Below are 72,089 nucleotides of genomic sequence, written 5' to 3'. Positions count from 1 at the left end.
AGTTGGAGAACTAACCTCTGGAGACGCACACGAGTGTAATATAGGTTCCAACGTCTGTTGTTGCTGTAATGTAACCGCAGGTGATGGCTGAAACACGGGAGAACTTAAAAACTCTGTGCTTGTAAATTTAGTTGGAGAACTAACCTCTGGGGATTGCTGTGGAAAGAAGAGAGAAAGGGAAAGTCGTTTCTTCAAACCTAACATGTCTTGAAATATACACCCTATTTGTAGGAGAATGTAGGAACTTATAGCCCTTATGAGATGGGATGTACCCTAGGAAAATGCATGGTAAAGACCTAGGTTCTAGTTTATTTGAATTGTAAGGTCTTAGGCACGGGTAGGCTAAGCAACCAAAAACTCTAAGGAAAGAATAATTTGGCTTTTTGTTGTAGAGTAGCTCTAGAGGAGTTTTTCCTTCTGCAGTGAACTTTGGTAAACGATTTATTAAATAACAAGCAGTGGTGAAAGCATCAGACCAAAATTCTGTTGGAAGCTTAGCATGAAATAAAAGGGCTAGACCACTCTCTGTAACATGTCTTATTTTATGCTCAGCAAGACCATTTTGAGGGGAAGTGTGAGGACAAGAAAATCGATGCTGGATACCTGAATTGTTTAGATAGGAAGTGAGTGTTTTGTATTCAAGAGCATTGTCAGATTGAAAAGCTTTGATTTTATGACCTGATAAATTCTCCACTTTCTTATGAAACTGAGTAAAAATGTGAAACACATCTGATCTTTTGACCATTGGAAAAACCCAGGTATAATGAGAGAAAGCATCCATAAGTAATAAATAATAACGATAACCATATCTTGAAATCTTAGGAGAGACCCATATGTCTGAAACAACAAGACTTAGTGGTGCATATTCAGTAGCACTACGAGAGAAAGGTAAATGCTTACTCTTGCTAATGTGACAGGAGTGGCAGAAACCAAAACTCTTATTCAAAAAAGGAAGGGAAAATTGATTAACTATCTTAGAAACTGTGCTCAGCATAGGATGGCCAAGCCGCTGATGCCAGATAGGTATGCTTGCAGAGAAAAAGGAAGTTGCTTGTTTATTTAAGTCTCTCACTCCATCTAACACGTACAGTCCATTCTCATTCCTCCCCTTTAGCAGCAAAGCTCCCGTGGTTTTGTCCTTCACAACAAAGAAATCTGTGTGAAACTCAAAGCAAACATGATTATCCTTACAAAATTGATGAACAGACAGTAGATTAGATTTTATCTTTGGCACATGGTATACATTATTCAGGCAGAACTTTCTATTGTTATAAGTAAAGACAGCATTGCCAATATTAGCAATCTGCAAAGTATTACCATTACCAACTTTAACTGTATCAGTGCCATCATATTCATGTGGAATACACAAGTTATTGACATCAGCAGTCAGGTGGTGAGTAGCACCAGAATCTGTGACCCATTGAGCACCTGAAGAGTCACCAGGAAAAGCAAGGTAAGCTGTTGGAGGCTTGTGTGGTTGAACCTTTTGTTGGTCATAACGAAACCAACATCGATCTGCTGTGTGATTCCGCTTTTTACATATCTGACAGGTGACTTCTCCATTTGCTGGACTCCTGATCTGCTGCAATTGGCGACGATTGTTATTTGTAGGAGGTGGTCCACGATTCTGGTTATTGAACCTACGTGGCTCATTCTTATTATTTGCAATGGAACTAGAGGCAACAAAGTTGGCAACAGGAGCTTGTATTTGAGCAAGTTGTTGTTCAACTATCATTTCAAACGAGAGCAGGTGTGATGTGTAGGTCTGGATATCCATCCCTTCAACAGTGCTTAGAGCAGTGACGATTGGATCATAAGTTTGATTCAATCCATTGCTTATACACTGTTTCTTTTCTTCAGTTGATACAATATAACCAGAAGCAGCTAGCTGGTCAAACAAACGTTTTGCATCATTGAGATAAGTTTTCAAGGATTTGTTACCTTTGGTCATGCAGTGGAGTTGCTTCTTTAGGCAACTTTGGTGAGCAAATGTTTTTGGTGCATACTCAGCTTCCAGTTTTTCCCAAATATCCTTTGCAGTTGTTAGTTCTGAGACAACACTGAGTACTTCAGGAGTAAGGGTTGAATTCAGCCAACCAACAATCAATGAATCTTGAGATTCATAAGCTGTGAATGCTGGATTTACATCATCAGAGTCAGGAAGATTGGGTGGTGGTTTTGGTTTTGTGCCATCAACAAAACCTGACAGATCATACCCTTTAAGAATGGGTCTAAACTGTGCCTTCCACAGATGATGATTAGTCTCGGTGTGCTTCAAGGTTACAAGATGATGTATCTGAACATTTCTGAGAGTTGTTGTTGTATCTGCCATTAGTTATTTGGTGTTTTCAGATTTTTTTTTTTTTGTTTTGGTGAATAATTGATATGTGCGGAAGCGACTGGATCGAAGGCTGATACCAAGTCAGAATGTTGTTTGGTGAATATCTTCCACAGAATACTTGTGGAGATAGAACTCTTATTTATATTAAGAGATAAACCCAAATACAGTTACAGAATAAATCAAAAGTTGTTTTACAAAGTGAAAGACTTGAACTAGTTTCTAGCTAACAAGAAGACCGGCTTAAAAGCCTATTGACTAGTGCTGTCACTTTTGGTTACTGAATGACTGAGTTGAGAGTCTTGAGGAAGACTCTCTGCAGTATGCTTAACACATCTCCTCTATTAAACTTCAGTAACTCAATGAACACGGATATAAAGTCTTTGCTAGATTGATCATAGCCGTCTGGATAAAAAAAGTATATTCAAATCAAAACCAGCAACTGTGAATTTGCCACTAGTCATGGAGTTACCGACTCCCATTCCCTTTGCTAGAGAATACCCTTTTATCTCATACTCATGGGAACCTTCCACAGTCTCATAAATCGACTGCGACGACGAAACTCTCGGCCTTTTTGCTGCGCGAGCCATGATTTTTGGATAATGGAAGCGACGGGTAGAAGCATGAAACAATCAAGTGTGTTTGTATCGGGAACGAATAGATGACCTGTGTATTTTATACCAGTTCTGTTTAGTTTCCTTTTCTGGTTGGATTCGGATTCTGAAGTAGGATACGAAAATGATATATGTCACCCAGATATCGTGCACCCAATGCACCCAACATTAGATGGTATTGAAAGAGACCCAAATATACATTTCCTAGAAAGCTAACTAAATTTCCCTATTAGGTTATTTTTCTTCTGCTATTATGTTATTGTTCTTCCGTTTTATTATTATCGATTTCATATAGGCATACAGATCAACAACGAATCTATCTCGTCGTTTTTCATCTTTAAAATGATTAATCCAATTACTATGAGGTAAACTAATAATTATTAACCAAGAAAAACTTAATCACATTATGTAAAGTGTATTTGGATGTTGATATATGATTATGTTTGAACCCGTGATTCTTTTTCTTAAATTTGGTTCTCCTTTTTAACCATTCAAACTCAAAGACAAAATAAAATAAAAAAATGAAACCTAAAACAAATCCATCTCTTAAATCCGGAAAGATACTGCAAAGTGTTGATTCCTTCATTATGATTATGTATGACCGAGCCCAAAAAAAAAAAAAAACCTTGCATTCAATTTTCTTTACAATACCCAAATCAATAAGGAGTCTTCCATTACATTCGAAAGAACAACTTTTAAAGGGTTTGATCTATTATTAAAAATAAAATCTGATCATATGCTGATGTTTTCGGGGCTGTTTGGTAACCATTATTTTAATAGATTATGGGCTGATAATCCATTATGCAAATTATAATTGATTCTATACGCGTTTGGTAATCATTATAATAATTGCTTATTTTAATCATAATTGAAAAAATCCATTATTTCCATAAACAGGAAAAAGTTGTTTTGAAAATTTATTATAATCAATTATTTTTTCTAAGAAACTCAAATTGAATTTTCTTCTTCTTATTTTCTCTAAACTATCAAGGGAGAGACAAAAAAACAACATAGGACTAAAAAAATATCCTAGATCACTGTTTTTTCCTCTCATTTTCGAGATCATCATTCTAAGATAATCAATCATTTGAAAAAAGTTTTTGGAAAAATTTATTTTAAAAATGATTATATCAAAATCATTTATGATTATCAATAATCATAAATTTTACCAAACAAGGCCTTCATGCTCTGATTTGATTTTCGTGTCATGATGAAAAGATTCTTAAAATTTATTTGATTTTCGATTTGGTTTTTGGTAATAAGAAAAAAATAATGGACAAGGGTAAGGGTGATGAGTTGGATGCAAACCTGGATGACACCTAATGTTGGGTGCCCTGGGTGCACGAAACGTGGGTGCCATAAATCAAGGTTGAGTAGGAAAGTACTTGGAAATCTCACAAACTGGATATATATAGTAAATCCATGTATACCATTGTTAATGCTAGCATAGCAGCGGTAAAACTTAATCCGGTGAGTGGGGAAAAAGTAAAAAAGTAAGTGTAATTTACTGTGGAAAACAAAGACTTTGTATGCTGCAAAAAGTAAGAAGAAAGTTGAAGCTAGAGTATAGGTTCAGCACTGCCTAAGGCTGTTTCTGCCACTCATATTTTCTATGGTACTAACCAACTAATGGCGCTGAGAAACAACACCCTTAATTCGTTAAGAGCACACCAGCCAGTACTAAGATTTTACCAAAGTAGTCGAATCCAATTTTGTGGACATTCCTGTTAAATTTACGTTTTCATTTAGTACTGTCTCTGTGAAATCAATAAAGAAGACAAAATTAATTCCACCACAACTCAGCGTCTGCTAGTAAAAAAACATTAAAGGACCTTCATTCAGAAATGAATACATCATGCAATTTTAATTTGACCCTTTTCCTTCTTTGAACCTTCATTGTTTTTCTTCTTCTGCCTCTTGTATTCTTGATATGATCTTATAGAGGAAACCATGAGAGCTAAATCTTTCCTCAGTTTCTCATTTTTCTTGACGTCCTGGAGCACATTAAAATGCTTGGATAGTCCATTTTTAAAATTCTCTTCGTCTATGAGACTTTCTACTTTCTGAATCGGCTCAAGGCTACTACTATCTGATTTAGAGAATTCACTTACCTTCCTCTTTTTTCGACTAGATGTCCCGAGGGTATCCATGAGGTTGAAAAATTCACTCTCGATTGACAAGTCTTTAAATGCTTGTTGAGGGGTGGTGGTGTAAAGATAGACTTGATTCAAATCAGCAGACAGGGCTTGTAATGCTGGATGCGGCTGTTGATATTTTAGGACGATAATGGTTGCTTAATAGACTAAGATCTCAGAGAATAGAAGCAAGCACACCTGATTTGGGTCCGATGCATATGGCTGATATTTCTGCAGACCAAAAAAAAAAAGCCAACAGAGCTTTATATCCTAGTTCAAGTTCTGTTATAAGATGAAAAATAAATACACTATACGAAATAAATATACGTATAAGATCAAGATCCACCCACAGCTCCGTGTAAGTTACCCCAAAGTTACTTAGTAGCCTTTCATTAGTGTTGGTTGGGATGATTTACTTAGTAGCCTTTCATCAAAAGTTGCTTGTAAGTTACCCCAAAGTTCGACATGATTAAATAACTCTCCTAAGACCATAAAATAAAAAACTTGTGTTATTTTTAAAAATAAAATTGTAATATTTGGTCAGTAAAATCTAATAATGATTTCCGTTGTCCATAATGTTACTCGCCTACTTTTGCTTAATCAAATCTTTAAGTTAGAATAGTACTTCATGTTTGAAGAGAAGACCGAGGTAAGAAGCTTACCACAACTGAACCTGTAAAGGAACCACCATCCGCATCATTCTCTAACAGATTCCGACATTTGATATTCTTTTGAAGTAGATCCCTCAGTGTGACTAAAGCTATAAACAGTTATGAGAGTTAAATAATAACCAATTGTATCAAAGACTAGAAAAAGGTACACAGGCAAAATATACCTGCCATGGCCTCTGCAGATCAAAAGCACAACGAGAATGCCGCAAGGCATTTTATGAATGCAGCTGCCCTTTGCATATCATGCTGTCTTCCTTCAAATAACATCGTCTTCAGAGCTTCAGCTAGCACTTCTCCCTGATCTCTGCTTGGCAAATAAAACAGATTGGTTACTATTTTGCAGGTATAGTATGGCCATTTTGGAACACCCGTCTTTAAAATAAGAGGTTTCACAATGCTGCTCAATGGGATTCACCGCTTAAGTATATATTGGAGATACGGAATAGGAGCAGGACTCACTGTCGGGAACCTCTTGGTAGAAGATAATAAGATATCTACTAAAAATAATGGAGTAAAGAAAATGCCGATAAGTTCTGTGAGAAACTTCAAAAGGTTCAACAGGGTGTCCTAGGCCCATATGTATGGTTTTAAATGAACATTAGTCTTGATAGATCAAGTGTAGTTATTAGCACTTTACAATTCTTTCGTGACAAGACAATGTTCGGGATACCAACCTGTCAGGTCTGTACTCAAGCATCAGGTTGTAAAGCTGGATAAAGAACTCATGCACATCGTTTAAAGCATCTAAATTGCTTCTCATCACTTTAGATGCACAAAACAACATCTTAGACTTTCAGAAACAGTTAATGCACTTTAGTAAGTAGAGTCAAGGCTGGTACCACCACTAGCAAGGTTTTTGAGAGAATTCATAAGATCAGACAAGAGAACTTCCCCAACCCATTTAAGCACGGAGCAAGTAATGGGTATTCCTCAAATTCACCAAAAGAAGAATGTTATACTTATAGCAATCCAGAAAGAAACGGAGCAAACAAAGAGACCACTACTAAGAGACAAGAATTACAAGAAAAAAAGAAAGAATGATTAAACTCCACTGCATGGTGACATTATCTAGATATGTTTGCTACAGGGGTCTATACAATGAGAAGAGTCTGGGAGTATGTTTGGTGGTACTTGTTCAGGATGATTCTTATCAAAAAAGAAAAAGAAAAAAAAATTAGGATGATTACACGAGACTTACAGGTACTGAAAAAAGATTAGGATGATTAAACGAGGCTTATAGGTATTTGATCCTAATTATGATGAGAGTTCAATTGACTCGCACTTATATGTCATGAGAGCTCTAAGAGGTCAATGCAGGATCCCATCTAATGTTTTCCTCCTAAAATGATGTTGCAATCTAGATTTCGACCAAAATCAGTGCCATGGCACCAGCAAGAGCATTTCAGAAAAATATGTCTTTCCGGAATTGAGGGAGGAGGAAATCTAAGATACGGAAAGTACATATATACCTGGTTGAACTTGTCTCTATGGTGTGCTTCGCGAAAGTATGTTTGAAATACGGCAGAAAAAGTATTTGATTGCATTCTTCTGCGCTCTAGTGCATCTGGAGCAAAGGTAACAGCTTTTAAATCGGCATCAACTTGAGAGAAACAATCAAAACCTTGTTATTGGATGAACAAGATCAATGAATTTCAACATAAGCAAGTGGGTGGTTGTCGTAGATGAAAGAACACCTCCTCTCTAGTCTTTGTCTTCAAGTCTTGCCTACTTCTTTTTTTGTTGTTCACGGGGGATTTGTTCCGACTCTTCAGCTTTTTTTCGTTCCCTTTTTTTCACTTTCACCAACTCTCTTCTCCCCCCCTTTGACATATCAGCCTTCCCCATATCCTCGGAAAAATCTAATGAAAGAAAACTCTGTACAAATGTGCAGAGGCAACAAATATAGATTAGTTTAGAGCAAGTAAACATGGCCAACAAAAGAGGCCTTTTTGCAATATTTCATCCATGTAAGGTTATCGTTCAAGGAAAACTACATCTGGGATACTAGAAAAGACTGGTGAATATACTTTTTTTCATCTGTAAACTACTAACAGTTGAATACTGTGAAAATAGATTACAGACTGAAGCTAAGAGATTGCTAAGGAAATTGAGTTGAAGTGTTTTTCTTTCTTTTCAATCTATATTACTTGCAAACTTTCCTATCATTATCTTCCAACTTTGTTTAGCCCCAGTGCCCTGCAAATAGTCAGATTATCTAAATGCCTTGCAGCATATTTTAGTATGCAGTGTTCCTTTTGCTTGGTTGGTTGCCATCTAAAATTGTAAATTCCATAATTTAGTATGGCAGCATATTTTAATAATTTGTGTTATCATCGCACTGTTTTCTAAATTGTAAATTCCATGAAGTAACTTGGCTTGGTTGCCCTCTAAAACTCATCAATAAAGTTCCTAACAATCATTTTCATTAAAAAATAAAAATCCAACATCGGATGCAGCTAAAACAGCTTGATTTTTAAGTACACCTATCTCATCACAATTGGTTGGGTAATCTAGTAAATCAGAAACTTAATTTGGCAAGCAATGGGTTCTCCATAATACCATGGTCCTGTTAAAGATACTTCAATTCAAGAGATGCTGGTGTCTAGATTCATTTAGCAGAACTTAGATCATTCATACTCCGCAATTACAATTATATAAAGCATATTCTTAAATAATAAGTTTCTATGTTCTTTCATGAGGGATTTAATTGACAGTTTTAAACACGTGTTTTTTTATGAGTAACCCAAATTGTTACTGCAACAGTATGTTTGAGAAAACACCAATCCACTCAAAAGACCGGGCAAAAGGATATATTCACAGGAGGCAATTTTTAATGTTGGTAGGAAGAAGATAATATTATACCTCGATTGTATCAGGATACAGCCGACACTATAATTTTACAAGATTTGCGATCAAGTGATCAGCCTCCACAGTTGCTTCACCAATATGTTTGCCCTCGTTAAGAAATAGCGGTTTCATAGCTGTACAGCAAAGTTTCCTGTAACCAATTGAAGCATCTTCATAAAGATAAACCCTACTCAGGACGATTACCTCCTAAACTGAACATAGCACTACTGAGCAACAATAACTGAAGAGAGAAACAAGAAATCCCAAGCAAAGCCTAAAAGAGCAAAGTTCAAAGTTCATATTTAACAGAACCTTATGACATCATCTGGGGAGCTCATATTATTGATGACATCAGTTAGCAAATTCCCACAAAGTTGAAATCAGGAACTGCATTCAGCAAAGAACACATGCATGTTGGAAGGATGATTGCTTCTGTAAGACTATTAGCCTCTGAAGGTACACCTTCAGAATACAAGTAAGAAAAATTTGTTGTGAGGTCTATCCTAGTAAATATAATATATCATAAAAATCCAGCAGGAGAAGCCCTGAACATGTTGAGCAGTATATATGAAATCACAAATCACGAAGAACATATGAGTAACTATAACTGACTACGTGTCAAGAATTTCAGTCCATTTGAAATTATGGTCAAGGTTAAAATCCATGTAACATGATTCCAAAGCCCTGTAGGTGTTAAACTTTGCTGTTTCTCCACAGACTCAGCAGAGGAGCAACCGTCTCAGCCAACCTGCCTCACACCAAAACTAAAATGGTGTGGCCCCTAAACTCCCTTCTAGTGAGCATAGTCGAGATTTCAACAGTTTTAGAGTTACTCCCGTAATTATTAGACCTCCATAAAACTAATCGAGCATGTTTACATAGGCTTACAGCAATCACAGATGGTGTACCACTAGGTTTCGGACCTCACTTGAAATCAATGAAAAAGTGAAAAGAATAACTTACTATAAAACCAAACTAGATTTTTTTGGATGAACGACGTAAGAATCTTTCACTCAATACTGTAACAACATCTTCCAGAGGTATACTAGACCCCTGGTTGATGTCATGACTTAAGATGTCAGCAGTGTTGATTCATAGAATCGCATTTTCTTCACTTCCTTCGAAACATTCATCTCCAGGTCCTTTTCAGTGGGAAATCTTATCCGATAACTGTTGCACGCAGTGAAAGATGAGTCAGATTGGAGAACATCACAAGTAACCCCACATCAAAAGTAGTGAACTCATATAATGTGGCAAAGCATGAAAATTACCCAGATCTTCGAAGACAGCCAATAAAAGAGGAGCCCAATCTTGATAGTAGCTTGATTTTCACCCTTGGAAAGCTGCACCATCTCTTTTGCCGATTTTATATTTGACTTTGGATCAATGAGCAGCGCCATTCCTAACTCTGCCAGTTTACTCTTCTTACTTGAAAGAACTTCCTCAGCCTAGAGACAGAAAAATATCATTAAGGGATTAAAGAAATGCTAAAGCAATAATTGTACATCAAGTTAGGATAATAAATCAATATAATAATGTGCAAAAATTTAACTTAGATCCCACTGTATACGTCCCTGATAAGTTCATCTCCAGTAAAAAGAGGAAAAATGTAAGTTGAGGTTTAAGAAAAAATGCAAGTTGAGGTTTAAGACCTCGGGGAATCAGTATAACACACAGGAAGTATTACACCTAGCTGATAAACTAATGTTAGTTTATGTTCAATGTACAAGCGAGCATATAGTAATGACAAACCTCCAATGCAAAAAAATGTGTAAAAAAAAATACCAGTGCTTGAGCTTGAGGGCTGCTTCCAATTCCACCTAATCTGCACTAACTATCTCCTTCCCTTGCTGCTTCTTTCCTAATCTTCTTCATCTTTGCTCTCCTCTCTGGATTTGTAAGCTTTACAATACTTACACTCGCTCCATCATGATTATCATCTGCTGAACTTTTTCATCTTCCTTGGAAGCATTTGCAGGTCTCTTAGCTTACTTTGAAGCTGCATTATTACCTATATCCCGATAACAAACTAATACTTATGGGTTCTGTATAGTAATTTTCCATCCAAGGATTTAATAGGAAGGGCGTCTACAGGATCTACTTCAAGCTTATCTTTCTCTATCTGTTTCTCCAACATTGTTCGTTTATTATCACCCTCCTCCTTTTCATAGCTTAGACAAAACAAATAGATATCCACAATCAGATCAAATTTTCAACCCAAAATAACTAATATTAAAAATGACAATTAATCAGCAGAACCGTAATTGGAGATTTCTGAGAACGCATTGCTGCCTATTAAGTTCCAGATATGCAAAATATTGAACTGAAGTTTTAACTAGATCGTTATAAGTTGCCTTCTAAAACCCTAAACTCCATGAAATTATTCAAAATAAACAGTAAATTAAACAAAGGAGGATGAGGGTATGTACCCGCTCAGATCTTCACTATCTATGGATTCAATAAGATTAGCACCCTGGGTATTTTCTAAGACGAATTTTACACCCTCATCTGAGACATAGACCTCTGGTATTTCCGGTGGAAGGATAGGAGGAGGGATAAAACCTATCTTTTCCCCCATTATTTGAGAATTCAGAACTACAGACAACACAAAAGGTATCCAAATGAAATGTTAGAAGGGGAAAAAAATGTTAGAAGGGGAAAAAAAAATGTTGCAGAGACCAGACGAGAAAGAAAGAGAGGTAGGGACAGGGAGAATGTGATCAGCCTTTTCTGCTGGAAAAGTCTAAAGCCGAAGTGTCACCTCGTTTACTGGGGGCCCGCAAAAAACAATGACCAATTTATACCCACACCATACGCCATATAAGGGAGTCTAAAAAAGTGGGGAAAATACAATTTTACCCTTTGTACTTAAAAACTTATTAACCCTAAACATAAGGCCCCCAATTCATTTTCTAAAATCAAAATCAGAACTCCTCCCTTTCCTTCCCTCTCCCACCCGAGTTCTCCTTCTCTTCCATTGACGATCAAAATTATTATTTTTCTTCGTCGATTTCTCGTCGTAATCGTTACAAAAAACTTTAATCGACGATTAACTTCTTCTACAAAATGGCTCGAACGAATGAATACAAAGGAAAGTTTGCTAACCTTAAAACCGTAGAGAAACCCAAATTGAAGATTAATCTGAAAACCAAAGTTACAGTATCAAGCCGAGAAGAATTAGAAGAACAAATGATGCCGATTAGAAAGTAAGTGATCTAAAACCCACCATTGTTTTGATTTTTTTCTTGAGTTTTGATTGTGAAATTGAGTTCTGGAACCGTGGTTTTTCAGTTTCAGTGAATGGGTCGTTACTCTGTATTTTCTTAAACTCTAACGATTCTTTATATGCATGTATACACTATAAAAAATCGTTAAGTTGTATGATGTTTAAGTTAACGACCCTAATTCTTCTACTACAATTTTTTTCCCTAATTTCAGCCGTTACCTCTGTAATCGAATCTATTGATGACCTTATTTGAATGACCCTTTTTTGTTGGCAACGATCCTTGATGAAATACGAACCGCCTCTCTGTCCCAAATATTGGAAGTGTCGTCAATAGATCTATTCGAGTCGTCATTGTACCGTTTTTCCCTAGACTAGAGTCGTTACCAATTTATAGTAACATATGACGACCCTAGGTTGAAAAAAATCATACTCTCTGTCCAAAATATTGATAGGGTCGTCACATATATCACCTAGCGTCGTCAATATGTAGCTTAGGGTCGTCTCCTTTCTTCTTAGAGTCGTCATATACTCATTGAGAGTCGTTTGTGTTTTAATGAATATAGTGACGACCCTTGTTCTTATAGCATCAAATACTAAACTTATTTGTTCCTTTTTTGTGTATGTACCATTGTAGTCAAAAGAAAGACAAGCAACACATGCCCACTCCTCCTTCCATACCTCCCCGGAACAAGAAATACTTAAATGCCGATCCATTTCGAGAAAAATGTCCGGATGAGATACCCTTATCTATCAACGAACCAAGAGACCCAGGTAATGATTCGTCTGATTCTTCTACCCCTGTTGTATCTGCTTCCGGAAGCGAAGAAGAAGAAGTTTGGGAACAAGAACAGATTAATGATGATGATAATGATGATGATGGTAATTATAGTAATGATGGTGGTGGTGGTGGTGGTGGTGATGATGATGAGGAGGAGGATGATGAAGGTAATGATGGTAAGGGTGGTGGTGGTGGTGGTGGTGACGATGATGATGAGGAAGATGATCAAGGTAATAATAGTGAGGGTGGTGGTGATGATGAAGATGATGCTGATGAGGAGAAAGATAAAGAGCAGGTGAAACCGTAGAGACGGAAGGATGGAAAGCCAGTTGCAGAGAGCGCGAGACACATTTCAATCAAACATTTGATACTGGAACGTCTTCGTAGTGGTAAAGCCAGAGGAGAAACTAGAGATGGTTGTGAAGTTCTATTTAGATATCCTGGAACGTGGGATCGTACCATCTGTGAAACAATCTTAACTTTGTTTTTATATTTGATATTTTGATGTTAACTTTAATTTTATTTTATATTTACTTGTTTTTTCTTTTGTAGGATCATAAGAATGACGTTCGTCTTTTCATGCGGCAATCATCTTATGTGAAAATGTCCGTGTGGGATCTAAACGATGAATGTGAAAGAGTCAAAGAGATTATTAAAAACTATACTCTGTATGTTGTCGTTGTGAACTCTGTGATTGGATATGACAAGGTTGCAGTATCAAGTTTCTGTGAGAGGTTTTATGGTGAAACCCATATATTCCAATTACCTTTTGCTGAGATGGCATTTACACCCGATGACGCGGAACAGATATTAGGGTTGCCGGTCGAAGGAAAATTCACCAATGACAAGTTCAAGAAGAAGCTTAGTTAGGAAGAAATTTATGCATTGACCGAGAAATTGTTTGGCTGGGATCAAAAGACAGCAGATGTCCTTTTCGTGAAGGGAAAGAAATACCCGAAGAAGGAGTTCAAACTCGTTGAAATTAGGGAGAAGTTTGTTGGAACCCTACTCAAAGAAAAAGTTGATGCGGTTTCAACCGGGCATATGCAGGGTCTCCATATAAACTTTTAAGTGGGGGATGGTTGTGACGCCCGTCTGGAATACTATTTAATCTCCATAGATCAGTTTCGTGATGCCTTTTGAAATAAATCCTGAATTGGCATTCACACTTCTTCGACACAGTTTTGTAGACCCTAGCCGTCTTCTTCTCATATTTGTAATTCTTACCTTTGTGACTTTCTCCCTTTTTCCCCGCTCTCTCGCATACCATCTCCATCTTCTTACAATCGACGTGTTTGCTTTGAACAACCACGCACATCTTCTCTTTTTCCTTTGAGATAAGCCATTCCTTGGCCTCGGCCTTGTCTTTCCATGTCTACATTCAACAAAGAAATTACACATCCATGAGATCACTATTTAAATAATTTAAATATAACGAAACGGTTAATGGAAACGTGCCAAATCATTCATACAGTGTTGGGAGGTATCCAGACCCATCATAGTGACTAGTTCTGGTTGAGAGATTGGTTGCACCACCAACTGCAACATAGCACAAAACATTCATTAGAGGGTTCTCACTATTTAAAATAAAACAATGATGGCTAATCTATTAATTAACCTTGTAAAGTCTAGAGTCGTTACTTATGCAACTTGCAGAATGACCCTTTTTGTCCTGTAGTGTGAGACCCCTAATTGTTTTTTTGGGGTCCCCCAATTAAACCAGGATAATAAAGTCTTCGGTCTTGACTCTTGACCATCAAGCGGTGTTGGTTAGAGCAGTTCCTATGGAATGAACAAACACAGAATTTGTTCATTTTGCTCCCACTATGGAATGAACAAACATGAAAAATGGATGTTCAAGTCAACAAAATTGATGATTTGAACACCAAGAGGAAACACCCAGCGCGCCCCTGTGCTAAAAGCGAGCGGTCTTGACACAGACCCTGGCGTGTGAAACAAAAACACCAGCGCCTGTACTACATATGTGTGTGGTAAATAAACACGCCAACGATTTTACTTAAGACGTCAGTGCTTGTAGTAAGAGCGTCAACCGCTCTTTCCATCCGGCCACCATCGTCTCTTTCCTTTCCCTATAAATTCATTCCGTCTACAAACTAAAACTCACACCTTTTTCAACACCAACTCAACATTACAAAATTTCCATACCGTCTCAATGTTTCTTCTTCTTTTCAAACAAAACTATCCATATCAATTAAATCTTTCAGAAAAATTCATTTCTAACAAAGATGGCATCATCACAACAACAAACACCACAACAACGATCCCAACAAAAAACACCACAAAAAATACAATAACAAACACAACAACAATCACTAGAGGAACACAAGAATTCGTAGTCCCAAATATACGATGGATGAAGACGAGTCACTTTGCAAAAATTATGTATTATTCACATTAGATGAAATCAATGGTATTTATCAAGAAAAAAAACTTTTTATGGTAAGATTTTAGAAAAATTTGGTGAAGAAACTAGTAACGCTAATAGACGTGATGTCGATGGGTTGAGCCATCGTTGTCACACAATTTCATCATCCGTTTCTGAATACGTAGATTTGATCACTCAAATGTGGAACAACAGAAGAAGTGGTGAAGGCGAACCGGATGTGAAACGAAAATGTCGGGAAGAGTGGCAAAGATCCCACAAAGGTTTCAGCTTCCAACATGAAACTTGTTTCACCATTTTGAGGGTGCTTAACAAGTTTAATACATACTTGCTGGAAGGTCATCAAGTGCCTGCAGGATCACCACATGGTCCGATCTCGCAGGATTTTCAGAATGGAGGGTCTGCTTTCTCACCTGAATCAACATAATAGTAATCTAGACGTTAACATCAATTCCAAGAGAAGAAGAGGAGGTGGTCAGAAAGCTGCAAAAGCAGCGAGAGACGCAGACCAACGAGTAGCAGAAGGAGGTTCAAGTGAGTTCAACTATGCTGAACACAAGGAATTCGAGATACATATGGAAGCAGATAGAGCTAGGGACCGTGACATTGCTATAAATAAACAACGAAAAAGTCGTCTTTCCCGAGAACAATACTACAGGGATTGTAAGTTAAGCAAGTTACTGGCCTTGGACACTACAAAAATGAATGAACGATAATATGCTTCATGGACCAAGCAAATGGATGCCGCCGAACAACTACAACCCGCGGCCTCGGCCGAACAACAACAAGCCGCAGCCGAACAACCACACGCCCTAAACAAACTGGCGAGTATGTTAATGTGGAAAAAGACGAAGATGATGCCTCGGAAGAAAATGAAGATGAATTCAGTCTTGTTAATAACTGATTTTAATTAAGTTTACTTTAATTGTACTCCTTTATTTAAATTTATGCTTAATTGTACCCGTTTATTTAAAATTATGCTTAACATAATTGTCTTTAATTTAAAATAACATTTATCTCCCTCTAATTGCCTTTAATTTAAAATAACATCTATCTTCCTCTCCCTCTGCCTCGCCCCCGTGCATCGTCTCGTGCTCCTCTTAAAGCCCAAAGGTGCTTAGTTAGATCTTGTATTAGTTGTCCATAGATTCCCCGGTTGTGCATACTGTCAGTTGCAAGTCTATATTCTCTTGCCGGACGCCCACGCTCCACCACAAGATCCCGCACCAAATATTCATCTGGAAAACTAGTCCAGGTTGGGTCACGCCTTGTTTCTTCAATGACCATGTTATGTAGAATGATACAACTCAGCATAATTTTGTTCATTTCTTGAATATCAAAAAAGCGTGTCGGCCCATCAATGATGGCAAACTTCCTTTTCAGTATACCAAAAGCGCGTTCAACATCCTTTATGCATTTCATTTGTTGAGTGTTGAATTACTGCATATCCTTCGAAGCCGTCGGTCCATAACCTGTTTGTTTATAAGCTTGAACCATTGTTGACCATTCAGGATAGATTCCGTCTTCTAGATAATAACCTTGAGTGTAGTTTTGACCATTAATGGTGAAATTACAATGCGGCGCGATCCCGTTTTTAAGATCTTCAAACAACTGTGACTTATACAAAACGTTCAGATCGTTATTTGAACCCGGTATCCAAAAAAGGCATGCCAAAACTAACAATCATATCTAGCTGAAGCTTCCAAAATTACAGTTGGTTTTGAATAATGACCTTTATATTGGCCTGCCCATTCGACCGGACACGCATGCCACGTCCAGTGCATGCAGTCAAGACTACCCAGCATTCCCGGAAAACCCCTCGTGGTGTTTTTTTTAGTTATTCTTTCAACATCTTCCTGAGTAGGCTTTCTTAAAAAGGTTGGACCAAAATGATCGACTATTGTTTCGCAAAACAATTTGAGATACCTAAAGGCGGTTGTTTTCCCAATACGGATGTAGTCGTCCGTGCAATCCGCTGGTAACCCATAACACAATATACGGAAGGCCGAAGTGACCTTTTGTTTAAGACTAAATCCTCGTACATGTCGTGCATCATACTGATAATTAAATAAAGGTTGTACCTGACAAAGATCGACAATAATATTTTGAGTCAAGTTGCGTCCCATGCAGTATCGACGCTGAAAATACTCATCGAAATACGATTATGATTAAAATAATCATGCATCATCGGAATTCATGGTTGAAATTTGAAAGTAATTGAAATTAAGAAAAGATTGATAAAATGAAAGATTGTTGTGAATTTGTGAGATCAAATTCGAGTCGTATTTATAGAGGTGGAAACTAGACGTTCCGGTGGCAGTTACAAAGTTCCCGTTGGCGCTCTTGACTCAAATGACGACGTTTCTTCTGTGCCCGCTCACGTGCCTCCTACATACGCCACCGTTTGTAGTTCCTGCGCCAGCGTTTTTACTTTGAACGCGCGCTTGTTTGTTGAACGCCCTATGGTTTACCATAGTGGAAAACCGGGTTTGGCCATCCACGTGGCTCAACAAACATTTTCATTTGGCCATTTCCATAGGAATTTCCCTTATTATGATATCCAGCTAGCTAGATTTACTTAGATAATCTCAAATAACATAACCTTTTCCTTTTGTTGCCCATTTTTGCGAACAAATCTCATATTATACCTGAAAATTAATACCCTTTAGTAAGGTTAAGGAGACCCTAAAGAGGAGGTAGATCCAACTAGAGGTATGGGGACTTGGGGACTAAATCCCAAGTCCATCAAGGAATATCCATGAAGGGAAAAGGACAAGGGAGGAATTTAAAGGAAGAAAGAGGTTATATTGGAGAAGAAATGACATTAATAATAATTAATAGGGTTTAGGACATGTGTCATGATGTCATAAAAAGGAGAGGTTTTGAGAATGTCTCTATAAAAAAGGACAAGGTACAATAGAAAGCAAGTTCTCTCTCATACCATTCTTGGGAATAAAGTCAATTGGTGAGACTAGGACGGGTAGGACCTAAATCAAAATCATATATCAATATTTGGCGACCACACCCAGAAGCTCGTGCCTAGCTCACCATGACGCTCCCAGAAAGCTCTAATACAGGCACGCAGGAAAACCAACCAACCAACCAGTCGCCTTCTGCTTTAGAAGGTGAAAGAGTAGGGATAATATCAATTCCGATCACACAAGGAAGAAGATCGGACGCCGCGAAGGAGAAGGACAAGCAAATCGCAACCGAAGATACGCCTCATACGAGACCGTCCATGCAGGAGATTCATAACGAATTAGATGAACATGTTTGAAGAGAACAGAACAGAAGAAGTTTATAAAGACAGCTGAACCCGGAGCAGAACACTAGAGTAGCGGAGAAAAGCGCAAGGGAAGAAGAGGAAGAACCGATGGTCATGTCACAGGAGGCGGTTGCCAAATACCTCGAGACAAATTACCGGATAAGAAAGCATGACAACTATGAATTTATGACTAGCCCATATCTTGCCGAAGTAGAGTCACCAATAGCCTGAGGACTACGTTTCGCTGAATTTTAAGGCATACGATGGGCAAGGGAACGCACGCGAGCAGCTTAGTTTATTCTTATCATCCACGAACTATCGCGTCACTGATGGAAAGTTATGCTTGAAGGAATTCCCGAAATCGCTTACGAACACGACGTTTACCTAGTATGACAATCTGAAGCCTAGGAGCGTCGACTCATGGATGAAAATGTCCACTCTTTTCCTCAGAAAGTTCTTCTCGGCCAAAAAAAAAGGTGACAACCATAGATCTGAGAAAATGTGGCCAACGTGTGGGGGAAGAAGTCGGGAAATATATCACCTGATTCCGCCTTTTTTCTTTGGATTGCCATGAAGATATCAAAGAAGAGGCACTAGTAAAAATTTGTGTACAAGGAATGACTCCACCTTACAAAAAAAGCCTAGTCAATTTTCGTTTCCTAACCTTCGTCGAGCTGGAAGAAGCGGCAGCGAGAATCTCCGACTGAGTAGATGAGTCTAACATGGAATATTCATGGCGCAACATAGTCAACACCGCATCGGTCGTTCCAAGGAATACCCGCGCCAATAACAACTAAGGAGGGTGGAGCGCACCGCCGAGTCAGTCACAGAATTGCGAGGGTGCCAGAGATCAACAACGATCGTTTCCTCCCCCACTATCATGCAACAAGGAGCATACTGAGGGGATGTTAGAGAAGTGGCTGATGAATAAGGAAATACAACTACCCCCAACACCGGCAAACCTTAATTTCGCCGATACCAACGACGCAAGGTACTGTCATTTCCATCGAAAAATACAACACCCTACAATTGATTGCTTCAACCTCCGAAGAATCTTCCAAAGGAAAATAGAATTAGGCGAGATTGAGATGGGAAATATAGAAAATGCTAAACTAGTCCAATATCAAGTCATGATGCTAACTCACTATCCAAATGGAGATGAACGGAATCCCTGGAAAGACGAAGAGAACGAGGTATATGAAGTCGAAATGGAAAATCCCGAGTTTGAGAACACAGATTGCATGGCTAGCAAATTTGCTAAAACAGTTCTCGTGCAACAGTTCTTCGACTCGCTAGGATTTAGTGAAATCCAAATCAGGGAGGCGTCCAAAGTAATAGCATCAACTGCAGCAGGGAAGCCTTACTGACCCGTACCTAGAGAGGAAATCGTCTTTACTGGGGAGGATATATGTTACCCTAGAGGACATCTCAGGACCCTTTATCTAACGGTGTACACTAACAGACAACCTCTGAAGAGAGCCTTTGTGGATGGAGGCGCTTCTTTAAACCTCATATCCATGCATACGCTCGACATCCTTGGGGTACAACGAACCGCCATCCGAATGAAAGCCACCACGATAAGGGGATTTGGTGGACAAGCGCAAACAACCATTGGGATAGTCAGCTTGGTGATGAAGGTTGGTCTCATTCGAGCGCTTACAACGTTTTACGTACAAGAAGACGACACCACTTTCCACGTATTTCTCGGACGGGGGTGGATGCTCAACCACAAGGTGGTGGCCTCGACCTACCACCAGTGCGTCAAGACCAACATCGGGGGAAGACAGTACCGCATACCTGCCACGCGTAACCCTTTCGACCCTGAAGAAGCATACATGACAGACGCGGTTTTCTATGAAACACCACCAGACGCGGAAGATGCCCCAGGCGCCGTGCTTACCCCACTACCCAAGAGGGCATTAAGGGGAAGAGGTGAAAGCATCCAATTTAGTGTTCAGCCCCTCCAGGATGGTGGTCCCGGCTAGAAGAAAAAGGAAGCAGGAGGGACAACCTCAATTCCAGCGGTTCTCAAAACCGGACGGGGGACATGTATACCGCTTATAGAAATTAGATGGGGGGATGACCGCGGAGGTTGAGGATTGTGCCATGTTGTCAGTGGACGAGGAAACGGTGGACCCCCAAGAAGATAATATTCATGGGTTGCACGAATTACCCTTTTGTACAATTGACGACGAAAGCCTACGAGGACAGTATACTGAAACGATGCGAGCAACGCCGGAAGATCGTACACTCGAAGATCGCAGCCTGAAAAGCATGGAAAAGATTGATATCGGAACCGAAGAGAACCAGTGGAACATCATGATTGGGAAAAGACTAGAAAAAGAAGAAAGGGAGACACTGATAAGAGTGCTCAGGGAGTATAAAGATGTATTTGCCTTCGAATATGATGAGATGCCGGGACTGGACAGTAACCTAGTTCCCCAAAACCTAGGCGTCTCGCCCTAATTTAATCCAGTAAAGCAAAAGAGTCGTGAGTTCCCAAGGACGAGAGCCTTGGCCATAAAAGAAGAAATGAAGCGACTGCTAAAAGCTAAATTCATCAAACCAATCCAGCATCCTACATGGCTCGCTAATATCGTACCAGCTACGAAGAAAAACGGAAAAATCAGGTGTTGCGTGGACTACAACGACCTAAATCACGCATGTCCTAAAGATGACTTCCTGTTTCCCAACATCGATATAACTGTAGACGCAACTGGAGGAAAGAAGCGATTCTATTTTATGGATGGCTTTAACAGATACAATCAAATCTGTATGGCCGTGGAAGATGCAATGAAAACTTCCTTCCAAACACCATATGGGAATTTCTACTATGTCGTAATGTCGTTCAGTTTAAAGAATGCAGGAACCACATATCAACGAGCAATGACGTCTATGTCGACGATATCGTGGTAAAGTCACAAGCACCTGAGGGCTACATCATGCACTTGAGAGCCGTCTTTGAAAGATGCAGAAAATTTCAACTCAAAATGAACCGCTGAAGTACGCTTTTGGAGTGATGTCGAGAAATTTTTTAGTGTTCGTATTAACCAATGAAAGAATCCAAGCGTACCAGACAAAATCGACACCATCACCACAATGGTCCCATCGACGAACGCCAAAGAATTACACGCGTTTATTGGGAAGATATCATACATACGGCGCTTAATACCAGGGCTCGCCCAATTGCTATTCGCGTTCCTACCACTAATAAGGGAAAATGTCGTATTCGTATGGGGAGAGACGCAACACATGGCATTTTAGAAACTGAAACAATGCCTCGTCCCACAAGTGCTAAAATCGCCGATCAAAAGGACGCCACTATATCTATGCACAACGTCCACCTACTCGACAATCGGGGCTGTACTCACGCAAGACATGGGGGATAACCAGTTGTCGCCTATCTACCATGTAATCTGAGTCCTACGTGATGCGGATCTCAGATATTCACGCGTCGAACAAGCGTGCCTGGTTCTTATTTACGCTGCACAAAAACTATGCCCTTACCTATTATACCATGAGATGATCGTCATAGCCTCGACAAATTTATAGCGAACCTGGTCTCCAAGACAGTCTTGATGGGAAGAACTGCGTGATGGTTACCGCAGTTTTCGGAGTGCGAGATCAAGTACCAGCGTCCAAAAGTTGTGCGCGGACAAACGATAGCTGATATGATAGCAATGTTCCCAGGAGAAGCAGATGATGAGATACACAGAGCCATACTAGGAGAAGTGGCAGCCGCAGAGATCGCCAAGCTGTGGATGATGTTCTTTGATGGATCTTCCTATGGAAACACAGGAGGGGCCAGTGTGGTATTCGAAGCCCCCCACAAGGCGATTTGTTGTCATACTCTTTCAAACTAGATTTTCCATACAGCAACAATGTTGCATAATACGAGGCGCTGATCCTGGGCCTTAAAATGGCAAAAGAAATCAACCTGGGGAGCATGGAAATAAAAGGAGATTCTAAGCTGATAACAAACCAATTAAAGGGAGATTTACATGTGAAGGAAGCACACTTGGAACCCTACAGAGCGGAGGAACAAAGTTCAATCCATCAATCAAAGTCAACCATAGACCATACGAGTAGAAGCGGAAACAAGCACGCAGACGCATTGGCTACGCTGGCGATCAAAATGCAACTTAACGATGAAGGAGAATCTACGGTCACAATAAAAAGAAAAGAGCTATCTAGTACCTGGAAGGAAGACTTGGACTTCGAGGAGACGAGCGACTGGCGGAAAGCGTATATCAAAGATCTGTCCAAAACAGAGGAAGATCGATTCATCCCAGCCAAATCCCTTAAGCAATTCATGATAGTACATGGAGCGTTATACTATCGAGCCGCAGGAGGATCCTTAGCAAGGTGTTTAAGAAAGAAAGAAGCAGAACATGTATTTCAAGACTTACACAAGGACACCTGTGGACAAACGGGAGCTGTCCACCTATATAGGAAACTTCAAAGATTAGGAGTCTAATGGCCAAGTATGTCATCTCAAGCCGCCACGCTGCAAGGTAATTGCGCCGATTGCCAATCCCCGCCATAACCAGCGGAGATTTGCTTCGCCGAAGGAGACGACTGGAGACAACCATACATTTACTACCTACAACATGGTAATCTACCTATCTAAAGGCAGACCATGTTAAAAGTTTAAAAGAAAACATCACGTTGTTTCATAAATGAAGGCGTTCTTTACCGAAGGAGATACGTCAACACAATCCTGCCTGCTTATTCGAACAAGAAGAAATTGAAGTCATGACCCAATCCCACAATGCTGATCACCAAGGGATTCAGAAGCTATTTCTACAAATCTATGAAGGAGGATTTTACTGTCCAACCATGGAGAATGACACCTCAGAGCATGCCAGAAAATGCCTAAACTGCCAGATGCACGGAACATTGATTAACGCACCTCACATCTAATTACACTGCATGGTAACACCGTGGCCATTCCATATCTGGGGACTAGATCTCATAGTCCCAATAAATCCGAACTCTTCAAAGCGCCATAAGTACATAATCACTTCAACCGATTACGCGTCCAAATGGGTTGAGGAAATACCTTTGAAGGATTACGCGGGGGAAACCGTGGCTGCCTTCATCAAAGAACACATCATTTACAGGTACGACTCACCAATGATAGTCAGGTCTGATAACGCTAAATCATTTATGAACAAGGATGTAATAAGCTTGCTCCAAAAGTACAACATAAGACTGCATACATCAGCCCCTTACTATCCCCAGGGAAATGGGCAAGCGGAGGCCACTAACAAAACCCTCCTCCGGATCCTAAGCAGGATAGTACACGATCATCATAGGGAATGGTACGAGCATCTACCAAAGGCACTATGAGCATACAAAATTTCAAAGCGCAGCTCCACGAGAGCATCACCTTATTCTTTGGTTTATGGAGAGGATGCTATACTACCTGCAGAGATAGCGGTGCCATCAGCAAGAGTCGTCATGGCAATTCATACCACACCCAACGATATAAGCCTATTTGCCCACCTAGACACGATATAGGAAATAAGAACACGAGTATAAAGCTTTGCAGAGGCATATAGAAAAAGGACAGCCAACTATTACAATCAAGGTGTCAAAGAAAGGGTCTTCCAAGTCGACGATCTGGTGCTGAAAGTCACCTCTTACGTACAAAGAAACGCCAGCGCCGGGGAATTTGCGGCAAATTACGAAAGTCCGTATGAAATCCGAAAGGTAGTCGAGAGCAGGTATTACAAACTAAGACGAATGAACGACACTAAGGTAAAGACGCCCATCAACGACAAATGGGAAAAGATTCCACGCATAAAACCCTTGATGTACGAGTACCAGCCTTTATATTATAAGAACATATAAAAACTAAATTATCAAATAAAATAGCACATATGTGAAATCACGAAAAGTCCCCAAGGTGCATAGACGCCCGGCTGACTAACAGGTTTACAAAAGGCCATGAGGTGTGCAGACACTCGGCCGGCAGACTAATCACGAAAATTTCCGAGGTGCATAAAATTCCGGTTGACTAGCAAGTTTACAAAGACCCCGAGGTGCGCGGACACTCTGCTGACTGACTAATCATGAAAGGTCCCCAAGGTACATAGACTCCCGACTGACTAACAAGTTTACAAAAGGACCCGAGGTACGTAGACACTCGGCCGGCTTACTAATCACGAAAGGTCCCCGAGGTGCATAGACGCCCGACTGACTTACAAGTTCATAAAAGGCCACGAGGTGCACAGACACTCGGCCGCCTGACTAATCACGAAAAGTCCCCGAGGTGCATAGACGCCCGGATGACTAACAAATAAGATCCCCAAGGTGCACGGATGCCCGGCTATCCAATCATAAAAGGTCACGAAGCAGAGGGATAGGCGCGTTTCGACTATGCACTGCCCACCCATCACTCTCACCAACTAAAAAGAAGGGGGGTATTGGCACGTTTCGGCTACAACCCTCCAACCCACCACTCCTTCCTGAAACCAAAAAAAAAAACGGGGGGTATTGGCACCTTTCAACCACGCCCTGCCCACCCACCATTCCCTCGCAAAAAAAAAAAAATGAAAGGAGGGATAGACGCGTTTCAACCATGTCTTTCCCACCAACCAATTTCCAACAAAAAGAAAGGGAGGATAAGTGTGTTTCGACTACGGCCCGCTCACCCACCACTCCTTCCTAAAAACAAAAAACAAGGGGGTGGGGGTAGACGCATTTCAACCACCCACCACTCCTTAAAACAAAAGATGAAGGGGGATAGACGCGTTTCCACCACGTCCTTTCCACCCACCACTCTCTCTAACAAAAAAAAAGGGGGGTGTTTCGACTACGCCCTGTCCACCCACCACTCTCTCCAATAAAAAATAAGGGGGGAGGGAGGGGGATAGGCGCACTTCAATTATGCTCCGCCCACCCACCACTCCTTCCGGAAACAAAAAAGAAAATTTAGGGGGGGGGCGGGGGGGGGGGGGGGGGGGGGGGGTTCAACAACGCCCTGCCCACTCACCACTCCATCCTAAAACAAAAATAGAGGCGGGATAGGCGTGTCTCAACTACGCCCTTCCCACTCACCACTACCTCAAAAAAAAGGGGGAGTGTTGTGAGAGAGTATAAAGTATAAGAACACGAGAATCCATTAAACACACATACACAAAAGATAAAAGGTAACGAAAATAACAACAAACACAAAACAAGCAAAAACATTATGGAATGGAAATCAGCCGGCAAGAAACGCACGAAAACGAGTCTCTACATCATTGAAAGCGTATGCATCCGCTACTTGCATCATTGAAAGCGTTTCTTCATAATGAACAAGTCTCTACATCTAATGCATAATCATCCTCATTCACTAACTCGGAAATACTCCTGATCCTGTCAGAAACTTGTGACTTACGCGCAAGAGATAGTGCTTCCTCATGATCATGATAAGCCTTACGTATTTTATCTTCATGAAGTACTCTTAAAGTCGACAACATCCCTATCTCCTCCCTCAAAAGAAGCAGGCGCCGCAATTCACACGGAAGGTCAAACGAGCGTCTAAGCGCCGAAACAGCCGCTAAAGTCAAGGCATATCAATGAAGCCCTGGGAAAGCTTCCTTAGATATAGACAGGCGATAGTCAGATATTGCGTGGTCTATATATGTAGTCATTATAAAAAATTCATCAAAAAGCTGATCCGCTGCGCGACGAATCTCCACAACCTCGTCTAAGACGTGCCGGACCTGAATATATACGCGCCCCGATGCCTGAATCCTCTCAGCCATCTGATACGTCTCGTATTGATTGGTGAACTGAGCCCGCTTAGCATCACGATAATCTTCCCTCTGTCCTCGAAGTGCATAAATCTCTTCTTTTACCAATAACAATCTCGTGATCTCTTTATCCTTATACCGGAGGTCGACCAGTGATGAGTCCTAAAAAGTGCATATTTTTATATATTTTTCTTGGCATTTAACTCATCTTTTGTGCATTAATTCTCCATTTTAACCCATATTCTGTATTTTCATTGTTTTCAAGAATAAATATTTTTATTAACTAATTTTGCATTTTTAGGTAATAAATAAAGTTTGGATGAATAGCGGAGCGGAAAAGAGCAGAAAAGTGGTGAAAAGCCGGGAGGAATTACACAAGGAAGCCGCGAAGAATGTTGTGCACAAGACCAAAAGGCTAGAAGTGGGCTTGAAGAGGAAGAATTGTTCTTAAAGAAGATATGGGCTTGGCATACCCAAGGCCCAAAACCCTCACCCAAATCCATTTCATATATCCATACCCGTTTCCTTTTCTAGCCGTCAGATTGGATCATCTCAGCATCCTATGGTCGCAGCATCGCCAGTACATCAAAGTCTGAAGCTCCTGTCTAACACTAAAGCACCTAACTCCATCTTGAGCCGTCATTTTCGTTGTATCACGCATCCGACGGTCGATACCAGCCTCTTCACTTGTAGCCGTTAGATTTATCTATCATTTCCGCATCCCACGGCTCAGCTTCGCTGGACATCGAATTGGCTACACCCGCTTCACACTGTAACAACCTACACCTATACCCATCGCCAAACACTCCCCTCCTTCTTTCCATCGAACCCATCTTCTTCCTCTCACTCCCTCTGCAACTACTCCACTGTCACCACCTTCTCCATCATCACTACCATTCCCTGACACCACCAAACCACTCTACTCCACCCTAAAAGCGAAACCCATCATTTCCCCCATCTTTCTAGCCGCCTACTTCATCAATCTCGCACCTTTCCTATCTCTGAAACCCTAGGTTAGAGATTGATGAATTAGGTGAAGCTAAAGAAGAAATTGAGGTGTGGGAATGAAGCAGTGAAGTCAGAGGAAGATTGGGTCGACGTTGTGGGTAAGATTTGACCCATCAAATTAGGTGAAATCGAAACCCTAAATTCACTGTTTTGGGATTTTTTTTTGGATAAACCCTAATTTTGTAAATTAGGTATTTTTGAGAATTGGGTGTAACTATAAATAGAGTTGTGATGTGTGTGAAAGAGGGTATGCCTGGACTAGCCAATGTGTCACCCAAGAGCACTGGAATATCCAGTGTCTCAAGGGTTGTAGTTCAATGCTCTGTTTATGTTTAATATTTGAATTCATGTTTCAATTATCTTGTATGATGTATGTTTGTGTTAGCATGTTAGTCATGAGCTAAGTCTCACTAGCTGAGGCTCAAATGAAGCTTTAGTGGACTGTTAGGTAGTGGAATGTTAGGTTAGAAGCCTTAGTTCACTGAATTGATTGAGCAATGGGAGAAATCAGTGCTCACTAGTGCTTGTGATTGATTGTACTGTCAAAAGACAGTCAATACTAGGAGCACATCAGTTGAGCAAGCTGATTATCTTGTTATTCCCTTTTTGTATGCTTAGGATCTTAAGTTGGCCTTAACTGTCACTTAGTTCCATTAGGGATTCAACCTAGAACTACATTATTTGGCTCGGTCACAAGGGTGGATTCAAAGCCGTAGCTTAGCCCACAATTTGTTTTTACAGTCACTTGCAACTCCAATTCTGTTATTCTTATTGCTCAGTTGAGTTTTCCTTGTTGTTTTATTTAGATTTTGCACTTCACATCTTGCTGTGCATTGAAATCAGTGCACTGCCTTCCCTGCCCTTGGCTCATAGCCTTGGTTAGATGTTTTACCATCTCTGTTTCACTGTCACTGCAGCCTTGTGACCTTGCATTTAGTTTTGCATCAATTATCAGCATAGTGTAACTTCATTGCACACTCCCAAGTCCCTGTGGAATGACCCTGTTCTTGCACACAAGCTACAACTGACCCTGTGCACTTGCAGGTATCACTTTAGGCATCCATTTATCGTCTTATTTTCACATCTTTAAATGCCTACCAAGTTTTTGGCGCCGCTGCCGGGGACTTGGCGCTGTGTGTTGATTTGTTCTTTGCTGTTTTGTTGCATTCACTTTCATCTTCATATTTGCATCATAGTTCATTGCATTTGCATCTTTCCCTGCATTGCATACTCATTTGCATATTGTTCACTTACATTCCTGCATCATAGCTTGCTTCTTTACTCACTTTCTTCTTTGAGCCAGCAGGTACCTGCCTATCCTGCTGCTTTTGTTGTGGAGATGCTGCTGCTGCTGCTCCTGTGCTTGCTGTACTCCTGCTCTCCTGCTGAGCTGTTGTGCTTGTGCTGCTGTGGTGCTCCTGCTTGTGCCAGGCCAAGACTGCTGCTGAGCTGCTGTGGCCCATGTTGCTGCATGTTGCTGCTAACTGCTGCTGCCTTCTGCACCTGTTGCTCTGTTGTGGCCATGTGAACCTGCAAAGCCTGCTGTTGTGCTGTTGCTGCTGCTGCTGATCTGCTCCTGCTGCTAGGCCTGAAGTGGTGCTGCTGCCATTCATAAGCCAAGCCCAACTGGGCCTTGAGTATTGAAGCCAAAGCTTAGGATGATCCAAAGCCCAACTGGGCTTTTGCAACCAAACTGAGCAGCTAGGCTGTGCTTAAGCAAGTAAGCCTAAACCCATTAAGAGAACTCAACCTGTGGGCTTCCATTTTTAATTTGTGGGCTTGTAATAATTTTTTCCATTTTTCTGTTGGGTTTGTAATTAATTTCTTGTGGGCTTGTTTGTTTAATTTCTTGTGGGCATGGTTTTAGATTGATTTGGGCCTGTTGTTTAAATTAAAGAAAACTGAACTTTTGAAAGCCCAGTTGGGCCTCATATTTTAGTTAGTAGCTAGCCAAAGCCCAACTAAATTTCTGGGACTGTGGGCTTAACATCCATTTGAAAACAAAACATTTACACTGTGGGCTTGACCCAAAAACAGAAAACGTTTTCAAAAGCCCAGTTGGGCCTCGACCTTTGGCTATTTAAGAGCCCAAATTTCAAATTGTTACCTGGGCTTGTTTCTGAACTGTGGGCCTGAACCAAAGTTCAAGTGGGCCAAAATTTCAAAATTCCAAAAACCAACAGTGAGCTTTACTCGCCAGCAGTGGGCCTGTTTTTCAAAAACGTAGCTGGGCTTCGCAAAACCCAACAGTGGGCTTGGTCTCCTTATCCCATTAAAAACCAAATGTTTTTCTCCCATAAAAACCAAAGTTTTCCAAATGTTTCCCTAAAAACCAAAAATTTTCTTTTTCCCATCAAAACCAAATTTTTCCCAAAAGACCAATCCCATTAAAAACCAAATTTTCTTGTAGATAGTTTCTTAGTTAAATCTTTTGTTTCTTTTGTATATATAGTGCTAATCCAATATGATCTCGGCTAAAAAAATGTTGGATTTTTGCCTTGAATAATGGAGTTCTAATTTTGCTTTCGCCGAAATCGGGTATTCTCTTTCCTTTTTCTCTACTCAGCATAATCCTCTCCATATGTTGTATTATAATTCTTTACATCTTTTGAAACATTGAGGACAATGTTTAGTTTAGGTTTGGGGGTATAGAGTAGATACCACGATAATATGCCATAATTGAAAACAAAACTCCTTTTTGAAAAAATTGAAAAATTCCAAAAAAATTGAAAAATTGAAAAAAAAAAAAAAAAAAAAAAAATGAGCTCATTTACCTTGAAATGTTGACTCTTGTGCAAATATGTAATTATTAGGAGTCTTAGTCTAGATATTTAGGCACCCTGATTCTAGCACAATTCACATAGTGATAAGAAACTTGCACGCGCACGATCTACCAATACATGTATAGCCTCGATCTTCAAGGTGTTTGATAGGAAGTTAGATTGCCAATCACTTTAGAATACTGAATGAGACTTGACTAGCTTGTTCTTTGGTTGGCTGGGGGGTAGAAGTTGGAGGATACGTTAAGAAAAGCAACCATAGAATTTGACCGGATGCATTCGATAAGGGCCACCTCTTGCTAGAGTCATGTAATTATGTTTTTCTTTTTGTTCATGTATCAAAAGTGTCACTATGTTGTAAAGATCAAAGTTATTTCTTAAAAAAAAAAAAATCACAAATATCAAAAAAAAAAAAAAAAAAAAAAAAAAAAAATAATTATTTATTCTATGTTTTGTCATGTTAAAGACAATAGTTCTCTCTTGTTCCAAAAATAAAAGAGAGTAATCAATGTAAATAAGAGTCATGTAAAGAGTCATCTTTTATGTTTTATTGTAATAAGCAAGGAGGGTGCAGCCATCGATGTATAACGCGGGTAAACTGAAATATCACCAACTCATTGGGTGAACATTCACAATTCTCGTAAAGCCGGACAGCTAGCTTGGCTTAGAATTCGGTTCTTAGCCTAAAAACTATCTCTTGGTGATTAGTAGTCATAACTTCAGGTCATTCTAGACACATATGTAGATACACTTTACACTCTTATCACATGTCTTTTTTGTTATCAGTGCTAGGATTGTGCCTTGATAGCTAGATTGACATCTCCATTTTCTGTGAGCTTAAACTGTCTTGCACATGTCACATTTGATGGAATATGAGCTTATATTTTGACCTAGAACTTTGTAGGTACGTTCTAAGCAAACCTTCACGAGACTTCACTCGTCCACTAGGGACACTTAGTGGTTTAAAAGGCTTAGTGCATATGCTAAATGCATTCGAGAGACCAGCGACAGTGGTATAGGTAGGATTTCCTTAGTTTTGTTTTACTTGAGGACAAGTAAAATTCAGGTTTGGGGGTATTTGATGAGTCCTAAAAAGTGCATATTTTATATATTTTTCTTGGCATTTAACTCATCTTTTGTGCATTAATTCTCCATTTTAACCCATATTCTGTATTTTCATTGTTTTCAAGAATAAATATTTTTATTAACTAATTTTGCATTTTTAGGTAATAAATAAAGTTTGGATGAATAGCGGAGCGGAAAAGAGCAGAAAAGCGGTGAAAAGCCGGGAGGAATTACACAAGGAAGCCGCGAAGAATGTTGTGCACAAGACCAAAAGGCTAGAAGTGGGCTTGAAGAGGAAGAATTGTTCTTAAAGAAGATATGGGCTTGGCATACCCAAGGCCCAAAACCCTCACCCAAATCCATTTCATATATCCATACCCGTTTCCTTTTCTAGCCGTCAGATTGGATCATCTCAGCATCCTATGGTCGCAGCATCGCCAGTACATCAAAGTCTGAAGCTCCTGTCTAACACTACAGCACCTAACTCCATCTTGAGCCGTCAGTTTCGTTGTATCACGCATCCGACGGTTGATACCAGCCTCTTCACTTGTAGCCGTTAGATTTATCTATCATTTCCGCATCCCACGGCTCAGCTTCGCTGGACATCGAATTGGCTACACCCGCTTCACACTGTAACAACCTACACCTATACCCATCGCCAAACACTCCCCTCCTTCTTTCCATCGAACCCATCTTCTTCCTCCTACTCCCTCTGCAACTACTCCACTGTCACCACCTTCTCCATCATCACCATAATTCCCTGACACCACCAAACCACTCTACTCCACCCTAAAAGCGAAACCCATCATTTCCCCCATCTTTCTAGCCGCCTACTTCATCAATCTCGCACCTTTCCTATCTCTGAAACCCTAGGTTAGAGATTGATGAATTAGGTGAAGCTAAAGAAGAAATTGAGGTGTGGGAATGAAGCAGTGAAGTCAGAGGAAGATTGGGTCGACGTTGTGGGTAAGATTTGACCCATCAAATTAGGTGAAATCGAAACCCTAAATTCACTGTTTTGGGATTTTTTTTGGATAAACCCTAATTTTGTAAATTAGGTATTTTTGAGAATTGGGTGTAACTATAAATAGAGTTGTGATGTGTGTGAAAGGGGGTATGCATGGACTAGCCAGTGTGTCATCCAAGAGCACTGGAATAGCCAGTGTCTCAAGGGTTGTAGTTCAATGCTCTGTTTATGTTCAATATTTGAATTCATGTTTCAATTATCTTGTATGATGTATGTTTGTGTTAGCATGTTAGTCATGAGCTAAGTCTCACTAGCTGAGGCTCAGATGAAGCTTTAGTGGACTGTTAGGTAGTGGAATGTTAGGTTAGAAGCCTTAGTTCACTGAATTAATTGAGCAATGGGAGAAATCAGTGCTCACTAGTGCTTGTGATTGATTGTACTGTCAAAAGACAGTCAATACTAGTAGCACATCAGTTGAGCAAGCTGATTATCTTGCTATTCCCTTTTTGTATGCTTAGGATCTTAAGTTGGCCTTAACTGTCACTTAGTTCCATTAGGGATTCAACCTAGAACTACATTATTTGGCTCGGTCACAAGGGTGGATTCAAAGCCGTAGCTTAGCCCACAATTTGTTTTTACAGTCACTTGCAACTCCAATTCTGTTATTCTTATTGCTCAGTTGAGTTTTCCTTGCTGTTTTATTTAGCTTTTGCACTTCACATCTTGCTGTGCACTGAAATCAGTGCACTGCCTTCCCTTCCCTTGGCTCATAGCCTTGGTTAGATGTTTTACCATCTCTGTTTCACTGTCACTGCAGCCTTGTGACCTTGCATTTAGTTTTGCATCAATTATCAGCATAGTGTAACTTCATTGCACACTCCCAAGTCCCTGTGGAATGACCATGTTCTTGCACACAAGCTACAACTGACCCTGTGCACTTGCAGGTATCACTGTAGGCATCCATTTATTGTCTTATTTTCACATCTTTAAATGCCTACCAACCAGCCAGGGAACATGCGCCATAGTGTTAACATAACCATGAAGGGTATACGCCTAGGGCTGTAAATTCTGCATGGCATCCCTAAGCCCAGTACCGTCTTCCCTTACCCATAACATCCCATGGGTACTCGTTGCCCGTCACAGGCTAGCCTGGCCTAGTCCTTTTAAATAATAGGACGGGCACATGCCATGAGTAAAAAATTCTTGCCCGGCCCGGTACCCGTCCTGTCAACCCGTTAACATTACCCGTCCCGTTTGCCTACCCATTTACCCGGCCTAATTATTCCTTTACGCTTTCATTCTATATCTAGATATATACTTGGAATACCAGGATATCGATTCTATCCCGAGTATTTTTCTGCATATATTCATTTTGCTATTTTTAGTGAGAAAATTTAGGGTTTCCTATTGAAAGATGATCCAATCTTGGAGTAATTATAGGAAATTTTGTTATATATTAGTTGAATTAGGTCACAATCAAAGTTATCTTTCTCTTGTATTCATTTTATATATAAGGGTTTGGAAGAACCGCAAACGAGAGCTTGGATTTCGAAGTACTGCTACGCGGCTAAGCCTAAGGTATATGTTTCAGTAATTTCATTTTCACTTGTTTTATGTTTTTATTTCAATTGATTTTTCCATTGTTACTAGTGATTGATCTTGTAATGTTGTTTTAAATGATTTTAAGTGATGATAGATTTACTTTTCTGCTTGATGCATGTGTTAATAAGTGATAATAATAACTTGAGTATTCATTTCTGTTTTTTGTTTCAATTGATTTGGACATTATTGTTGCCAATTGATGTTTTAATTTTGCTTAGGATTTATGATTATAAGTTACTTTTCTGTTTGATGGGGTATTCATGGGTATGAACGAAATGGATTAATATATTCAAATCGGTAAATGAAATTGGGATCTTTTAGTGCTCACTTAGGTGTTGGATGTTAAACTCCAATTTAGTTTTGAATCACTAGATACTGTTTTTTATGATCATTGAATTTTGAATGAAAGATTATAATTAAAGTTTCTGTCTTTTAAAGTTTTGAACCACTGGATAGTCTTCCAGCACTCAAGTGGAATGGAACATAGGTGGAACAAAAACAAAAATTACAGCTTTTGGTTTGTTTTGGCATCCCTTTTTTCATTTCTTACTTCATTCACGTGATGGTTAGTACTGATGGGAATTATGCACCTGTTTGCTTGTTTATTTGAAACTATACTACTGGAGTACTTACAAGGAGAAGTTCACTAGTTCATATTATTTTCTATACTTCACTGACCTTAATTACAGTATGCTAGTATGTAGTTGCTGAGTGAACTTAACCAGTCTTATATACTTGTATAACTTATACATTCAATGATATTCTACACAGGAATTGTCACAATGGATCCTAGTCAAGTAGGCGAAAATCCTTCACAAGCAGCATCTGAGCTTATTACCAATTCTGATGTTAATGGAACTCCAGCTCCAACAAATGCAACTATCCGAAAGCCAAAAAGAAAGTTAACATCTGAGGTATGGGGTGGTTTTGATCAGTTAGAAGAGGAAGTCCAGAAAATCCTGGGACAATTATAAAGTGGGCAGTTTGCAGAATCTGTGGAGAAAGGAAAAAATCAGGTGGCAATGCTGGAACCTCACACCTAAAAAGGCATACAAATAGCTGTTTGAAGAAGAACAAGACCGATAATTCACAGACCACAATAGCTGTAAATGGTCAAGGTAAATTTGCTACCTTTCAGTTCAACCAGGCTAGAGCTAGGAAAAATGTCATTAAGCTAATTATTTTAAGAGAGCTCCCTTTCCAATTCGTTGAAGATCCTATTTTCCAATGGTTCATCAATGCTAGTTTTCATCCTGGTTTCGTTAAGTTTTCTCGTAATACTTTGAGGACGGATATATATATAAGTGTTATCTAGAGGGAAAACAACAGTTGAAGAGAATTTTTCTTGATAGTCCTGGCAGGATTTCACTGACATCCGATATTTGGCTCACAAAACAGAGATTGAGTTACTTGGGTATTACTGCACATTTCATAGACAAGAATTGGGTGCTACAAAAAAGAATAATAACTTATGCTTTAATCGACACATCTCATACTGGTGAGAATATAGTTGAATTCATTTTTCGCAAGCTTGTTCATGATTGGAGTATTTCAGAAAAATTGTTTTCTTTAGCTATGGATAATGCTAGTACAAACACTGTCTCAGTTTCTAGATTGAAAAAATTATTGCCTAACCTTCCTTCTAAGGGAGATTTATTCCATGTTAGGTGTTGTTTTCATATCCTGAACTTAGTAGTCCATGATGGATTAAAAGTTCAGGGGTTTACTGAGATGCTTGAACATGTTAAGGGTAGCTTGAAGTATATTTTTATGTCTGGTACAAGGTGTACACAGTTCCGGTTATTGTGTGATGATATGGGTGTTAGGCCTAAAAAATTACAGCTTGATGTAAAACATAGGTGGAACTCCACTTATCTTATGTTGAAAGATGCAATTCCCTACCGTCAAGTGATGTCGGCCTTCCTTGATGATAGGTCATGTCCTCATGTTATTGATGATACTGATTGGGAACACGCTGAAGTGTTATGTGCATTTTTGAAGCCTTTCTATGATGCTACTAATTATTTTTCAGGAGTTCATTATGTGACTAGTAACTTAGTTCTTCAATATTTATATGAAATTGGTATGGTCTTCAAGAATCACAGAGATAACCCATTTTTCAAGAATATTATTGCTGCCATGGAGGAAAAGTTTATTAAGTATTGGGGTGAAACTCCTATATTATTTGGGTTAGGGTCTATTTTGGATCCCCGTCTTAATCTAAGAGGGGCGGAAAGTACTCTTTCTGATATTGAAGAATGCTTTGGCACTTCTGCATTCTCAATTTGATGCCTCAGCGAACAAATTAGGTTAATGGATGCTAAGCTGAAGAGTCTGTTTGCGGAGTACTCAAATATTTTGCATGATAAACAGGTAACTACAGTTTCCAATGGTCCGCCAACTTCAACAGGTACTTCAGAGACTTCTGATGGTCCAATGCATTCAGGATCTTCAACCGAGGTCTCCTCCACTTCATCTGGAAGCACTTTCTGGGCATCTCGCAATCGGCAAAAAAGAGACCCTCTTGCTACATCATCAGAAGAACTAAAGAGGTATTATACTGAGCCTGAACCTGCTTTGGATGATATTGAGAACTTTGATGTGTTAGATTGGTGGAAAAGCAATGAAAAGAGGTACCCAGTACTTTCTTGTGTCGCTCGTGATGTTCTAGCAGTCCAAGCATCTACAGTTGCCTCCGAGTCTGCCTTCTCTCTCGGGAAACGTATACTAGATGATTACCGAAGTAGTTTAACTCCGGATATGTTGGAGTGTTCAGTCGTTCTGAAAGATTGGTGGAAGGATGAGATGAAAGATATTTTTAAGCCGATTGATCCTTTGAATGATGATATTACTCCGGCAGATGAACTTGAACGTTTGGCCACTTAATCTCGTCAGTCGCTTCTTTTCTAAGGTAAACATCTGTCTTCACATCCTTTTATGTTCATGATCACTTTTCATTTACATGATAATTCGATCCTGGTTTCTATAGAGATAATAGAATACTGACTTACTGCCTATATATTAACATAGCACACAATGCAAGTGTTAGTGAATTACAATTTGATACTTCTGTAATCTAGAGTGAACAGAAAACAGTACGCTCTTTCCATAAATTTTTGTATTGATCTTTTTCTATTTTTGTGCAGGTGAATGGATTGAAAGTTTCTTTTAGTATTTTCTGAATAAAGTTGTGTGGAGTCATGGACTGCTAAGATGCGCAAGTAGAAAAGGACGCATGAGTCTTTGTTTTTAAATTGAGTAATTAGGGGACGTTTTCTTTTAATTTTTAATGCTTTGATTTTGAGTGAACTATTTTGATCTTTGAAGAACATGATTTTGTTGATTTGTTTATGGAAGTATTTGATTGATTAAGTTGTTGAAACTTTAATATTATACATTGAAGGCCCGCCCTGAACCTGCCCGCCCGGGCCCAAATTACTAAACAGGCTTGGGTAGGCCATGGGCAGTCTTTTAACAGGTATAGTCCTGCCCGCCCGGCCTATTTGTTCTGATGGACAAGAGATTTCTAGGCCCGACCTGTCCCGTCCCATTTAATAATTATGCCAGGCTGCCCGGCCGGACCCAATTTACACCATACGTATATAAAATAAAGAGTAGATAGGAAAATTGAAGAACATAAGAATCGATTTCTCATATATTTATAAGCAAAAGAAAAACCGCACACGCCGCAATAACTGCACGGGATAAACCGACACGTGGCTGCATGGAGGTGGCAAAGACCTTTTGATCGTACACAAGTAAGCACCATATGACTATAGATACATTTATCAAACAAACAAAAAAAAAACATCACCCCTCAGCAAGGCCAAGGAGACCCCCGGAGAAGAGGGAAAACCCAACTCAGGAAGCTTATTGCTATGTTTCGCATGAGAATTTTACCCTCATCATGCAAATAAAAGTGGAGGCACGGTATACTTTCCATCTCTCCGAAAGAAAGAAACAATACCACTAACTTAGCTCAGCTAATGACAAGAGCCGCGCAGTATGAAGAAAAAGGATAGTATTAAGAAATTTTTTGATTTACAAACAAAATATAAAGAAAATAACAACGGAAACACAAACAGGATAACGAAACCAAAAGACAAAAAGATAAACCTCGCAGGAAAAATGGGAAAGGGTCGACCTAACCAATAGGAAGGCGCACAACCTAATCATCCAGTAACGCCCGACAATCAGCGATCTCCGCATCCAAGGTCTCTGCCATTAGGCGCCCGTCAACACATTGCGCGTCAGCTAGACGCAAGTCTTGATCAGCCTCATCTATTAACTTGTTGATGTACCGAATAATCTTGTCCTCGGCTTTAGCCCCATGAGAGAGCGAGAGGGGTATCTTCATGCTCATCATATTCGTTACGCGCCTTACCCTGGCGAATCAACCGAAGAGTCCATAGCATACCTACCTCCTCTCGCAAAATCAAAAAACGTGCCAATTCATTCTCAAGATGGGAGCGAGACACAAGTGAGCTCACAACTTCCAAGGTCAAGGTATACCCGAGAAACAGCCTCATCGTGTAGTTAGAAATCCAAAGACAACAGTCGGAGATGGACAGATCTATAGTATTCATCATCATCGAAGAATCCGTGGATAATTGATTAGACGCGTGATGAGCAGTGACAACATCATCTAACACACACTGGACTTCTAGCGACACGTGACCGGATGGTTCGGTTTCTTGAGCAGCTTGATGCACCTCAAATCACTCCCTGAACCTGGCACGCATGGCGTCTCTGTTAGTTTCCCTTTGTTCCTGAAGTGCCTCGACTTCGGCTTTCACGAGTAACAGTCATTTTAATTCATCACGTCTAAACATCGTCTATACTAGCGCGGGAATATGTGCCAAGGTCAACATGTACCCATGAAGAGAGCCATCCATATAGGGGCGGGTAGTGTCAATCCCAGTGACTGCCCCGTTCGTAAAAAAAATACCCATCCCTGTCCTGTTACCCATATGAATTGGGGCGGGGCAGGTATGGGGAATACCCATATGGGGCGTGTTTCCCATGGGTTACCCGTAACACTGAGTTAATACATAAATTTGATTATAATCAAAACTTAAATATGATTCAAACAAAAATAATAACGTAAGAACGACGCATTCTGGAATCTTAAATTCAGTAATTTATCTTAAAGTGAACAAAAGAATCTTTTAATGACTTATTAGTTTTTCTGTTTTTTCCTGTCCCGTTCTATCTTCGTCCACGTTAACCATTTCATTATCTGCTTCATTTTCTCTATTTTAACTTTTAGATAATGTGTTTGATCACAAAAAAAAAGTGATGAATGTACAAGAACGATCGAGAATATGATAAATGAAAGAAAGCTCGACTAAGTGGTGGAAGTATAAAAATTATACACATTGTTGCATAAAAGTCTAAACCCCTAACTTGTGAAAGATACGGGGCGGGTATGGGGCGGGGACCTTGAATCCCATCCCCACCCCATCCCCGTAACTTAGTTTTCGGGTATTATCCAATACCCGATCCCATCTCCATTTGTGCGGGTAAAACCTTACCCGAACGGGACGGGTTGGGTGGGGAAAATGGCCATCCCTAACAAAGAAAAATAAAACGGGGTCGAAGGAAAAAAATTGAAAACCCAATTGGAAAACAAAGACCATATATATATATATATATATATATATATATATATATATATATATATATATATATATATATATATATATATATGAAAGAAGGGCGTTGTTTACGATGCAACAACCGACCATACCCTCTCACGCATGTCTCGAGGTGTGCCCATCTTAGTTAAAAAAGTGATATGACTATTAGGTTATTTGCAATTAACCCAGTAGTCAGGTAACTAATGTCGATACCTGAAAAATAATACCCCTGAGTAAGGCTAAGGAGCCCCTAAAGATGAGGTAAATCCAACTAGAGGCATGGGGACTTGGGGACTAAATCCCAGGTCCACCAAGGAATATCCATGAAGGGAAAAGGATAAGGAAGGGATTTAAAGGAAGAAAGAGGTTATATTAGAGAAGAAATGACATTATTAGTAATTAAGAGGGTTTAGGACATGTGTCATGATATCATAAAAAGGAGGAGTTTTGAGAAAGTTTATATAAAGAATGACAATGTACAATAGAAAGAAAGCTCTATCTCATACCATTCTTGGAAATAGAGTCAATTGGTGAGACTAGGACGCATAGGACCTAAATCAAAATCATATATCAACATCCTACTCCTTGCGTTTGAAAAATGAACATGGTTAAATATGACAAAATAAACGAATATGCATTGGTTTAATTTCAAATGCATCTCGTTGTGGTTATGAATTTTCATTCCAGTTGTGGACGGTACAAGCACCTCATCTACCGAACTTTCCATTCCCCCTGGTTTTGAAACTCAAAATAGATTTCATGGATTGACCGAAGAAAAAGAAGAAAAGGAGGTAGCCACTTCTCAATCAGTGGTGGAAAATTAAGAGATAAGCATTACAATATCGTTTTCATCCGAGCCAATTTTAATATCAAATAAAAAATTGAGTTTAAAATCTAAAGCAACATGTATGTTCCCATATGGTACTTTAAGTACAAAAAAGAAAATTTTATCAAAATTTGAAGTTCTTAACAAGGTCTTAGCCAATAAATTTTTGGAGTATGGTTCTTTATGGGGCTTAGATTTCCCTCTTTAAGAACAATTGGAAAGGAATGTTTAGTCATCTGGCAAAAAATTATGATGGTTTAGTACTTTAGTTATAGAGGATGTTAATGAGTCTATTAGATGATAATAAGTGTCGATATTCTTTTTAGTTTGCAAGTTGCCTCCCGGTATTTAGGTACCTAAAGATGTATCTTCCTCTGTTGATCCATTTTTTGCTCTTAGAAACTTTGTTGTGCTCTTAGAATTTTTGTTGATTTAACTTGGTTTTGATGATTTTTCATTGGTCTTTTGTCCTATTTTGGTTGTAATCAGCTGCACATGGTTTGTGTGCTTTTTAATCTATTCTCTTGATCGATCAAAAAAAAAAATTTCAAATGCAATTTTTTTTTCCTTTTGTGTTTCCCCTTGTTCAAAAATCTAAAGAACACTTCTCCTATTTCATAGCTAACCTTTGTACTAATCTCATCGAATTTTCTCCCAAAAATATCCTCGAGAGTATATACATTTTCTTTCTCTCTCCTCTCCCGCACTCCTTCTTCTTCTTCAACAAAACCATCAACAACAACTATTCTCTGCTGGTACATTTTGGATCGGATCTGAGCATATTTCTTCACTATTTCTTGTTTTATAGGTAGTTAGTAGTTCTAGCTTAGTTTTTATTATGTTTTCTACTTATCTATACCATTATGGTGGTTTTATCTACTCTTTTGAGATTTATCTTCGTTTTAATGACGGCTCTTGGTTATTGAGTTGGGTTGTAAGATCTATAGTGATGCTCTCCATTGACGAAATCTTCATCTTCACCGGTGATTTCTTTGACGACACAAGCCTCATCACTAGTTACAAGAGATTTGAACAAATCACCCCAATTTTGGGAGCATATCTTTGTAAAGAAGAAAAACAAACTAAATGATTAATTCCAAGAAAAACAATTCTTCCTCTGATTTAATCGGATCTTATTCATACTTGTATTTTTCTTACTCCGATAATCCTTCTCTTTCTCTTGTCGTATTTCTCGGTATTGTACTTTTACAGTATGTTACTGTTACTTTGTAATCTCTTATTTCGGTCTTAAACTCATTATAACCTCGGATTTTCATTAATGAAAAGGAATCCTATTTATCAAAAAAAAAGTATTGGAATACTAAAGATTCAAGCTGGACCTGTCATCTATATCTGTTAATGAAATTTTCGGGTTTTTTTTCCTCGGGATTTTTTCTCGGTCATTTGTTTGCTTCTAGTTAGGTATCCAACTTCGAAAGATATACTTCAGACGATTTTCCAGAAACAATAAAAACGATCACATTAATTCTCATTCATACCATCTCCAGTTCCAAGGATGTACAAATTTTCTAATAATAAATTGTATCCATGTACCAAAAAAAGAAAAAACTCGAACACCTCCGATTTATAATGCATCAAACACTATATATTTACAATGTAATGTTCCAAACACATTAATAATAATTCTAAAGTAATGAAGTGCTCTTTTCGTCGTAATCCTATTTATCAGACATCAAAATCTGACATGTTTAGATTCACAATCCACATCACATAATAAATTTCTTAACCACAATGTCAAAACAATCAAAAACTAGCCCTAGAAGACCAGTGTTGGTGTAGTTGGTTTTGTTGTTGTTTTGTCTTCATTTTTTTTGTATCTACAACCGCATGCACTTCTTCAAAAAATCTGTTAATAATGAGGGACACCACTTCTCCACATGTGAATACCCATCAGACTTCATAACCTCTGCATGTGAAATTTTTTTAAAGGGTAAGAAAATAATTGTTTAACCGAGAATGAACAGACGCCCTTGGTAATCTTTGTGAAATCTATACAAATAGCCTACTACTATATCATAACTCTAAATATAACATTTACCTCCTAAATTTTCTGGTTTAGCTGCAAAGTTTAGGCATACAGTTTTCAATTCCTGGCATTGGTATCGTTCTGTTAGGGACAGAGAGTCTGCCACTGTATCTGCATCTATATCTTCACATAATTTTGCCTCGCACATGAGTTTCAATCGAGAAATATCAAAGCGATCGGCTGCAGCTAAGAGATGTTGCATAAGTGTAGTCAAAGTGCAAACAGAATCTGAATCAGAAAATTCATGTGCTTTAGGAAGTTCATCTGAGTACAAAAATAACAACATTGCCTGCACAACATCATAAGATTATAAGGTTAGCGACTCTCGTAAACTTATAAACATAGATCCAACTGTATTTTTGAATCTAAAGCACGACAACAAAATAAAAAATTGTCACAAGCCTTGCCTTAAAAGCAAAGGGATCAAATTCTTCAATGACTATTGTTTTCATGTCCGGATTACCCACTAGTCCAAAAAACATAGCTCTAAATACAAGAGATCGGGCTGCAAAATCCACTTATGGGCTTTGAAGAATTCATTGCTCACTTGAAAAGTAATATCAGAACCAACTCCAGATTCCAGCAAACCCTTAAGATTTTGAATCATATCTGATGGAGGTACAGGAATAACACAACGTTTCCCCTCTTCGACACGAGTTTGCACTACTCCAACTGTACAGTGAATGCTAAGGCAATCATCCTTGAGATATGTCTCCACCGCGAACCTTTTCATAAACTTCGGATATCCCCTGAAATCAATCCATATGGTTATATACTAGAACGTCAACTATAGCAGAGTTCTAACTTACAAGTATATGTATCAAAGAATTGGGAAGTAAAATAAATACATGTTTGATTCTCCATCTCTACTAATTCAATCAGATGGATTCAAATTATTGTGAGTTCGACGATACCCAACTTTGGAAGAAACTATAGTGAACTAGGTGTCGAGGGACACTGATTGTTTATTTTCTTTAGTAAATAACTGTCTCTATCCAAAATGCATGGTTTGAACCATGTAATAGCATAACTCTAGGCGAATGTACCTAGGTGTAGTTCTAGGGACCATTGTTCTGACTTGTTAAAAAAAAAAAATCTATATTCAATTAATTTTAAATCGGTTTCTAAATAGATAATAACTAAATCGCACTTGAACGTAGTTGCATCAGGCCAATTTGAACTGCATAGTGCATACAAGGCGTAGCCATAAAACGTTTATGCAAAGAGGATTTGCAATGCAATTTAAATTCCTAGCATTGAAACAGCTTGAATTACTCATAAAACAGCTAAAGGATTCAACTTAATTCAAGAACTTCGAGTCTGAAAACATCGTACGTACCATGTGCTTCCTGATTTAAACGTTGTTGGAGATTCGTCACGATATCCATAAACACCATACTTCCCTTTTCCAGTTTTGTCCAGTAGTTCGAACCCATACAATGCCCTAACTTCTCCGAGGCTGCCGACTAGCTTAATGAACAAGGATACATACTCCTTGCTAGCTTTATCAAAGCCGTCGGGATAAAAAACCATAACCCAGTCATAACCACCAACTACGTATTTGCAACTAGTCTAAGGGCTTACCAATTCCTATTCCCTTCGCTAGAGTATACCCTTTTATCTCATAATCATGTGAACTTTCCATAGTTTCATATATCGTCTGCGACGACGACATCCCGTGAAACTGACAGAGAACAGGTGGATGCGTGAAGCAAAAATAAATAAACAGTGGTGTTAGATTTATTGAGAAAGTTCAATATTTTTTCAATAATAATATGCAAGAGTCCTCGTATTCGTAAAAAAGAAGAATCCTATTACCTAATTTATTATCTGATCCTAAAGAAAACTGACAAGAAGTATGTATGTTCTAAATCAGGAAGCACTGTTCTTTGGGCTCAACACATAGACTTAGAAGTCAATAGTTGACCAGTACAGACTTTTAAGAAAATTGTAAAAGTTTGAAAGTCTTCTATAATCCGGAAATTAAAATTATAGAATCAGAGTTGTGATAATAAATGGAGTATTTTAGGGAATTGCATAACAATGAGATGTGACTTTTTTTCTTTAGAATTTACATCTCTTCTATTTTTTCAGATGTACTCATATAGAGTAATTTACAACTTGGGATGTTTGACAATACTACTACACATTTGATTATAAGATGGAGCTATATTTGACAATGCTCTTTGTTGGCTTTGTTTCTGGGGTTAAAGTTGCACCAACTTGAGTCAAACTGGTGTGCTGGGCGTTTGTGAGCTCCGTTTCATTGCACTACTTCCTCAGTTCCTCCATTGCAGTAGATTTTGATTACTTAACTTTGCTGGTTGATCGCGAAAAGTAATTGGTACGTCTGACCGTTGTTGCTCTTACAAGCACATATAAGACATATATCCCAGCTGCTTTTACAAGCACATGTGAGAATGCCTTATGGCATCAGTTCGCTGTTATGACACAAATGGAAAAAAGTACCTACTTCCAATACTAGCAATTTCCATGAACAGATCTATGCCAAAATATAGAATATTACTTACAAAAACCAGTGACTTATTTAGTGCTATGACATTACTAGGAGAGCACAAAATCACATCAACTTTTACTCACTACAAGAATCGCAAAGAACACGCGCATTAAATTTCAGCTTCTTCTGACAGCCTTGAGCAGCTTCAGAAAAGAAGAGGAACAGCTCCGACTATAAAAGACCAAGGTTCAAAGAACAGCTCCACCTGGAAATGGTCTCCCCAAATGCTTCAAAATGGTATACCAGAAGGTCTAAAAATTCTGGCACGAAATTTAATCTGAATGAGCAAACTCCAATTTGTGACCTGAACCCCTTCTCTGTATACTTCAAAGAAAATAGAGACTAAGCCTTCACGCGTAAGGCATATCACATATAAAAGGTTGCTATTAACCTGTATCTCAGGAGCAAATTTCTTCAACTTCTTCAAAAAGCCAAGGAAAGATCCAAATCAGGAAAATTGCAAACATAAAGAAAAATTGAATTGGGGAACTCAAGAAGTACTAATGACATTAACCAATTCGGGCAACTCTTATAAAATTTGTTAACCAGCAGAAACATCAAAAAGTTACTGCTACAAAGCTACATAGTTCAAACACAAGTCGTGAACAATTAGCTTTGCTACTTTGAAGGGAAAAATTCAACAATTTTATTTCACTACTGTCACAACTGCACCACTGGCCCAAATTCTTCGGCAGTCTCCGTTGCAAGAGTAAGAATGTCAACAAATGAACTGTAAGATGCTTGCAGAAACCTTGCTTCGACTGCCTCAAAATGTCTGAAAAAAGAAAGGGGATATATCTTAATGATACAAGACTAAGCAGACCACCCACAATGTTGATAAGTTTGCAACAGTTGTTTAGGTAAATAACTGTCGCAAATGGTAGCATCGCAAAGCCGTCTTCGTGCAAGTCAATTACTGGAATTGGTATGAAACTGAATATCAAATCCAAAAGTACAGGTATGCTCCCAAATGGTACTCTTGCAAGTTCAAAAAAGAAAAAGCTTCCTAAAACTAAAGTTCCTAAAAAAATTCGAGAGATAAGCTAATGAAGCATGGTTCTTTATGGAGCTTAGATTTTCCACCTCTAAAGACTAATCGTGAAGAAATGTTTAGAGATTTTGTAAAAAATCACGATGACTTAATTATAGAAGATGTTGACGAGTTTGCTTATTGTCACTAGGCAGTGGTATTTATCGTTCCGTCAGTAGGCACTGGTCTTTTTTGTTGTTTGCAACTTTGCTTTAGCTGTATCGCTGTTTTGTTGCTTCTTTTGTGGGCAGTTCGCTCTTCAGTTGTATACGCTCGCACACAGCTTGTGTCTATCCTTTTGAACGATCAAAAAACAAAGAGTTGTTTAGGTAAATAGTTTCACATAGGCTACAAAGTCGGTTTCTCAGATCTTCTCCATGTCTAAGCATGTTAGAGACGTGTTCACAGAATTTTACCCGCCAGGCACAACTTACCATTAAAACCAGGTAATAATAGGAAATGGGGAAATGTAAGTAAGAGTATTAGTGAAGCATTACCTCCTCATCAACAGCTATTGCTGCACATACTATGGAAGCATTCTCATCAGATCCGTAATTTACTTCCAAATCACTGCAGATAATATAAAAAAGGATACGATTGAACGGCATTTGCAAATAGAGCAACATTTTCGAATAATGGTTGGGAACAAGTGTGAGTTGCAGATTGCAGTTCAGCATAGAGGCAGTGATAAACAGTGAGTATTCAAAAAATTGTAATGGTAGGGTTTCCAAATGTCAGGGTCCCCTACTAAGGAAAGCAGACAACTTATCAAGCAATTTGCTACAATTGATAAAAGTAAAATCCGTTATCAGTTGATAATCGATTGAGAAGCTGAATACAAATTAGTGAACTAGTGAGAGAATGAAACATCTTGAAATTTGATGAAAAATCAAAAATTAGTCGGACACCATTTTTCAAAATCAGTAGAAGAGGGTGAGAGAGTGACCAGCTCAACTGCCTTGGCGAAGGAGGAAAAGTTTGTTTATCGGGCATAGCAGCAGCAGAGACACATGAAGCGATGTCCCAACAAACACAACCCAGAAAGAAGAAGAAGAAGAAGATCAGTAGGAGTTTTAAGGTAACTAACAGGGTTTTACTATCTTTTTCAAAACATGCGCTTCACTGCAAGAGAAATTGATGTCAGCAGCGACATATTATCCGTATGCCGTCCCTATGCTCAGTTAAACGGCGGGAGGGAGTATAGTCCAAACTGCTGTATGTCAAAATTTGGAATAATATCACACTAGTCAACCAAAAGAGATGGTCGTGACTCATTTGCTATCTTGTGGACCTTTTAATTCTGGTTAGGTGTGCAATTCGAAAGATACATTTCAGATCTCTTTTCTAGAAACAGAAGTAACAATCCCGGTATCTCCAATTTGAAAATTGTTTACCAAGTGGACATATGAAACAAGAATTTTTACATTTTACGCCTACAGATGCTCAGTATTTGTTTTTTATTCTCTCCAAGTTAAACTTAAAGCTCGTAACCCTCTTTTGATTTAAAATAAAGAAATACATCAAAGACCTCCACTCTATAATGCATCAAACGCTATGTCCTGAACAATTCTTGCACATTGTAATGTTGTTCCAATCATGTTAATAAAGTCAAAACAATAACTTGCCCTATGAGGCCAGTGTTGGTGTTGCCACTGCTACTGCGGATGTTGTTGTTGTTTGGGTTTCATTTTTTATAACCGCATGCTCTTCTTCAACAGATCTGTCAATAGTGAGGGACGCCACTTCTCCACATATGAATACCCATCAGACTTCATAATCTCTGCATGTGAAGAATTTAATTGGTAAGAAAATAATTGTTTAACTGAAACTGAACCGACACACTTGGTAATTGATCCTCATGCAATCTATACAAATAGCCAACTACTCTTCCAGAACTATAAAAACAACATTTACCTCTTAAATTTTCAGGTTTAGCTGCAAAGTTTAGACAAGCAGCTTTCAGTTCGTGGCATTGGTATCGTGCTGCTAGGGCCAGTGTGTCTGCCACAGTACTCGCAGTTATATCTTCACATAATTTTGCCTCGCACATGAGTTTCAATCGAGCAAGGCCATAGCGATCTGCTGCAACTAACAAATGTTGTGCCATTGTAGTTGAAGTGCAAAGAGAATCTGAATAAGAAAATTCATGTGTTTCGGGAAGTTCATCCGAGTACAAAAATAGCAACATGGCCTGCAACACATCATAGGATTATAAGGTTAGCGGCCGTCGTAAACTTATACATAGAATGAAAACAAAATAACTTATAGACATACATGCAACTGTATTTTTGAATCTAAAGAATGAAAACAAGATAACAAACTGTCAAAAGCCTTACCTTCAAAGCAAAAGGATTTAATGACTACTATTTCCATTTCTGGATTGCCCACTAGTCCAAAAAACTGAGCTTTAAATACTGGGGATCGAGCTGCAAGAATCAACTTATGGGCTCTGAAGAATTCATTGCCAACCTGAAAAGTAATATCAGAACCAACTCCAGATTCCAGCAAACCCTTGGGATTCTGAATCACATCTGATGGAGGAACTGGAATAACATAACGTTTCCCCTCTTCAACACGAGCTTGAACTACTCCGACTCTACAGTGAATGCTAAGGAAATCATCCTTGAGATAGATCTCCGCCTTGGACCTTCAGCCTTCTCATATACGTATCATATCCCCTGAAATTAATCCGTATGGTTATATACTAGGCCGTCTAGGATATATATAGGAGACTACAGGATGAGTCTAAAGGATTCAATGAAATTCAATAACCATATTAGGAATTTGAAAACAGGTACGTACCGGAGAGTTAGCTTTCTTTTGTGTTCAGAGAGTTGTGAGTGAGACTTTATTTGAAAGGTCTTGGTGAGAAATCAGTGTGTAATATTCTTGAATCATTATAGTGAAACAATCTTCTTTGTCCGTGGACGTAGGCAACTTGCCGAACCACGTAAATTGCAGTGTGCTTCTCTTTTCTATTGAGTGTTTCTCATGTTAGGTGTATTTTCTCACTGATCTACTTTCCTCAACAATCAATCGGGATAGTAGTGCACGACTATTCCCTACATTTATCTCATATTCATGAGAACCTTTCACAGTTCCATATATCGACTGCGACGACGACATCCCGTAAAACTGACGGAGGACTGGTGGAAGCGTGAAGCAAGGAAGAAGATAGTGAAAGTAATAGATGCAATAATAATATGCAAGACGAGATCCTCCTTTTATAGGAAAACATTACAACTTCTATTCGTATTCGTATATTACCTAAATTTATGATCTAAGTAATTCTAATCCTTTTTTGACCGGATAAGTAAATCTAATCCTAATCTAACAAGAATGGATACATATTTAAAATCTTACAGAGTTCGGTAATGTCATGTGATTTTTTTGTTTCTTTAGAATTTACATCTTTTTTCAAATATGAATAATTTACAACTTGGAACGTCTTTGTTGGCTTTGCTTCTGGCGTTATAGTTGTACTAATTTGAGTCAAATTGTTGTGCTGGACGTTTGTGAGCTCTGTTTCATTGTTAGAAATAGGGTTGACTGCGTGCACTACTTCCTCAGTTCCTCCATTGCCGAGAGAAGTTGATTTCAATAGTGTTGTTGCTTTTACAAGCACATGGGATTGGAAAAGATATATACCTTGCTGCCCACTACTGTGAACTGATTTATATTTGTTGCAAGTGCGTGAAAATTGTTGTCATTTACAGTCTTCTACGTAGGGTTTATGCATGGGTGGAAATGGTTTTGCATGATCTCCTTGCATCTTTGTTTTCATGGCAAATTTTAGCAAACATGTTTTAATTAGCTGGACTTGCCAGTCTGAATGCTATTTTGATTCAATATTATTTATTTATTTATTTCTATTTATTTTTTTTTGATCAGACAGCTGGGTTCAATATTAACTTATCCTACATGTTCCCTGGTGTTATCTTAATTACACTAATCTATACTGTTGAAAGAAAAACTATCAACTGCTGGTGTTGAAATTCACTTTGAACTCATTGTCCGATCAAAGTGAATAGAAAAACTATCAACTGCTGGTGTTGAAATTCACTTTGAACTCATCGCCCGATCAAAGTGAATTTCAAAGCGAGTACAAGCTCATTTTGTTTCTAAAACTGATAAATAAAAAACAGAAGATATAAATACAATGTATCTGTTCTCACTTGTATGAAGCTAATATTAACATCAACATGTATGTCTGCACCATCTCTAAGAAAAATAGAATCTTTCACAGCCTGAAGAAAACAAAGTATGGACAAAAAGAAAAACAATAGAATCAGCAACGAATTCATAGCAAACAATAGCCTCAGTGACATCTATATCAATCTTTCTAAGACTAGTGGAAAATATGCATTTAGTTTCATGTATCAAGTTCCACCTTGAACTCCTTGTCCTCCGCACTATTACCAGCAGTTTTTACACTGATTGCATCCCCATAGTTAATAGTTGCAGGTTTTAACTGTTAACCTCCTCATCCGACACTATTACCAGCATTTCTTTTTATCTGATTGTATCCCCAGACTCAACGCCTAAGCCATGAAAAGAATACAAAAGATTTACTGCACTAAAATTCAGCAAGAATATGACTTTTTTTTTTCCTTACCTCATAACTGAATATCAAGATCAGTTCCCCTACTGGAAAATAAAAAGATTCATCTTAGTGGAGAATTAGCTCCAGTAATTTTATTTCGATGTCTCATATCTTAAAGAAAAGGATGCAGAACTAACCAGCTGGGATTATAACATTGATCTACGTACTTCACACCTTCAACAACTCCGCCTCCTCTACAAGCAGTACAAACTTCCTGCAGCCACATAGATAAAGCTTCAAAATATTTAGAAAGGAAGTGCCAGGAGAAACCTTTTATAATCTCTCCAAACCTTAACAATTCGGCCCTGTCCTTTTCAGGTACTGCAAGTTGACGTGAAAGGAGGAACTGTAACCTGGCTAGAGAACATTTGAAATACATTACAATGCAACAAATTTGATTAACATATGTTTCCTTTTTTATTTTTTCCTTTTTCTTGATGATTGATAATGATTTGATATACATTAAAATGCAGACTCTAGTAAGGCGTACTGAGACTCGGAGAGTATGGGAATGTTTTCTCCCCATGATAACAATGCTTACTGAATCTAAAGTTAATGTTTCTTAAATCACTGCCATTATGCATCTGAGCACTTACTGTTCCAACGCCTCCACAAGTTAGACACACTTTCATCTTTGCATATGCTGGATGACCGAGTCTATCTGCAGTAATAATATACACAAGACAATGAAAACATCAGACTTCTTCTAGGCTGCCCTTAAACCACCTAAAAAAATCTGTTAATATTCGGAAATCTAGTGGCCTATTCAACAAAACACACAAGATCTGACACCACAACTAAATCAAACAGAATACTGATGTTAAATCTTTTAAATGAGTCTGCTGTGCTGATAGAACTTGTGTTCTGAATTCCAAATTCTTGTAAATCGCATCAACTTTTATTCACTACAAGAATTGCAATGAACACGTACATTAAATTTCAGCTGCTTCTGACAGCCATGAGCAGCTTCATAAAAAGGAGAGGAACAGCTCCACTTATAAAAGGCAAAAGAACTGGTTCAAGAGATTAAGCCTTCACACATTAGACATATCACATATAACAGGAGAAAAAATGTTGCTATTACCTGTATCTCAGGAGCAAAGTCTCCAATTTCTTCAAAAATCTGAACAAGCATATAACACAAGTACAAACCATAAATAAAAATTAAAACAAAAAGGAATCAATATAACAAACGAGAAATTGAGACAGGACTAAAAGAGTATGAAGATAAGGAGTAAAAGTATGAGAGTTAACCTTAGAAAATATATTACGGAAAGAACCAGAGAAATGCTTTTCGTGAAAACCACCTGCAGTCCTAGCAGAGTGACCCTTTGGATTTCTATCAGAGTACTTTCCTCGGCCAGCACTGCTGATGTTTTCGGACATAAAATCGACACAGAGAAAACAACTAAATTAGTTCAAAACCTAGATATATAGGGTTTGAAGTACAAAAGATAAACAAGACACGACGGTTGAGCATTCAAAAGAAAGAGCCAAGGAAAGATTCAAATCAGGATAACTGCTAACATAAAGAAAAATTGAGTTGTACACAATTGAGGAACTGAAGAAGTTCTAATGATATTAACCAACTTGAGCAACTCTTATAAAATCTGTTAACTAGCAGAAACATCAGAAAGTTACTGCTACAAAATTACATAGTTCAAACATAAGTCATGGACAATTAGCTTTGCAGCTTTGAAGGAAAACATTCAACAGTTTTATTTCACTACTGTCACAACTGCATCCCTGGCCCAAATTCTTCAATAGTCTTCGTTGCAAGTGTAAGAACGTCAACAAATGAACTGTATGATGCTCGCAGAAACCTTGCTTCAACTGCCTCAAAATGTCTGAGAAAAGAAAGGGGATATATTTTAATGATACAAGACTAAGCAGATCACCCACGATGTTGATAAGTTTGAGACAGTTCTTTTGGTAAATAGACACAGCCTACAAAGTCAGTTTCTCAAATCTCCATGTCTAAGCATGTTAGAGACGTGTTCCCAAAAATTTACCCGCCAAGTACTTGAAAACTAGGTAATGCTAAAAACGCGACATTAACAATGCAAAGTCTAATTTAACAATTAGACAGCTGAAACTAGGACGTGGACATGAATGTGGTACAGAAATTAAACCCACACTGAAAGTTTTCCATCTGTCACAGTCATCACCCTTCTCACTTTGTCAGGTTGCAGCTGTCGAGCAGAGATCAAATACAAGGGATTTCAATTTAATGTATAAATTGTTTTTTTACTGAAATCAGAGATAATATACATCAGACAAGTTGAGCATATTCAATAAATAATAAGAACTAGGGAATAATAAGTGTAGTGAAGCATTACCTCCGCATCAACAGTTATTGCTGCACATACTATGAAAGCATTCTCACCAGACCCATAATTGACTTCCAAATCACTGCAGACAACACACAAGAAAAAAAAGGATACGATTAACGGAAATAGCAAATAGAGCACCATTTTCAAGTAATGGGTGTGTAAGACCCAAGTGTGAGTCAAGCGTAGAGGCAATGATAAACAACACCCAAACAGTGAGTATTCAAGAAATTGTATTCGTAGGGTTTCCAAAATCAAGATCCCCACTAAGGAAAACAGACAACTTTTCAATCAATCAACTACAATTGATACAAGTGAAATCCATTACTAGTTGATAATCAATTGAGGAGAAGCTTTGTGAAACAATACGGATTAGAGAATTATCGAGACATAAACAAACAATCCCACTAGCACAAATTTGATGGAAAATCGAAAATTAATCAGAACCCATTCTTCAAAACTGGTAGAAGAGAGTGAGAGACTCACCAGCTGAACTGCCATGGAGAAGGAGGAAGAGTTTGTCGATCAGCAGCAGCAGAGACACATGAAGCCATCTCCCAATCCCAACGCAGAAGAGAAACAAACCCAGAAAGAAGAAAGGAGGAGGAGTTTTAAGAAAGACGTGGGTAACGACGCGAATACCCTTAACAGCTAGAGAAATTGATGCAGCATCGCCATATTATGCGTATGGTACATTCGAGAGCATCAACTAAAAGTGATGGTCATTTGCTTGCATTTGTCCAATTTGAAAGATACATTTCTCTTTCGGTTTTAGAGAAACAGAAGTGACCATCCCGTTAATCTAGGTGCATATCATCTCCAATTCTAGCTAAAAATGTTCACCGACAAAAAAGTAAGGATGCTCAGTATTTGCTTTGCATTCTCTCCAGATAAAACTCAATGCTCGTTATACCATATCAGAGTTCTACAACCCTCTTTTGATTTAAAAGAAATCAAATACTTCGACTCCATAATGCATTTAACAAACACTAAATAATTCATAGTTTTTCCACACTGTAATAAATATTCCCAACAAGTTAATTAGAAACTAGCCTAGGACACCATTGTTTCAGCAGGTATTGTTGTTGTTTTGGCTTCAATTTTTATCCATTGCTGCACTAGTAAATAAATCTGCGTACCCATCTGACTTCATAACCTCTACACGCAAAACATTTAATGGGTAAGTAAATAAATGTTGAACCTCCAAACTGAACAGACACAGTTGGTACTCCTCCTAAAATCAACATTAGAACTACTACTAAATAGCTAACTACTTTATCAGACAGAACTCTAAAATACAACATTTACCTTCTAAATTTTCTGGTCTAGCTGCAAAGCTTAGGCAGACAGTTTTCAGTTCCGTGCAGTTGTAGACATCTGCTATGGCCAGTGTATTTTCCACAGTATCTGCAGTTAGATCTTCATATAATTTTTCCTCACACATGAGTTTCAATCGAGCAAGGCCAAAGCGATCTGCTACAGCTAACAGATGTTGCACGATTGTAGTTGGAGTGCAAAGAGGATCTGAATCAGAAAGTTCATGTGTTTCGGGAAGTTCATCCGAGTACAAAAATAGCAACATGGCCTGCAACACATCATGTATATTATTATAAGGTAGCGGCGCTAGTATATTTATATATAGATGCTAAAGCATGACAACAGAATAATGAATTTTCAATAGTTTTACCTTAAATGCAAAAGGATCAACCTCTTTAATGACTACTATTTCCATGTCTGGATTGCCCACTAGTCCAAAAAACTGAGCTCTAAATACAGGGGATCGAGCTGCAAGAATCACCTTATGGGCTCTGAAGAATTCATTGCCAACCTCAAAAGTAATATCGGAACCAATTTTAGATTCCAGCAAAACCTTGAGATTCTGAATCATATCTGGTGGAGGTACGGGAATAACATAACGTTTCCCGTTTCCAACACGAGTTCGCACTACTCCGATTGTACAATGAAATTTAAGGCAATCATCCTTGAGAAAGCTTGAGGCCTCCAACGCCGACCTCTTATATCCCCTGAAATTGATCCGTACGGAAACATCATTAATGCACTAGGCCGTCCACAATATAAGTAGATTTTTTTACGAATATGTATGTATCAACGAAACGATATGATTCAATAAACATAAGAACGGAAAACATGTACGTACATTGAGCCTCCTCTTTTTAACTTGTATAGAGTTGTAGGACGATCATATTGACCATTTCCGGTTTGATCCAGTAGTTTCAGTTCAAGCCATGCCCTAACTTCTCCAGGGCTTTTTAGCTTAATACTCACGGATAGATTAGCGCCGTCTGGATAAAAAAGGATCTTCCAACCATAACCAGCAACTGTGAATCTGCCACTGGTGATCGATTTACCAACTCCCGTTCCCCTTGTTAGAGAATATCCTTTAATATCATACTCATGAGAACCTTTCACGGATTCATAAATCGATTTTGAAATCTCGTGATTAGACTCTGAAACTCTCGGCCTTTTTAGTGACATATCTTTTGATATCGAAGATGACGGTACGAACAAAGAAAAAGATAGCTAAAGTATGGGATTTTTGTAAAGAAAGACTGCCAACCAGTTATCGACCGAACCTAGGCAAAAACTTAAATTATCACCCTCTACAAAAAAAAAAACCTGTTTTGAGTCATACATCTATCTATGTTGGGCCGAAAAGTTATCGACCGAACCTAGGCAAAAACTTAAATTATCAGCCGAACCTTGAGTATGCTTCAAAATATGTTTCCTCTACAAAGGCAACAACTCTTAAAAAAAATTCTACAAGACCAAACAATCTTTTCGATCTCTCACCACGTGAATTCTATCACATTTCGCATACAAACTTGGTGTGTGCGCATTAACCAGAAGTGATGGTTAATTTGAAAGATACATTAATTTCAGATGTCTTTTCTAGAAACAAAAGTAACAATCCCATCATTATATCCTCATACATATATGATCTCCAACTCCAGAGATCAAATTGGAGATCACCGAAGTCGGAGCAAAAAACAAAAACAACAAAAATAAAATCATCCCCAACTCTGCACTGATCTATCTTTAGGCTTAATATACAAGGTAGATTACCACATAATATGCTACAAAAAAAAAAAAAAAGTCTCTGTTCAAAATCATGAAAAAAAAAAAAACAAACATAAATCTCAATCTATGTTTAATTACCCGGCGAGATTGGGTATACCCAGATTAATTGGGGCATACTCATTTTGTTCCCAACCATAATAAAGGGTTAAGGAGTGTCTAATATGTGTAAAGTTACCTAATTACCCTTCTCCTAATAATAACCAGAACCACCCCTTTGGGGTTTTAGATCAAAACCTTGTTAATTTCTTTCCTTCTCCTTCATCATCAATCTAATGATCAATTCCTTTCTCCTACTCTATATTTCATCATTTTCAAATGAAAAAATTTCGTCGATTATGATTTTTTTTTTTGTCGATTAATTCTTTCAAATTCATTCTAGTATTTTGTTTAGTTATTTGAATGACAAATTAGATCAGAAAATTTGAAATTGTTGAATTGTAGTTACGCAGTCGGCATGGTATTTGTTTGTCGAGCATGCCGACTTTTCATATTTATTTTTAGTCGGCAAGCTTATAGGATGAACAACATGCCGACTTTTCATATATTATTTTTAGTCGGCAAGATTATAAGATGAATAGCATGCCGACTTTTCACAGAGTTTTGTTTCTGAAAGTAATATTTACAGGGTCGGCACGATATTCATCCTTATACCTTGCCGACTAATTATGCATTTGTAACACCTTTCTCTGTATGTTAAAAATCCTATAGTCGGCACGGTATTTTTTGACGACCTTGCCGACTAAAAATCAATAAGATGTCTACTAGTGAAACATTTACAACAGTCTCTTGTGTGTCAAAAATAATAAAGTCGGCATCTTCTTCATTCACTGACCTTGCCGGCCGGATATAGTCGGCATGTTACTCATCTGTAGACCTCGCCGGCCAGATATAGTGTCGACCCTGCCGACTTTTCATAGTGATTTCTTCTTTAATTTTGTGTATGATTTCACACATCAGCTTTGCAATCCCCTTTTTAGAAGTGTTTGGGTAGTATGTTTTCATTTTCGTTGAAAAAAAATGCTCAAAACAAATTTGTTTCATCAAAAATCTTCCCACATGAGTTCAATCAAAAACAAAATTTGATAACTTAAATTCATAAGTTTTAATCTATTTAATTATTTCATGTAAACTCAATTAATTAACCTAATCAGAATTTTTAGTGTTAATCAAACAAGGGTATATTAGCCATTTAGAAAATACATAGTTAAGGGGAGGCTTGGTTTTACTTCAAAATGACCAGATTTTGTCTCATTAGGAATACCCCAATGGGTACCCCCAACCAAGGCAGGTTTAATTAATACTGCTTCACAATTTCAGCATCAACTTTCCTTGTAATCATGGTCACGGAGTTGTACTCTTCTTTAACAGAAAAAAAAAAAGAAGAGAAAAACATCAATGGTCACGGAGGAGTCAATGTAATAGGAGGAGTCATGTAATCATGGTCACGGAGTTGTACTTCTTTAACAGAAAAAAAGAGAAAAACATCAATGTAATAATTTTTTTGAGATGGACATGAAAAGACAAAAACTACAAAAGCCTACGTATACGCACAGTACGTACTAGAAAAGATGTTAGCATAGCTATACACCTGCACTGTGTCTTGGTAGTTGTTAACTTGCATGCAATTAGCAAATTTTTAAAAGAAGGAACAAAACAAAAGCCCTTTTTGTACCATTTTCACTTAAAATATACATATTCTGAAAGGACAGTATGTAATTTACAGTTCTAAAATGAAAGTATTGTCTTATCAAACAAATCCAGATAGTGGATAAAAGATCAAAATTACCTCATCTCTTAGTATGTAATTTACAGTTCTAGTACACCGTAAGAGTGTCCTTTTGGCCCAAGTCATATTCAACAGAGAAACATACTACCGTTTATCAGAACTAACCTACTTAGATTCACATGCTACAAGACATAAAATTACTTAACGGCAGAGTCAGGCCAGTGTTGGCTATTTGTCGTTTTAGCTTCATTATCTATCCACCATTGCACTAGTCTTCAATAAATCTGTCAATAGTGAGGGACGCACTTCTTCAAATATGAATCCCCGTCAGACTTCGTAACCTCAACAGTGAAACGTTTGATGGGTTAGAAAATAATTGTTTAACCAAAACTGAACAGGCACACTTGGCGCTCATAAAATTTAAGCAAATAGCTAGAACTCTAAATACAACATTTATCTCTTAAATTTTCAGGTTTAGCTGCTAAGTTGAGGCATGCAGTTTTCAGTTCCGTGCAATTATGTAGATCTGGTAGCTCCAATGTATCTGCCACAGTATTTGCGGTTATATCTGTTGGAAAACGATTAATAAAAAATATTTTTGTAAAGTTTTAATAAAAAATTATAATTTATTGTTTTCTTTTGTGAATGAAACTTATTAGTCCCATATTGTGGAGTTTCCAAATTTTAGTAGTTTTAAGAAACTATATAAACCTTTTAGTCCCACATCAGGGTGTTTTTCTTCTTAAGTTGTATTTGTCAATTATATAAACATATTGTCTACTTTTGTAAAATCTATGGGAAATGGGTTGCTCTATATTTAGAGGGACCCTTAAGGGAAAAAACATTTTATATTGTTTTCTCAAGTGTTCGAGATTTTCCTTTATGGTTTTTCGGAGTTGCCAAGCTCAAGTTGAGCATCTACTACATATGCTAGTAGTAGGTGTAGTAGGGTGTTTTATACTGGAGATATCCGTCCTGTGAGGGCTATAACATCACTCTTGAGTGTAGCCGGGCGCTAATGTCTTAAGGGCAACGTGTTGAACACGTGACTCACTATGTTTTTCCAAATTTTTGCCTTGTTGTTGTTGCTGAGATATGGGGAGCTTATCCGTTTCATCAAATCGATCACTTCCATTATAAATGAGCTAAGTATCAATAACTTTTGCTTATTTGATTTTTCCTTGTTTTTGATTATTGCACTCAAACAATCTTAAGACATTAGGATTTGTAATAATCGAAAATGTTTGGTTGGTTTGTGAATCATGGATGTTAATTGTGGAGTGAAAAACAAAAACGAATTTTTGGTCAGCTGTAGAGTTTCAAGTTTATCTCTTAACCTAAAAGGAATTTCGATGAACCCTTTTGACACAACGTAGTAGACATCCTGATAGTTATCCACGTAAAATTTCAGAATTTTTGAAGTTGTAAAAGTATTTTTCTGATATTTTACGAAACAGAGAAACGTTCCTGAAAAATTCTGACGGGCAGAATTTTGTTGTTAACTAAAGTAGTTTTTATGGGGTAACCATGAGTTTTTTGATATGGTGGTTCAAACGAAGTTTATAAATCTAGATATTATCTTCAAAACTCATATTTTATCTGAACTAAGGTTTGTGAGATGTGGTGTATTAGGTGATTGGGAAATTACCGTGTCCGTGGTCAGAGTATAAACGAAGTTTGTGACATGAAATTGAAAAGGAACATGGCTACCAGGCGCATGTGGATGAACACAAGTCTTCCAAAGATGACAAAGGCGAGAACATCAAACACAACTCTAAGCATAGTCTTCATAAGAAAGGTATGTTTCGTAAAACTGAATCCGGCATTACTTTAATTAAGGATGATTATTATGTTTGTATAATTCCTGGTCATACGGCAGTAAAGTGTAGACAACATAAAACCTTAATAAGTAGAAAGTTAATGCTAATTTAGTTGAAACAAATTAGAACGAGTTCATTGACATGATGTCGGAAGTTATTTTAATAACCAATTTGAGAGACTGGTGGGTGGACTCTGGAGCCACTAAGTATGTTTGTTGAAACAGAAACATGTTCACCTCTTATCAGAGGATAAGGGATGTCGAGAAACTCTATATGAGTAACTCATCTGCGACAGAGGTTGCATAAAAGAGAAAGGTCGAGCATAAGCTCATATCTGTAATATTCTCACACTGAATGAAATTTTCATGTTCCGAGCATATGAAAGAATCTTGTATCTTGTTATCTTGAAGATGGTAAAAGATTGAAGATCTTAATTAAATGTGGAAAACTTATTATAACTAAGGGCATTGTTTTTTTTAGGAAACGGTTATAGGACTTAGGGTCTATATAAATTTAAAGGAAAATACGATGAAGTGAACATAGTTGATTCTTGTGCTTTCTTTGAATGTTTTGCATGGTAGACTTGGAACCGTAAAATTATAAGTCAATGCATAAACTGCTTACCATAGGCTACGTACCCAAATTTAGTTTGGATCTTGAACTCAAAAGTGAAATGAATATGCTATAAAATCTTTTAGCACAAATGTTCATAGTAATTCTAATCCCTTAGAATTAATTCAGTTAGGCCTAGTTGACATGAGTTCAACCCAAAACCACTATGATAAAAAATGGTTTATAACTTTCGTGGATGATTGTACGAGGTACTATCTTGTATACTTTCTAAGGGATAAGGATGATGCCTTAGAAGCATAAAGATGTATAAACTTGAAGTTCAAAACCAATTAGAAGCCTTGAACATAATAACTGTATCCTTAAGAAGATGACAATTGCCATGTTGATTAGTTAAGGATCACCTGCGGCCTTGTGGGGGGAGGCAGTCCTCTTAACTAGTATATCCTGAATATAGTACCCTTAAGGATCAGATGAAACTCCATATGATTTATGGAAAGGTAGATGACCTTCTTATGAATACATCAAAGTGTGGCTAAGATTGTCATTCCTCTTCCTAAAAGAACTAGACAGAAACCAAAAATGTTGATTGTGTCTTCATATAAGGTATGCTGAGTATACTTCTACATATAGATTTTTGGTTGTGTGTTCTGATTTTTCATACTTTGGTGTGATTTTTCTGACTTTGTTGTGAATACTATTACATAATCTAGGGATGCTGAGTTCTTTGAACATGTTTATTCTTAAACCTGTACCTCATTAGAGATGTGTTGTTGATCCCCTAGATTTATTTTCAAATAGTCAGAACTTATCTTAAAGGAAGATGAAGTTAAGGTTGAGCCTAAGAGAAGTAAAACAATTAGACTTGAGACTTCTTATGAAGCCGACTTCATAACATGCCTAGCTTAGTCTAAACTCTGGACTTGTAAAGAAGCCTTGATATCTACTGAAACCCCATTCTAGTAAAAAGCTTCATTTAGTGAAATGGACTCGGTCCTTCGGAACCTGACTTGGGAGGTTTATAGTTTACCTCCAGAGAGTAAGACCATGATATGTAAATGAGTCTTTAAGAGGAAACGTTAGGTATATGGAACTATGGAAAAATATTAGGCTAAGTTGGTAGCTAAAGGATATAAACTAAAAGAAGGTGTATATTTCCTTGATTCTTATTCACATGTGACGGGATTTACTTCCGTTGAGATGCTAATTGTTATTGCTGTCATAAAAAAATTAGAGATACATCATATGGATGTTAAGACAGCTTTTGTAAAATCGTGAATTAGATAAAAAAAAAATTACATAGACCAACCTGAGGACTTTGTAGTGAAAGGTTATGATCACAAAGTTTGTAAGTTGAACAAAATTTTGCATGGTTTATAAAATAAGCACATAAACAGTGACATGGAAAATTTGATCATGTGATAATGTGTAGTGGATTTAAGTTAATGAATCTGACAAGTATATTTACAAGTAACTTGTTAAGGATGCCTGTGTGATTGTATGCTTGTATGTTGATGATATGCTTATACTTGATACAAACATAGATGTGATTAATTCCACTAAAAACATGCGTTGAATGAGAACGTTGACTTGAAAGACTTAGGCCATATTGATGTAATCTTAGGGATGAGGATTAGAAAATAATCTAACATATGTAGTCTTAGTCATTCTCATTATGTTGAATTCGTGCTTAAGAGATACAATCAGTGTGACTGTAAGCCTGCTTGTACTCCGTACGATTATTCTTGTAGACTCAAGAAAAAAGGGTAATGGAGTATCTTAATTTGAATACTCAAGAGTTATAGGATTTCTGATGAATTTAATGAACTGTAAGAGTCGATACATTGCCTATATTGTGAGTAAGTTAAGTAGATATAATTGTATTCCAGAGCAATAGCATTTAGATGCACTGAATAACGTATTATGGTACCTAAAATATTCTATTACCTTTTATTTGATTTATCAAAGGTATCTTGTTGTCCTTGAGGGACTTTGTGATGTAAACTTGATAGTTGACTCAGAGGAGTCTAAGTCTACAAATGGATATGTTTCACTCTAGCATGAGAGTTTGTTTTTGGAAGATTTACAAATAAACATATATTGCTCAATTCATTATGGAATCTGAGAGTATTGAGTTAGATAAAGCACGAGAGGGGGCCGAGTGTCTAAGATGCTTTTTAGAAGACATTCCTCTCTGGCATAGGCCTGTGCCAGCTATATTTATACATTGTGTTAGCCAAGCTATAATAGCTAAAGCTGAAAATAACTAATCTCAATCGGCGTTATTTCCATTGATTGGATAAAGTCCAAGGAGAATATCGCGCAACCTTTGACGAAAGGTTTATCCCAAGAGATAGTTAGAAATGCATCGAGGGGGAAGGGGCTTAAGCTCATAAATTAAACTTGCCATTAAGGATACTCAACCTTGCTGACTGGAGATCCCAAGATCAAGGTTTCGAATGAGACAACTAATTTTTGGTGGGTAAAGGTAAACACTATCAGAGAATTTTATTCTCTGTCCCTTCCCTATGGTGTAGACGTGATAGTGTGACTGCATGTGTAGGATGACTTTTAAGAAGTCTTAATGAGTTCTATAGTTTCAATTTAAGATTGAAGTGGGGTGTAGCAGTAACACTCTTTATGGAAACTCACCTATCTGAATGAGGAAGTGGGCCGCTTCCTATGAGAATATGAGCTTTGATTCTCTAGAGCATTCTGAGAAACAGGATATGTCCAGGGCCAAATTGGACAAAACGGCACGAGCTTGGCAGCAACCTTGGAGATATCACCCTTGGTTGTTATCGCGAATTACATCAAATGTTAGTAGTTCAATACATAGTTCACTGTCTCTAGCAAGTAATTCCGGTAATATCTCACTAAGCAAAGGTTCAAGACCTCATGGACACCTCTGCCTAAAATGGTATTTCCTGCGCTTTTTATGTGATTTTAGTTTTGATGGCTTTGGTATTACTAGAACTTGAGACCCTAAGGTCATTAAGGGTGCACTAGTACATGCCTTTTCACTTTGGTGAAAGATACCTATAGTCTCACCATGTGAGAACTAAAGATGAAAGCTCTCAATACTATTATGATTTGTGTAATCCATAGTATGACCCCGAGGTCAACACACTTTTGTGTGAGGGAGAGGACGTCGAAATGACTAGTATGATTTCAACACTTGCACGATCAGTCTGTTTGGATCGTGAGATTGGGATGTTGATTTACCAAGATCTATCTTTGTTTTCATGTTTTATTGAGTTTTCATTCATGTGGAGGATTGTTGGAAAACGATTAATAAAAAATATTTTTTGAAAGTTTTAATAAAAAATTATAATTTATTGTTTTCTTTTGTGAATGAAACTTATTAGTCCCACATTGTGGAGTTTCCAATTTTTAGTGGTTTTAAGAACTATATAATCCTTTTAGTCCCACATCGGGGAGTTTTTCTTCTTAAGTTGTATTTGTCAATTATATAAACAAATTCACTACTTTTGTAAAATCTATGGGAAATGGGTTGCTCTATATTTAGAGGGACCCCTAAGGGAAAAAACATTTTATATTGTTTTCTCAAGTGTTCGAGATTTTCCTTTATGGTTTTTCGGAGTTGCCAAGCTCAAGTTGAGCATCTACTACATATGCTAGTAGTAGGTGTAGTAGGGTGTGTTATCCTGGAGATTTCCGTCCTGTGAGGGATATAGCATCACTCTTGAGTGTAGCCGGGCGCTAATGTCTTAAGGGCAACGTGTTGAACACGTGACTCACTCTGTTTTTCCAAAGTTTTGCCTTTTTGCTGTTGCGGAGATATGAGGATCTCGTACGTTTCATCAAATCGATCACTTCCATTATAAAGGAGCTAAGTATCAATAACTTTTGCTTATTTGATTTTTTTCTTGTTTTTGATTATTGCACCCAATATCTTCATATAATTTTGCCTCACACATGAGTTTTAATCGAGCAAGGCCATAGTGATCTGCTGCAGCTAACAAATGTTGTGCTATTGTAGTTGAATTGCAAAGAGAATCTGAATCAGAAAGTTCATGTGTTTCGGGGAATTCATCCGAGTACAAAAACAACAACATGGCCTGCAACACATCGTAGGGTTATAAGAATAGTGGCACTGATAAAGTTGTACATAGAGATAAAACATAGATGCTACTATAATTTTGAATTAATAGCATGACAACAAAATAATGAATTACCAAAAGCATTACCTTAAAAGTTAAAGGATCAACCTCTTCAACGACTATTATTTCCGTATCTGGATTGCCCACTAGTCCAAAAAAACATAGCTCTAAATACAGGAGATCGAGCAGCAAGAATCAACTTATGGGCTCTGAAAAATTCATTGCCAACCTGGAAAGTAATATCATAACCAATTTTGGATTTCAGCAGGCCCTTAAAATTCTGAGGCATATCTGATGGAGGTACATGAATAACATAATGATTTCCCTTTCCAACACGAGTTTGCACTACCCCGACTGTACAACGAATGCTAAGACAATCATCTTTGAGATAATCTGATGTTTCCACCTGCGACTTTTTCATGTACTTTGTATAACCCCTGAAACTAATTAGTATGGAATGAAATAATATACGCATAAAACAGCTTAAGGATTCGACATAATTCCAAACTATATATAGGAATAGGAAAGCAAGTACGTACGTACCATTGTGAGTATGAGCTTCCGAATTTAAACATATGTGGAGATCTAGAAGACCTGCTAGGAAAACCTTTTCCTGTTTGGTCCAGTAGTTTGAATTCAAACGATTCCCTAACTTCTCCGGGGCTTACCAGCCGAACATACACGGATACATACTTCTCCTTCTGAGCTTGAGTAGTAAAGCCGTCTGGATAAAAACGCATCACCCAATCATAACCAGCAACTGTGAATCTACCACTGGCCATGGATTTACCAACTCCAATTCCCTTTGTTAGAGAATATCCTTTTATCTCGTACTCATGAGAACCTTTCACAGTCTCAAATATCGTCTGCGACGATTATATCTCGTGATTAGTATTACTATTAGAGTTTGAAACTCTCGGTCTTTTTGGAGGAGCCATGATCTTTAGATAGTGAAGTTTACGGGGATGGTAAAACTAGGGGATTTGTAAAGATTAGAGAATATGCTAACCAGTACATCAAGGCGCTAACGATAATTATTAGGGTAATAAAAGTCCAATTACTTATATATACACACTCGTAATTGGCTAAGGGAATACTAGACTTTAGCAAACAGTGGTCCAATTCAATTATAGGATCAAAATGACTAATGAGATAGATCATACTCTTCAACTTGGAACAGCAACACTAGAATGCTGCATGTCCCAATCAAATATCACCATAGGAGGAAATACAACTTCTGTCAACATCATCATGTTTAGACTTAGTGAAACACTGCTGCATGCCATACAAATTAAAGATCGAGCAGCTATCTTTTCGATTTCTCACCACGTGAATCCATTGCCGAGTGTCCACAAAAATCTAAGCCTATCACATTTGGTATGTGCGCATTAACCATAAAAGTGATGGTCATTCAAATAACAAACCCATCATTATATCCTCATGCATGTATGATCTCCAATTCCAGAGATCAAATTAATTGGAGATCTCTAAAATCGGAGCAAAAAAAATAAAATCATCCCCAACTCTGCACTGATCTATCTTGGCTTAAAAAAATATACTGATACATCTTGTTATCCGATCTGTTACATTGAATATTACACTACATAAACAATCCTACAAGGCTATACAATACATAGGGTAGAAGGAAATTCATGATACAAAAACATAAATCCCAATCAGTGTGGAGAAATTACCTACTGACTAGCTAGTTTAACTAAAACTGCTTCATGATTTCACCATCAGCTTTTCCTGTAATCATGGTCACGGAGTTGTACTTGCACTCTTTAACAGAAAAAAAAAAAAAAAAAAGACAAACTACAAAAGCCTACATATACGCACAGTACGTACTAAAAAAGATGTTACCTGCACCGTGTCTTGGTAGTTGTTAACTTGCATGCAATAAGCAAATTTTTGAAAAAAGAAACAAAACAAAAGCCCTTTTTTGTACCATTTTCGTTTCACTTAAAATATATATATATATATATATATATATGTTTGAAAGGACATGTACATGTGAAAGTATTTCCTTATCAAATCTAGACAATTCAGATGCAACAGGACTGTTGTTTGGCTAAAGCAACTGTTTTATTGCCATTTTGGTGATTTAGAGAGACCTAGATAAGCAGTGTTTCAGCACTAATACTGTATATATAAGATCAATTTTATTGGTCAAAGTTTGTTTTTTTGAGTACTAAACATCCAAACACAGATGGGTAACATTCCTAGATAACACAACATATATATGGAAAGAGAGAAAATTAATAGTTCATTAAGCAGACACCTAATAAGAGGAGGTTACATGATAGGACCAGTAGATTTATCAATATCACTTTGATCAGTCTGCTTGATATTTGATTTATCTACTGACAAAACTCACGAAGCATACATAATGTTTAACTAATAATTAAGAAGATTCAAAAGGGAAAATGATCATTTGCTTGATAATATGCCATATGATCAGCAACTTTGCTAGACATGACTGAGAGAGACACTGCTTGCTAGAGATAGCAAGTACTTGCAGTTAGACATGAGAGAACGAGACACTACTTTCTTGAAGAGACTGAATCAATCACACCTCTTCCTGATGGTCTTTGGACGTCTGCCAACGAGTGAAGGGAAAGAATCCGGAGTAGAACCATTCCGGGGTGGAGAAAATGAAACTGGCAAGAATTCGTCAGTATCACAGTCAAAATACGAGTTCTTAAATCTCTTCACAAGTTCATATTTGCCCTGCAATAATATGGATTACTTAATTAATTACAGCAATGAGCAGTTCAAATTAAAGGACTAAGCAGTACTGAAACGTTGATATGTTACCTGAATCCTAGCAGAACATATCTTGCAGACTTTAGATGACTCATAAATAGAATCTTTCCAGCTGAAGTTGTTAAAAGCATTGTAAAATCTCATAGCAGCAACAGGAGTAGTGAAGTTGAGAAATGCATAACCGTAGTTACCCTTCCTCCTGTCAAGGATGAAAATATCACAACAAGAAAAACGTTAATACTAACAAATACTCAACATTTATAAGTACTGACAGCTTAATTAAGTAATTAATTAATGGATGATGCACATACTCGAAATCCATAGGCAAGTAGAGGAAATCATATTCAGAAAGAGTTGCTGATTCCTGCTGATCATCTCGATTCAACATTCTTAAGGATTTTCTGTTCTCATCTATACAGTGCTGGTCTACAATACTGATCAGCATCCTTCTACTGTGTTTTTTGAAGACAAATATTTGAAGACAAAAATGATATTAGTACTAACCACAAAACAAAAAACAATGGAAAACAGAAGAAGAGACAGAAACAAAACCTTAATCCGTTGGGAATGTTTCTCATCATAACACTAGTACTAATGTCTGGACTTGTTTTAGTTCTTGTCTTCTTGTTTGCTGCCCCCTTTGGAATAGGTTGACACAAATAAACTCCAGTACCAGAACTAGTATCATTAACTGCTTCATGCTTTGAGTACTTGTTGTAACTACTGCTATGATTATCTTCAATCATCTTGACTTGATGATGTTGTCTAGGAACAAATCTGGTGCCAGAACCAAATGATGGCTTTGGCTCTCTTGTGACTTTACTTTTAGAATTTTTAGGCTTCTTGGTCATGATGCGTCGACCTTTAGTCTTATGATCACTTATCTTTTCCATCAAGCAGTAGTACTCTTTTGTTTTAACAGAGACAGGAAATGGTGGTTGTTGATGATGATGATGATGATGATGATGATGAAGTGAAGGTGGTGGTGGTGGTAGAGAGAATGGCAGGGGAGGGTAGTAAATTGAAGGTTTTTGATAAAGAGGATTAAAGAGTTCATGAGGAAGAGGAAGTATAGGTTTGGGATTGAAGGGATGAAAGAGTAGTAAAGGAGGAGGAAATGGAAATATAGGTTTGGGATTAAAGGGATGAATGAGTTGCAGAGCAGGAGGAAGAGGAAGAGTTTCTTTGTGATAGTAGTAAGCTGCAGATGGAGACATGATGTGAATCATCTGATATGGCTCTGCATTTGGGTTCAACATTGTAGAAAACTGTTGAAGGATGAAGAGGAAGAAGAAGAATGGTGATGATGATGAAGAACTTGTGCTAACAGGGATGTGCTTGTGGTTGTAGTTGTAGAGAGATTGTGAAGTGAAGGTAAGAGAAAGGAGAAATGAGTTTACAAAAGGAGACAAACAGTACTAACACTCAGTTGCCTGCCTTTGCAAAGGAGGTCTGAATTTTTACTGATCATGTAATACAAAGTGTGTCCGTTTTTTTGTTGCAAGTGCTCCTATTTGTACAGGGTAAAACGTAAAGTTGTCGAGTAAGAAAGGGTTTGTATACAGGGAGTTCCGATATACATTACCTCTTTAGGATAGTTTTCTTTTCTTTTTAATGCAAATGTGATTGATACTCTAGGTCCAGGGAATACCAAAAATTATTACTTTTACTAGGAAATTTGAGTTGAAAAAAAAAATGCACTCTACAGGTTCACTGTTTCTACGTATTATTTACGTAGATACAAAATGTATATATCTTGGAATTTACAAGGTCATTGGCATTCCAAAGATGTGTAATTTTGATTTTGACTTTATTTATGATATATTTGTATCAACAAAACAATTTAATGCTTTTTGTTATAATAAAAAAAAATTATTTTCTATGCAAAACATCACTCCTATTCTTCATCTTGCAGCCATTTATGATATCTTCCTTGGAAATAGAAGACTCAAACTCGTATTTTTTGATAGCTAAATATTAATAATTGTTTTAATTTTTGGTTGATGTTAGTTAGAGTTTTTTATTGATGCCTGTTAGTTTTTTGTAGATAGATTTTTCGTTTATTTTAGAATTGTATTTAATAGTTTTGATTTTACGCAATTTGTGTTAAATTCCCACCATCCCATTTATTTAGGCGCAAGAGTTTTTTTTTCTCGTATTTATCGAGAAAACACCTAGGTTTTCATAATTTATCATATGTTTTATTTCTCCATAATCAACGGCCTTCAAAAAGGCTAATGATCCTCCTCAATAATTGGCCTGAGCCAAATTGGAGGTACATACCAGTATATATAGATGAATTATTTGATTTAGCCCATTAAGCTAAAGCATAATCAACAAAATTACATAGCCGAGGTTGAAAAGTAAATAGACAAGCAACTAAACTGGAAGAGGAAAACTGAATGTCTTTAAAGATAACATTCGTTCTAGGATCACCATCAAACCTTCCAGCAGAAAATTAATCGAAGAGATCCTTGGCGTCACTTTCAATGATACTGTGAATAAGCGTTTGCTACAACAACTTTTTTTAGCACAGCCCAAATAGCTCTGCCTTCGGCTTCAGCAACATATTCAACATAAAAAACAATTGATGCACAAAAGGAGGTTTTTATTTGAGAAGTCCCTCATAGCTTGACCATTAACCATAATAGTTTCATTACAAGCACCATCAGTATTATATTTATTCATCGGGAGGGGGAGGGGGGGGATGGTGGTATCCATTTAACTGGCTTAAGGGGATAGTGACAATCTTCTAAATAGAAGCATCATCAAAGTGAGTATTGAATCTACAAATATTCCAGGTTATAGTCTCTTGATTAATAAAATATGAGACTTTAGCACTAGGGTCCTGAGGGATCAAAGGATTAGGGGAAGCAAAACCCATAATTTGTCATATATATTCTTGATATATCCTCTAACAATTTCGATCACAGATATAAGGATTCAAAATTACTCTAAAAATAAAGAAAAAAAATTAAAGGCAAGGCAGTGCTGCAGTAGGAATTTTGTTGATATCAAGATAAGTGTTACTCCCTCCGACACTAATATATAGGCGAAGAAGATGAAATCTGTTAGATTAAAAAATTTTATGGTTACTATAAATTTTCATGTCTTTTCCTGTTTTTACCCTTTTTCTTATTCTCAATATAATTTACCATACAACATAAATAAGAGTATGTATCTAAAGCTATGTTATTAACTACAAGTTATCGTTCGCAAAGGACGTAAGGCGTACAACACTGACGTTGTACCTTACAACCCACACTTACCAAGAATGTTTAACTTCCATATAAACGTGCAAGTATGTGCAGGAATAAAAGCAGTAAAATACATCAACAAGTACATCTTCAAATGGTATGACAACACAACAGTTGCAGTTGGAGCAAAAGATGAGGTGCAAATGTACATTGATGCAAGGTATATTGGACCTCCTGAAGATGCATGGCATTTATTTGGTTATTCAATGCATAGAGAAGAACCAAATGTTTGCCAGGGAAGCAAAGAATTATCTATGAATCAGAAGGAAGCATAGAAGGTGTCACGGATAAGTCTGAGAACTATAAGTCAACATTAATGGGTTATTTTGAATTTTATGCTGAAAATCCAACAGCATCCGCATATACGTATCAAGAGTTTTCGCAGAATTTGTATGGAGTGATAAAAAGTGGAAAATCAGACAACGGGGTTTTGCGATTGCTAGAATGTACTTTATATCCCCCAACGCCGGAGAACTGTATTACCAGAGACTGTTGCTGACTGTTATTGCAGGTGCAGATTCATTTGACAGTATAAGAACGGTGAACGGCGAATTGTGCCATACATTCAAGAAAGCGTGCATAACACTAAGATTACTAGAACATGACGGAGAATGGCTAGCACTTCTTGAAGAGGCCGTGGATATCCAGACAGTCAGTCAGTTAAGAAAGCTATTCAGAATCGTCTTATCTGATTGTAACCCAACAGAACCAGAACTTATGTGGGCCAAGTTTGGTTTGAAAATGTGTGATGATTTCCCTCATAGGTTGTGAACAATGCTCGGCATTCAAAATCCGACGGACGAACAGTTTTTGGATTATGGATTGTACCTCTTGGATAAATTACTGTGTGAAGGCGGTAAGGAACTAAAAAGTTATTCTGGCATGCCATTATCAAAAGGAAATCGGGGCAAGGTAGTTGGAAATAGGTTGATACATGAACATAAGCAACTGGAGCTTGAAATACAACAACCATAATTTCGAAAAAATATTACTAGCTTGAACTGATAACAGTTATTAGCGTACAAGGACATATTGGAGTCTGTCCAAAAAGGGGATGATCGTACGTTTTTTCTAAATGGCGGTGCAGGAACAGGGAAAACATTCCTATATAGCACAGTAGCTGCAAGTTGCCGACTCAATGGTGACATAGTCCTGACTGTTGCATCATCAGGTATTTCTTTACTTCCTTAACTTTTCAACTTAAAAAACTTGGATCCCTATAAAAGATGTTGCAAATAAAACTTAAAATTAAAAAATAGTCTTAGAGTACAAGATTGAATCCAGACGTAAGTGTAAAAATCCAGAAAGGACTAAATACCTTTTTTATCTGCAATATCTTTATTACAAGAATCCACTAAAATTGGGGATTCCAATTTCAATGTCTTTACTTGGAATGCACTTTTATAAAGACGTTGCAAATAAATTGAATCCAGACTGGATTATTTAAACGGGGATTGCAACATATTCATGGGGACTGCAACATCTTTTATAGGGACTGCACTTTTATAAAGATTTCTTATGGATCCAATAAGCATAATCCAATCACCTATAAACCACTACAGCATAATGTAAGAATTTCAATCTTTATAAAAGACTCTAGGACTAAATATAGTCTTGGTATGGCCAACTTCTTAATGTTGATTGGATACAATCAGTGTAATTTCCTTTTCAACAATATGTTGAGCCTCATGCCCATGTAGTCTGTGCTGATACACAATAGGGAGTATCCTTTGTCTCTTAACCGAAGATTCCAAGGAAACTCTTTTACAAGGTGTATTCCAATCATTTTATCTAATTTGACAGAATGAAATGACCTATGAGTATACCTAAAAAATCAGCTACTAGATCCATCTCGTATCTAGAATTTCTGACGTATCTTATATTTATATCGTGGGCCAAATAGTGTTCAGGACAATGTCATTCTAACAGTACTACACCTTCCAATATCTATGAATGTTTGTTGACATTTTTTAGTGAATTAATTCTAATTGCTCTATCATTAGGTATTACTTCACTACTTTTAGTCGGGGGGCAGAACTTCACATTCAACATTTAGAATTACAATAGATATCAATGAAAGCAGTGTATATCCAATAGATAAACAAACTATAGAAGATGCACTTCTTAAAGAAGTAAAGATAATTATATGGGATGAAGTTCCAATGCAGCATAGATTCTATGTAGAATCAGTTAATAAATTATATTGATGATTAATTTATTATCTTGATAAATAATGCTTATGTTTATCAAGATAAGCTTATTTATCTTGATAATTAATGCTTATCTTGA

At 37.8% G+C, this 72,089-nt stretch overlaps 3 protein-coding genes and 1 pseudogene across 3 annotated transcripts; all 4 read right to left on the bottom strand.

The window, feature by feature from the left end:
* Positions 1–4,712: 4,712 nt before the first annotated feature.
* LOC113305472 lies at positions 4,713–11,183 on the bottom strand (annotated as a pseudogene).
* A 30,565-nt stretch (positions 11,184–41,748) lies between these two features.
* Positions 41,749–43,490, bottom strand: LOC113305471 (BTB/POZ and MATH domain-containing protein 3-like). Its single transcript, XM_026554504.1, has 4 exons — positions 43,297–43,490; positions 42,505–42,706; positions 41,970–42,246; positions 41,749–41,837 (listed from the first exon to the last, which is right to left on the bottom strand). Exons 1-4 carry the CDS (start codon positions 43,488–43,490, stop codon positions 41,749–41,751), a joined length of 762 nt encoding a protein of 253 aa, XP_026410289.1.
* Positions 43,491–51,611: 8,121 nt separating this feature from the next.
* Positions 51,612–53,248, bottom strand: LOC113304785. The gene is made up of 4 exons (XM_026553924.1): positions 52,925–53,248; positions 52,448–52,520; positions 52,245–52,300; positions 51,612–51,955 (listed from the first exon to the last, which is right to left on the bottom strand). The coding sequence occupies exons 1-4, from the start codon at positions 52,990–52,992 to the stop codon at positions 51,841–51,843; spliced, it is 312 nt and encodes a 103-aa protein (XP_026409709.1). The 5' UTR covers positions 52,993–53,248; the 3' UTR covers positions 51,612–51,840.
* Positions 53,249–53,448: 200 nt separating this feature from the next.
* LOC113304784 (BTB/POZ and MATH domain-containing protein 3-like) lies at positions 53,449–54,990 on the bottom strand. The gene is made up of 4 exons (XM_026553923.1): positions 54,597–54,990; positions 54,126–54,462; positions 53,747–54,023; positions 53,449–53,596 (listed from the first exon to the last, which is right to left on the bottom strand). Exons 1-4 carry the CDS (start codon positions 54,932–54,934, stop codon positions 53,535–53,537), a joined length of 1,014 nt encoding a protein of 337 aa, XP_026409708.1. The 5' UTR covers positions 54,935–54,990; the 3' UTR covers positions 53,449–53,534.
* Positions 54,991–72,089: the final 17,099 nt, after the last annotated feature.

Source organism: Papaver somniferum, chromosome 8 (genome assembly GCF_003573695.1).
Source record: "Papaver somniferum cultivar HN1 chromosome 8, ASM357369v1, whole genome shotgun sequence".
In the NCBI taxonomy this organism is placed as follows: Eukaryota; Viridiplantae; Streptophyta; class Magnoliopsida; order Ranunculales; family Papaveraceae; genus Papaver; species Papaver somniferum.
Note: the sequence above shows the minus strand (reverse complement) of the source record. Positions and strands in the feature narration are given on the sequence as shown.

What these genes read in the sequence shown, in the direction of transcription:
- LOC113305471 (XM_026554504.1), bottom strand. Translation starts at nt 43,490, where the DNA reads ATGGTTTTTTATCCCGACGGCTTTGATAAAGCTAGCAAGGAGTATGTA. An exon ending in TTTAAATCAGGAAGCACATG is followed by an intron (nt 42,707 to 43,296) that starts GTACGTACGATG and finishes GATTGATTTCAG; the next exon opens with GGGATATCCGAAGTTTATGA. An exon ending in GTTCTGATATTACTTTTCAA is followed by an intron (nt 42,247 to 42,504) that starts GTGAGCAATGAA and finishes GATGTTGTGCAG; the next exon opens with GCAATGTTGTTATTTTTGTA.
- LOC113304784 (XM_026553923.1), bottom strand. Translation starts at nt 54,934, where the DNA reads ATGTCACTAAAAAGGCCGAGAGTTTCAGAGTCTAATCACGAGATTTCA. An exon ending in TTAAAAAGAGGAGGCTCAAT is followed by an intron (nt 54,463 to 54,596) that starts GTACGTACATGT and finishes GATCAATTTCAG; the next exon opens with GGGATATAAGAGGTCGGCGT. An exon ending in TTGATCCTTTTGCATTTAAG is followed by an intron (nt 54,024 to 54,125) that starts GTAAAACTATTG and finishes GATGTGTTGCAG; the next exon opens with GCCATGTTGCTATTTTTGTA.
- LOC113304785 (XM_026553924.1), bottom strand. Translation starts at nt 52,992, where the DNA reads ATGGCTTCATGTGTCTCTGCTGCTGCTGATCGACAAACTCTTCCTCCT. An exon ending in TCTCCATGGCAGTTCAGCTG is followed by an intron (nt 52,521 to 52,924) that starts GTGAGTCTCTCA and finishes TGTTGTCTGCAG; the next exon opens with TGATTTGGAAGTCAATTATG. An exon ending in CAATAACTGTTGATGCGGAG is followed by an intron (nt 52,301 to 52,447) that starts GTAATGCTTCAC and finishes TCTGCTCGACAG; the next exon opens with CTGCAACCTGACAAAGTGAG.